This window comes from Apium graveolens, unplaced genomic scaffold, assembly GCF_009905375.1.
Source record: "Apium graveolens cultivar Ventura unplaced genomic scaffold, ASM990537v1 ctg7203, whole genome shotgun sequence".
Classification (NCBI taxonomy): Eukaryota; Viridiplantae; Streptophyta; class Magnoliopsida; order Apiales; family Apiaceae; genus Apium; species Apium graveolens.
In genome coordinates, this window is record NW_027420126.1 from 484 (window position 1) to 72,572 (window position 72,089).

The 72,089-nt window shown below is 34.3% G+C and overlaps 4 protein-coding genes across 7 annotated transcripts; 1 reads left to right on the top strand and 3 right to left on the bottom strand.

The window, feature by feature from the left end:
* Positions 1-15,421: 15,421 nt before the first annotated feature.
* LOC141703937 (uncharacterized) lies at positions 15,422-15,880 on the top strand. The gene has a single exon (XM_074507313.1). It carries the CDS (start codon positions 15,422-15,424, stop codon positions 15,878-15,880), a length of 459 nt encoding a protein of 152 aa, XP_074363414.1.
* Positions 15,881-19,884: 4,004 nt separating this feature from the next.
* On the bottom strand, positions 19,885-25,350 carry LOC141703939 (uncharacterized). Of its 4 annotated transcripts, none has more exons than XM_074507315.1 (6): positions 24,703-25,350; positions 24,280-24,412; positions 23,279-23,420; positions 22,291-22,327; positions 21,914-22,205; positions 19,885-21,275 (listed from the first exon to the last, which is right to left on the bottom strand). In XM_074507315.1, the coding sequence occupies exons 1-6, from the start codon at positions 24,883-24,885 to the stop codon at positions 21,235-21,237; spliced, it is 828 nt and encodes a 275-aa protein (XP_074363416.1). In that variant the 5' UTR covers positions 24,886-25,350; the 3' UTR covers positions 19,885-21,234. The 4 variants fall into 4 exon arrangements, with proteins under 4 accessions (XP_074363416.1, XP_074363418.1, XP_074363417.1 ...); XM_074507317.1 differs by having other exon boundaries at positions 19,885-21,295; XM_074507316.1 differs by having other exon boundaries at positions 23,279-23,417; positions 24,703-25,349.
* Positions 25,351-31,125: 5,775 nt separating this feature from the next.
* On the bottom strand, positions 31,126-32,130 carry LOC141703938 (uncharacterized). Its single transcript, XM_074507314.1, has one exon. The coding sequence runs from the start codon at positions 32,128-32,130 to the stop codon at positions 31,126-31,128; it is 1,005 nt and encodes a 334-aa protein (XP_074363415.1).
* A 9,596-nt stretch (positions 32,131-41,726) lies between these two features.
* On the bottom strand, positions 41,727-45,372 carry LOC141703941 (DNA repair RAD52-like protein 1, mitochondrial). The gene is made up of 4 exons (XM_074507319.1): positions 44,974-45,372; positions 43,183-43,220; positions 42,997-43,091; positions 41,727-42,227 (listed from the first exon to the last, which is right to left on the bottom strand). Exons 1-4 carry the CDS (start codon positions 45,243-45,245, stop codon positions 42,081-42,083), a joined length of 552 nt encoding a protein of 183 aa, XP_074363420.1. The 5' UTR covers positions 45,246-45,372; the 3' UTR covers positions 41,727-42,080.
* Positions 45,373-72,089: the final 26,717 nt, after the last annotated feature.

A 72,089-nucleotide genomic window follows, 5' to 3' on the forward strand; every position in this document is an offset into this window, starting at 1 on the left:
ACGTCCCATCATCTCTGAGGTTTATAACGCTTAGCTCTGATACCATTTTTGTAACACCCCCAAATCCGGGGTCGGGGATCCGGGTTGTCACGAGTTCCATTTCCCTTAACAACACCCAATCTTAATAAATAATCAACTACTCTGTACTGTGACCCCACAATAAACACACACACACCACAAGTTATAGTCTCAGAGATGAATATCCAAAAATAATCACAAGTCGTTTTATTCCACAATTATATGCCAATACACCTTAAACAGGTTTCTGAATAAATTTACATTTCTTTGCCATTATTACAATTCATAAATATACATAATCTGATACATCAAAAGTTGAAAGCCTAGCCTATTGGTAGTTCCTACCTCAGCTATGGCGGCATCAGTGCTTCTAGAAAACTGCGGAACGTCTCCTAACCTCTTGCGAATCGGGAGCTTGGTCCGGTTCATCTTGTCTATCTGATGTTGTGTGATGAAAGAAGAAAGCAAGGGTGAGCAGCAAGCCCACCAAAATAATATGTATAATGATTAACAATATATGAGCCTTCTCATAGTACTCATGAAAGTCTTGGTCAAAAGAAATGAACCAAGTTGATATCTTAATGCGATGAAGTCGCAAAATATTCAGTATATATATATATATACATATATACTTTTCAAAATATTGGAAGTCCTCTTCCATGCACAATATACACAAAGTCCCAGTGTATAACTGTATAAAAAAAATATCGTTGCAAGGTGATCTCATATATCTAACCTTGTCTCAACGTTTTTCTGAAAATCTTTGTCATTCATAAGACAATTATTAATTAGATATAAGTTTAAAAGATGAAGTTACAAGATACCCCAATATACTTATATCTTTCCCAAATACTACTTGAACTACCACCGTTCAAGTTATAATTAGCTTCAAAAGTTCATCACATAGATGAGACTATAAGGCAAGATTTGAATAGATTAAATCTTTAAAATATTATCAAAATAAAATGAAGTTACGAGATACTTCATTTGATGTAAACATCATTTTGAAAACTTGACCCTGCCAACACTCAACAATCGCCCAACCGTAGCCTTTCTATCGAAGTGCTCTGGGTAGTGTTGCAGAAATTATCCAATTGGATGATGAACTCATTACGGGAGTTTGCCGCGCCAGGAAGACCACTTACGATGATCAGTCGTAGTAGTACAACCCCACCATTTTCTACATGTAGAGGAGAACCTGTCGGATTTACTTGTCAACCGAACACTGAACTCCTAAGGAATGGACCGCCTTAGCGGAACTTCCAGGCCATTTGGGCCAATATAATAAGGCTGGGCCGGCGCTACTCGGCCACTTACGCCACTCCTAGTTCAGATGAAATCCATGACTCTGAAACGTAAAGCTCGTCCCCACTTTCCCCAAGTAGAAACTTGTTGATACGGCTCCACCAAGAAGTCGTATCTATTTGGAAAGGAGAACTCACCGATATTTCCCAGGCGATGCCTGTTAATGGATTAACTTGTTCCAAGAATTTTACTTCCCGAGTGTTGGGTAAGTAATCAATTCATTTATCAAAACAGCAACCTTGTTGTGAATATAAAACACACCACAGAGCCGGATCCCTCAGGTTTTGAGCGAGTATTTAAATCCCCTTCGAAAGGAGGATCTTAAAAAAAATGAGTTTTGGGATCCGCTCTAACTTTTAAAAAAATCATTTTGAAGACTCGCAAAACATTTTTAAGAATGTTTGGAGTGAAGCTGATTTAATGAAGTAAATCAGTCCCCAGAATATTTAGAAAATGTCTGAATATTATTATTTAAATAATATTCCCATAAAGAATAATCTTTATAAAATAATTGAAGTAGAAGTATTAAAACTTATACTTGAAATGAATAGCAAATAATCAAAGATATACTTATACGAAAGTAATATCTTTATTTGAATAATCAAAAGTAAGTTTGATTATCGACACCTTATTCTTTAATACAATAAAGAATATTATTAAGTAATAAGCGGAGTCATAATACCTCGAATGAATACTATAAATAATATTCATAAAATAAAGGAGTCATACATCCTCAAATGAATATCCAAGTAATATTCAATAATAATATAAACTGAGTCATAAGCCCTCGAATGAATATTCAAATAATATTCAAATAATAAAATAAACTGAGTCATAAGCCCTCGAATGAATACTCAAATTAATATTCAATTAAGTAAAATAAAGGTATCGAATAAACCTTATTCGATTCATAGTTTTAAAAACTATATCCATATATATATAAATATATATATATATAATATACTCGGGAACATCGACTCCCGGTTTAGAAATATGCTCACCTTTTATCCCCTATACTAAGGGTATACGCAACTACTTGCTTATTTCTAGCATAGGTATTATGCAACTATAAGCATTGAAATCAACAGATAGATAACCAGATTACGAAACAGACATGCATATATACCATATCAGCATGCTCCAATATATCGCAAAATTTGCTAATAACAATCATGCACTATCACAAGATAATGCATATACATATATTTACATCACAACAACAGTATATCGGGTAGAAAACTTGCCTGAGCGACTGGGGGTTACGAATGGCTCGGGACGAGTCTGGTAACCTATAAACAACAAGTAAGTTGGAATTAAACCAAAGTCACTTGTAAATCTATACTCTAACCAACTCAGACTCTAACGCTCGTTTTGCGCTTACTGATTCTCTTAAGTCACTCGAGTACCCTCGGCTCCACCATTTTTAATAATTTAACCTTTATGAGTTTTAAGGCGATTCCTTCGCGAGTGTCTTACCAACTGCCTAACACACTTACCATAAATGTTTCATGCATTAATTAACCCTTTTTGGTCTTTAACCTATGTTTCAAAGTAAGGCGAGGGGAAAAGTTTCGTTCATGAAACGCCGTTACTTGAAACGGTCGTTTCTCCTAAACCGTGCATCGGAATCGAACGAACTACATATCAAAACGAAGCTCGTAACATGAGCTACCTAAACATGGCAGTGGTCATAATCTAGCAGGGGGATCTCGGGTCCTAATGTTATGCACAAAAACAGTCCAAAGAAAATCGGACGTTACGACGGCTATGTTTACGCGATTACCAATGTTTAAACTACTCCAATTAACCACCAACCAACTCATAACCATCAATACAACAAAACTTCACCTAAACCATACCACATAAGTCCATAATCTCCAAGGTTTTCAACTCAAACAACCACAATCAAGACCTATAAACTATAATCAAGCTTCAATTACCAAAAACACTTCCAAATCAAACCAAACTACTAATAATCACGATCCATGCTTCTCATTTCACAACATCAACCATTAAACTTACTAACAAATAAATTAAAGGCTAGGGTTTGAAGTTTATACCTTCCTTGGGAGGTGTTAAGTTGCTAGGAAGCCTTAGGGAGCCTCCTACAAGCTTGATCTTTCCAAAGAAATCAAGAACACAAAGTTAGGCTTTGAAGTTTCTAAAAGTCCGATTTAAAGAACTGTAAAAATGAGGGTCTTACCATGATTATTTGGACGAGACTTGTGAACAAGAGTTGTAGGCCATCTCAATACCTTTCCAATGAGCTATAGAACACAATATTTGAGTGAGAAATGAAGGAGATACAGCAGTTTTAGTGTTCTAGTTCTGTTTTGGCCGAGAGCATGAAGAACAATGCCTTGGTTTCTTTTTGATTTTGATGAAAAATGATTTGCTTGGCTTGGTTGGTTTGATTTTTGTGTTTGTTTTAGTAAATTACCTAGTTGCCCTTGATTTTGTGTGGTTAAAAAGCCACCACATCTCCTTCCTTCCCATGTCATGCTTGTGTCATCCTCATGATGTCATCCTCCCCTCCTTGTCCTCTTCTCATTGGTTGGGTGACATCATCCTCTCTAATCCCTTTGATTAACTTCCTAATTGTTTGCCTAATGACCGCTGATCTGTTATACGGTTCGCTTAACTTTCGTTTTCGTTTATCGTTTGAAGGATCATACCCGGGATCTTATTACTTAGGTTCCCTTAACCTTTCTCAATATATTATATTCCTTTTATGATCCTCTCCTATAATCCTTTAATTTAAATCTTTTTTATCCTGTTACCTTTTTCTCAAATCTTTCCGTATCTAGTGTATTTCCGGGAAAAATCAAAGTGTTCGGATTTGGATTCTGACGATCTTTACATACACTTATATCCCATATAAAGTACTAATAAAATCTCAGAATATCCATATCAGAACCCCTACATAGTGTGGCATGAAAAGTTTTCTCATTCAGCAAAAATACTATTCATAAGGGTTTCAAAAATTTCCCAAAAATTGGGGTTATTACAACCAAATACTTCGCACTTATTACACCACGACGGGCGCCAAGGATATTTCACCCTCAAACAGACTTCCACCGGCTCAGCCCCATTCTCACCGGGTATTAAAACAAACAGCTTATCAGGCAAAGGGCGGTGGGCATCAGCCTCAATAAGAAGCTTCGCGAAACTCAGTCTACCAGTGGCCTCCCTACACATCTGTTCAGTCATCGAATCAGCCATAATAATTTTTCCGACCCCACTTCCAATACAACTCAGCCCTTCCTTATTCCAATATTGCAGAGGTATATTAAATATCTTAATCCAAAGGGGAATCACATTAGGGACATTCTTAGATAGAATTATCTGTGGAAACCATCTCCTCAAAATCAGAGGTTTACCTTCAACCATATAAACTCCCTCCTCCAGAACAGCCAACAATTCTTGCTCAGTTGAGAATTTGAAGAAGAAAAATCCCTCATCATTCATTATAATATCCATTAATCCACGTTTACCCCATCTCCTCTTTGCATTATACTGCATGACGTGAAACGCAACTCTACGCTCAAAAAAATACCCCACCAGACAGTTTTCCCAAGCTCTTCTCCCTTGCATATCAACCTGTATCGGAGGCTTAATAATCACTTTTCCATTAATAACTTCCGGCACATGGTACTCAAACTTAATCCTCTGGTCACTCTCCTTCTTTCTCAGCAAGTTAGACCAACCTTTTTTAGCACCACCATTCTCCTGTTCTGTATCTATACTCCCCTGAGCTGTATCTATATTTTCTTTCAAATGTCCAGACCCAGAGTTCTGATTCCCATCTAATCCACCCATGACTTTCTCAGCAAAACTCACATCCATATTAGCATTTGCATCAACATCTCCATGCAAATTCTCAACAGCAGCGATAAAATCTACTGGCCCAACCTCCGGTATCGGACTTCGAGTATCTTCTCGACGTCGTTTGTAACTATTCCCGTCACTAACCTTTAAACATAATACGGGTGATTAGCCTGTACTGACCTCAATTCCGGTCATAAGGTACATAAGGCACTATATTGACCTTAAATCTTGGATTATCCCCGCTAGTCTCTTATATAGCTAGACTAGTCCCGCTAGCCTCTTACGCAAATATCCAATCTATAGGAATTCAGTGAAAATCTTTATATTGAAAAAGTCATTGTATTTATAAAATTTAATTCCATTTAAAACATTTGTCGGCCTTTGAAATAATTTAGACTCTTTCAAGTCGAAAATCATTCTTAATTTCATTTCAGGAATTCAAGAAAAGGAACAAAAGTTAAAGTGAATCAAGGTTAAGCATAGACATTAACGATGCATATAAAATAAAGCTATTAACAAAGCGAGGGTGTTAACGAAGCATAGTATTATTAATATTAAAATCTCGGTAAGCATAGGTATTAATAGTGAGAACAAACATCAGAAAGTATAGGGTGTATAAGTATGCAAAAGAAAATAGGCTAGTCGAGGTTATATCAAGGATTAGGGTAACAATATCAGAAATCAGCTTCCTTTATCATTTCATATCATAACAACTTCCTTTATCATTTCATATCATTCGACATTTATAAGAAAAACAGAGTGCCTTAAATGCTTTCTTTTTTCACTGGGATCACTTGTATCGGGGTATTGTCACCTAAGACTTCTTTTCATTTTCTAATTCGAGCGTCAACGCTTTCTGAATCTACAACACTAATAAACTCTAATTAGGACCTTATAAACAATTGACATCTCTTTAAACGTCTAACTTTCCTACCCCATTCGCTTAAAATAACCAACTCATACACGTACCTTATTCACATTGGTCACGTAAAGACGCATTCATATTTATACTCTAGTATACACTAATACTTTTGATCCATTACTCATATCCAAGTAAAGACGAAGCCACATATTCACATATTCGATTACAGTTATCATATATTACCCATGTCACTTAACTTTCATTTATAAGACATATAAATATACTATCATATTTTACTTGCAACTAACATACATAAATTCACATCACAATTACTATAACACCATACATAAGTAATTACTGTATTTATCTTTAAAATAATTATTTAAATTTATAATAGGTTTGTAAATGTGATCTAAATATATATTTTTAATATATTTTATAAAAATTTTACCTAAAAACTTATATTTATATTTATTTATTTTAATTAATATTAATATTCAATTTTACATGAAAAACACGACAGAGACAATACGAAACAAAAGTACACAAACATGAAAGTACACGAATCCTAAATATGTTGGTTTTGTCTTTGATCTTAAGTACACGAAATAGGAAAATACACCACACTAAAGTATACGACACGAATGATTTGTCAGGTCTACGTGCAGACACGCACTTGCATAATATATAAGGCCAGCCACATGAAAGTGCACTCAGCCACGGAATTAAATAAATTGGCACGCTGCTTGTGTGTGTACAAAACTATTAACTTTAAATCGATCGTTTTTGAGGTTATAAATAGCTTTAAAATGATTCAAAGAATCGATTCATGTATTTATGTTGATTATTTTGTTGTTAAATGGTGAAAGTCGAGTTCCATGTTTTTCCAAAATTTTGATTTTGATTTTATGATTGTATGTTGATTGTTTGAAGGTTAAGATGTCATGAATAGATTGTAGATGTTATGACCTTCATTTTGATAACTAAATCGTGATTTTTGATTGAGAAATCACTGGATTCGGGTTTTGGCCGAAAATTGGTTGAAGCACGTCAGTTTTAGATTTTGGCCAAAAATTGATTGAAGCTCGTCGGTTTTAGACCGGAATTTGAATTCGGATGATATCAGGAGGACAGTAGGATGATTTTTTGAGTTGTACTAGTAATTAGGATTGATTTGGACTAAAAATGGAAGAATTTGGGCATGTTTTGGATCACCGGAAGTCCGGGAAGAGGCCGGAAAATTCGACCGAAATTTGGAAATTCCCGAAATCGGCGAATTGCCGGTCATCTTCTCCATTATTCTGGCGAGTCTTCCCCCTAAGTTTGAATTTATAATCTTAGCATCATCCAATACTAAACCTTATCTCAAGTCAACACATACATAATCTTATATTTTAATCGCAACTAAACCACGAGATTTTACGAATTAAAACTACTAATATTAACTAGAATATTAAAAAACGAAATAAAATATAATTATCAAATCAAATAAAATCTGAAAAATTGTATAACTCCACATGCATTATCATCTTTAACAATAAATCACATAACAAGCAATTATATCTCAATTCCACATAAATTCGGACTAAGAATTATCAAAACTAAACTCAAAAAAATATGAAAATTTGAAATCGATACATGTAACACGGATTTCGAAAATAAATGAATTATTTTAACTAAATTCGGACTCACAAAACACCATTGTCCACTCCACTGGCTTACAGGAGTTCATTGTCGGCGGCGGAGTCGAATGGAGGTGCTCCAAAGGTTTGCCAATCACATCTAACTCCATTTAAAGCTTAAATCATGTACCATCTCGAACACAATCAAGAATAAACAAGAATTCATCAACGCCGAACCAAAATTCGGATTTCGGAACAAAGCCTGAAATGGGTTTTAAATAAAATCACACAACAACTGTTAGGTATGAAGTGCAACACATAGGGGGTGAATTTGTTTTCTTAATTTTCTTGATTTTACTTTCTTGAAAATCAGTTTATGTTTAGGCTTTGGAACTTCAACAACTAGATATAAATTTGTAGTGATAAATAACTTAATATAAAGGACACAAGTAATTTATCAAAACTCACTTGATTTATATTTAAATCAAATTTATTTTGCTACAAATATGTGTTCTTGAATAATAAGAACTCGGCTACTTCTCTTAAGAGATTACAAGATTTCTAGATCTGTTTTTGTTACATCTAAACAAATGACCCGTGACATGTTTTATAGATTAATATGCACATTTTACATGAGTTACGTCAAAATGGACTAACATATTTTCTAAAGCCCTTTTGTCTATTTCCACTTTAGGTGCAACAAATCTGTGTACAATCTAACAGGTCTGTTACCTTACTGTTCCTATCGTCCAGGACGGTTAATTTATTTTCTAAGGACAAATATAAATTTTTATATTTATCTAATTTATTCTACGATCTTAAATCGATTCATCCTTCCGATCGATCATTTAATTTCTATCAGATTTTGAAATAATCTTTTATCAATTCATTGAACCCTTCTTTGACTTATGAATCAATAATTAATTCTTTTTGACCTTTACAGAATACTCATTCAAATCTTTTATATTTTGAAACTATTCGAGATTCTCGTTTGACATGATAATTCTCATTATTCGAGATAATCACTATGCTTGAAGTATATCTATATATTGTTCATGTTGATACCAAAGTATTATTATTAAATATAGACTGCTTCATTGTTTGAGCCAGAATATGTGATACTATTTCTGAAATCTTTGTGATGTGAAGTGAGGATTGAATCGGGATGTGTTCATCTATATTGGTCAATGTGTGGTTTGACCCACGGTATTTATTATGGCAGGCCGATATGTAGTCATGTTATTCGGCTCGAGTGCATTCGAGGGTTAATACACTAACCCTTCCTTTATGCTAGCAAGTGTGTGTTAGGCGTTGTTACGACGAGCCGTGATCGGGTGATCATAAGATTCGCAGGAGGACGGTAAACTGTGATAGTTGATCGCATCATTGATATACCGGGGATGAAAAATGACCAGTTATTCTTGAATCAAGTGGCAAGATGCCATATAAGAGCTTCTTCATTTGTGATGAGTTGTTGATTTACTCTTTGTTGAATTTACGATTTTATTACTCTTGACACCTGTTATTATTATCTTATAAATTGTTAGTCATTTATACTTGTTGAGCACTCAGTTGTTCACTCTTGCTACTCCTATATTCTCAAACAGTGAAGAACGAACCAGATGACCCATTTTACCAGGCAAGACATAGAAAAAGAATGGAGCATGCTCGATGTGGCGGCGTTAAGCCGTTTACCTAAATATTATGTTATGAATAATGTATTAAGGCTATTCCCAGACTTGTAGTAGGACATCTATCATGTATGTAATAAGCAGGTGTATGTGTGTGAGAGAATAGATCCTGAGATTTGTATAGTGGCTTCCAAAGTGAATGATGTATTCTATTATGGTTTGTAATAATAATACAAGTGTGCGAAGCTTGGTACTGTGATGACCTGAATCCATGAAAGGGTGGGTTTGGGGGCGTCACAGCAGCCCTTGGATTTTAATGTATGAAAAATTACAAATGCACATGTTCGTAATATTTGTTTCTTCAAATCTCAAAAAAAATTATGTGACACTAATTTGAAATTCGACTAGGTCCATATATCGTAAACTCATGTTTTTCTGTTTGACCTTGCAACATTAAACATTAATTAAATATTTGAGAATTCACAACATAGTAATTGATGTTATAAACTCCACTTTGCAATATATATAATGATTTGTCGATATGCAATTTTGAGTAGTCAACGTGAGACTTCACGTTACAGTTTTAAGGAATATTGTACATGGAGATTTTATGACATGACTATCATAACTTGGATTTGATATGACCGTCGGGATTTAGACTTCACGACGTAGTTTTATCATAATTTACTGTATTGTAACTTCATGACATAACTTTACAATTTTGCTATATGGTGACTTCACGATACAGTTTTAAGACTTCTCGATACGGGCATCATACACTTCTTGAAATCATCATTTTCAGACTTTTCGATATGGCTAGTCTTGGACTTATCAATATGTCTTTGAAAACTTTTGTGTACAATAATCTTTAGATTTCATGACATCATACCTTAATAGATTTTTCCATTTTTCTATAACTTCATTATTTGACAACCTTCCTTCTTCACTTGAGCATGAACAAAAATGATGTTCTTGTCAACATTTATATATTAGCTTATCAATATTTAAGAATTATAGAAAATAATCTAATATACTGAGCATAGACATTTAAGTTTGTGGTTCTCTAGTTAAAAGCAAGTCCAACAGACTAGTTATATGATGTCCTAACTTTTTTTGACAAATATGACTAATAGATTTACGAATGAGTATCTGTATAATAATTTATCAAGGTGAGCGAGAGTCGAACCCATGACCTGAGTGTTAGGGAGACTCGCATATAAACGCAGCGAAAAATAAAAAATTTTGAATCCCTACCTCAACATCTATGTATAATGAGCGGATGATTATGGAGAATAGGATCATGTACCTTAATAAAGCTTTCCTTCTGAATATGATGAAGGTTCTGATCTTGATGAACCACAGCAGCCCTCCTTGTGAAGATCTACTCTCCAAAGGTATCCACACGAACGTCCGATCGTCCAACGATCACCGGAGCCGGTACTAGCCGATATGGTCGCCTCCTTCTCTCTCTCTCTCTAGCATCTCCTAGATGTAGAGCTGCTAGGGTTTTTCTCTAAAAACTTGATGCAACTTCTAACCCTAAAATTATACATTTTAATGCATATGTAACATCCCAAATCCGGGGTCAAGATTTGGTGTCACGAAACAATCTTTATATAAAATAAAAGAATATTCAATTAACCCCTTGAATCCGGATCGTTTACAGGTTATGGTATGAAACAAGAATATAATCTTCTACAACATACAACGACTAAAATACAAATGGAAATACCTTTGTACTAATGCTCTTGTCATATTCTTTTAACATCTTCGACCTCTCGCAGTGGTGATTTCTCTAACTTCGGCTGTCTATCAAAGCTACTCACTTTTAACCTTATCTGTTTCTGGAAGAAATAAAAATTTACAAAGCAAGAATGAGCCAAAAATGCCCAGCAAGTATATAATTTGAGTTTCAATTATTAATATCAAAGGAAAATTTCCGGACAAAAACTTTAAACAATTTTAAACGATTCTATTTATTTGAATGAGTTGAGCGAATAAACGTTGGTTGTTACCAGCCTTCAACTATAAATCCAAAAGTGACAAGCGATTCCCAAATTCTTTTCCAGAATCAGGGTTTTTTCCGGTTTTGGAATCATAAAACCTTCGAGAAAGAATGTCGTTAATGGCGATCAACAACAAATTAGACTGGATACTAGTTCGCATCTATATTCTGCTGATCAGTCAGGATACATTGCAGATTTATACCCACCTGTATAGATCCAGTCGGGTCCCCAGGCTCTACGGCACATCTCAAGGCACCGGTCATATCTCGGCCCTTAGGATTAAGTAAAACTCAATCCCCAAAATATCACTATCCATCCCGTGGAGTATTTTGATATCGAATCATTTTGAATTCAAAACATCCCAATTCAGGGTTCGCAAATAACCCGAAAGAATGGGTATTTGCTCAAGAGAGCAATCGAATTATAGGAACAAGAATAAAAGAACATGCATAATATGAGTAATTATAGCGAAATGTAAAACATTTAACTATTCTGAACTTAGAATAGGAACGAAGAAATAATTACAGTATTTTAAAAGAAAAATCAGGAATACTTGCATCAATAAGCTTTAACCGTTATTACTGGTTGACTTTGGTTCGACTTGAACGTTCGATTTTACCGTCAAACTACTATCCCATTCTGGATACGATCCCGACACTCAGGTTCTTCGATTGGAACTTTATTGATCCCAGCGTCTAATCATTAGATCATTCCTAGTCCAACGTCAAATCTCGGGTCTTCCGACTAGGACCTACAGGGTTAAAATACCCTATTTCAGATAATCGCTTCGCTTAACATCACATCACTATCCTATTCTACCCATACGATTTCATAATCCAACTTATATTTATATGCATTATTGAAATACACATAGCAGTTATGGCTTGCACCTTCAAAACTCGGTTCAGTATTTAATTTCGAAAAATACGTATATTTATCGTTTTGAAAAATAGGGTAATCGATTATTCACAAAATATCTTTCCACGTCACGTAAATATGTTTCGTAAAATTCAATTATATCCTCGTTCTACGTCTCCGATAATTACAGCTTACGTTCCCGTATTTTTGGAATTAATTTTTCCGAAAATCGGGCAGTGTTTCCTTTATTTATCGGTCTACCCGTCGAATCATTTCGACGTCAATCACCACAACAACAATCCAATTCGCAATCCCAAACACCGGTACGTTTTATAATACAAAATTTTATTTTTTGTTTCAAAATTAAATTTTAGTTATTTATAATTTAGGACTCGGAATTAATTCATCACGGTCCATTGTTGACTCATTAAAAGTCATCGTCAATAGCGGCAAAATTTATTGGTGCCCGATAAAATTCGGGTTTCTGAATAATTTCCACCGATTAATTTCAATCATTTCCCGCATGAATTAATTCACATCACAACTATGTCTCAGATAATATCTGCAGAAAAGAATATAAATAAACAAAATTCAATCAGAACAGCCGAACCAAGCAACAAGAACAACACACGCGCATCACAGTCACACGCGCCATCCACCCTTGCCGCCGCACCTCGCCGGATTCCGGGAGGCGGCAACAAACACAGAGCACAGAGTTACCAAACACACACATGTTTACACACACACGCTTACACACATAGAAACATACACACACGAACACACAGAAGAAGCCGAGTAAACAACAGGAAAAGAAAGGGGAATAGGGGCGGCGATTCTGCCGGAAAACGAACCGGAGCGATAAGGCGGCGACAATTCGCCAGAGAATTAGAACCACGGCCAAGGAAAGGAACAGAGGTGCAGCAACAGGAAGAGAGGATAGATTAATAGAGAGAGAGAGAGAGAGAGAGAGAGAGAGAGAGAGAGAGAGAGAGAGAGAGAGAGAGAGAGAGAGAGAGAGAGAGAGAGAGAGAGAGAGAGAGAGAGAAAAGAAACGAGAAAGATGAGGGAGAGATGACAGAGACAGAAGAGGGCAAGACAGTCGAGAGAGAGACACACGCGAAGAGAGAAAAAGGGCCTAGGGATTTATCAGTGAAGGGGATGAAATCGGGTTTATTTACCCGGTTTCTTACCTCAATACCGCAACTGAACACCCCAATTTATTTAATCACGATAAACTTTACGAACAGAACAACATCGAAATAGTCTAAAAAATAATCCTCAAAATTCCTATACCATTTAAAACTGATGATATATAAGCATTTTAGAATATAAGAATTTATTATTATTTTAAATCATTTTTGAAACGCAAATCAGACTCGTGTTTTATATGTTAAAGAACAGACGTGCGGATAAATGAAAGCCAGAAAATTATCGGGATAATTTTGAAATTCTCGAAATATTTAAAAGTTAATAAAATAAAATTTCCATGATTTTTGAAACATCTTGGCATTAAATATTGATTTTCAATTAAATGGAATAAGAAAAATCATTTAAAGATAATTAATAAATAAAATATTGATTTCTAAATTTTATAAACTCCTAAAATAATAAATAAAATTATAAAATAACAAAAATAATTTTAGGAGCAATTTTAGCATTTATGAGCAAAATAAATAAATATTTAATTAAAAAATCATTTTAATAGAAATTAAAGTCATACAGCTCAATAATTAATTATAAAATTAATCCTTGCTTTGAACAAATTACACACAATTAATAATAAAGCAACACACAGCTGACATAACTATTCCATATTTTATTTATCTGATAATTCGATAATTACATTTACATATTGGATCCGAAAATAGGTTACTTAGCCGCTAAGTAACTAAAAGACGATACGATTTTAATACCAAATTTGGATAATTATCAAAACAGAGCTTCCTATAAAATACTTTATACGAAATTAAGGTAATAATGTCTCGCCTTTTGAGAATAAGCTATCTACAATCCGCTCAGTCCACCAAAAACAATCAAAACACCGAATCAACCTCTGTTGATGATACAGGTACGAACATATAGCTCTCATCAAGGGCTTCAAAATGGTTACAAATACTTGTGATTTGGTGTTCAATAACACCTTCAAAATTGACTTTGATTTTTAGAACACTTCAAGAACACCAAGAACAGCTTTTTTAAAAAAAATTCAGAAAAATCAAACTTCAATTCCTACATGATATTGAACTCTATTTTTGAAGTATAATATATGAAATTGACCAGAAAAACATGCTCTACAACATGGAATTATCAAAACACTCAGATAATCATGTCTGCAAAAATTCATATTTTATTCACTAAATAATTCGAATTAAAATAATTAAATAAGAAAAATACCTTGATTTCTGGGTAAAACTGATGATTGATTCAGAAAGAAGATTTCGAGAGCTTCGTTTTGATATATTGCACACTTTAATCGGAGTTCGGTAACGCCTTCGTTCGCGCGTTTGATTTTCAGGAGCGTATCGGTTCCTAGGGTTTTTCTCTGTATTTACTGCATTTTTTACTGGTTGCAAATGAATAAACGAAATAAAATGAAATAAGAAATAGGCTATTTATATTTACGGAATATTGGTTTGTTCTGGATCGTTCTGGATCATTAAATTAGTTGCTTAGCCGCTAAATAACTACAAAATTATCCAAAAATAGATTACTTAGCCGCTAAGTAACTATAAAAATGATACAATTAATACCAGAATTGGATAATCATCAAAATCGGGCTTCTTATAAAACACTATATACGAAAATAATGTAAAAAATCCCGTCTCTCGAGAATACGGGTTTTATTGATTACCGAAATGATTGTCGTATCAAAAATTGTACGTCGGGACGTGCACGGGTCAAACCGTAATCCGGATCAAAAAATTTAAAACAAGGAAAATGTCCGTAATTACCAGATTAGGTTATGAAGGAGTTTTCGGAAGAGTTTCGGGTGGTAAAAACGCAAAAACAGTTGAAATTGGACGATTCCCGACTCAATAAAATAGTTTTATAATTATTCAGAAATAATTATTAAACACATAAATTATTATAAAATCATATAACAGTCCAAAATTTACCAGAAAAATATCACAATTACCTATATTTTATTCTGGACATAGAAAAATTAAAATACTAAAAGAATATCACATATAAACACCAAAACATCAATTTCAGTTATCAGCTAATTCACCAAAAATCACATAAAAATCACATAAACAATTCCAAATAATAATAATAATAATATTTGAAAATATGGGATATTACAGGACGTCTCCCCGGAGCGCAACAGGTGAAACTCGATTCCGCCTCGCTTATGGCGTCGATGTCGTCCTACCTATCGAGATAAGCCTAATTTCCCCACGAGTCGAAGTATTCGACCCTTCCCTCACACTCGAGGGCTTGCGCTTCCATAATGACTTGCTCGAAGAAATAAGAGAGGATTCTCGATTCCGCATGATCGCGCAGCAGGAAAAGACTGCAAAATACTTTAACAAGAAAGTCAAAAACAAGCGCTTCAGGGTTGGTGACCTCGTCCTTCGAGATTCCGCTGCATCACAGCCCACTGTTTCAGGAAAGCTTAAGCCGACGTGGGAAGGCCCGTACCGAGTGTTGAAGGTTGTCAGTGCGGGGACTTATGAGCTCTCACACCTCGACGGACAACCAATCAAGAACGCCTGGAACGGTATTCACCTCAAGAAATTGTATCAGTAATTCGCTTTTATGTATAATGTTTGAAACCTTAAGGCTACAACTGCCATATCAAAAACCAACCCTCGATGCAATGAGGGTCGTTATGAGATCCCCATCGAGGGATGCTTAAGTTATGACAATGAAAACTTATAAATTATTTTAAGAAACATCAAGTTTATCTACTTTATCTTTTACAAATTCAATCACACGAAAAACTCAGCGTTACAGCAACTACCAAATAAAACAAACACTCTCCGCGGCTGCAAAATGAACGCAATTTAATCGTCACAACTCAAATTTTTTCTTTCGAAATTAACATCCATATGAAACTTACACCTACCTATACGAGAAAAGATAACATCCATATAAAAGAGGAAAGTAACATGATCAGTTTAAAGAAGGGCACCACGACAAAATACATTTCTGGAAAGCAAGCTTTTTAATTGCAATAAAAATGGTAACATAACATGGACAGCTTAAGGTCTATAGAAATCAAACAAATATTCCAAATGTACGAAAACAGAAAAATTTCCCTAGGCACAACTCACAGAACACCATCCATCAGAACATAAAAACGGAAATATGATGAACAAGATACATCATAAGTTCAAGAAATAATAGCCAAGTTCGAAAAGCCACGAAGGCCACAATTCCAAAGTCATCAAGTAAAACTTAAAATGTTACATAAATCACGGGGCATACCCCGCCTTCACGGATTTTCCGTCGGGTCACTAGGCTGAGAGGCCGCGAGATCATGAATGTAATCCTCGAAGGTGTGCCCCGCAGTATCGACACCTATGCCCTGCATTCGGGCAACACAGCGGCCATAACCATCTCCAAGAGCAGCAACGATGTCTTCCACCCCCTTTGTACATCCGCCTTCAACGAACTGTTCTCTTCAACAATTAACTTGTACGACTCGTTCATCCCGTCAAGTTGACGCTCTAACCCTTCACATTTCTCCTTCAAATTATCACGATCCTTCTCAACTTCAAGGACCTTCCCCTCAAGTTCTGCCATCTTGTTATTCGTCGATTGTTCAGACGTCTCCAACTCCCGCACACGCTTTGACAGCTCATTAACCTTCTTCTCCAGCTCCGAATAACTCGATCCAAGCTTCTTCTTTTTCAGTCTTGAGGGTCGACCTATTGGCTTCCAACCGAGAGTGCTCCTCACTGCCAACATCAGCCTTATATTCCTCCAACACGTGCATAAAATCTGCCAAAAACTACAAAAAAAGATAGAAGTAATAAAAAAAGAAGAGAGAGAGAAGAATATATATATATATGACTAAATAAAAATCGATACGAAGTACAACAAACTCATACCTGACCAATTCTACTTTTACACCTGTCAGCAAGCTCATCGCGCCTTTGCCCAGTGTAAAGCAACAGAATCTTGTGGGAGATGAAATAACTTAAAAGCTCTTATGGGTACAGTAGATTCCCATGTCCAACACTCAGAAGGTTGGATCTCCACCCTAACAGCTTCCTTCCTCACCCGAGGATCGACTGTGTTAGACATCAGAACCCTATTCCCCATCAAAGTAATGGTCTTATTCACCCCACCACCCGTTGCAACCGGATCCACGTGATCACAACCGTCGGCGTCACCCTCCTCCACTTCCCGACGACCCCTCTTGCGGGGATGCAAGTCCGCCATTTCCACATCCGATACAACCTTTCCCGGATCTTCCATAACCTTGTTCCCTTGTTCATCTAGCAACTCAATGGACATAGAGTGGCCCGCTCCCGACGCCCCAGCCCTCGAAGATCCGACAAGCGAGGCATCAGCATTCTTCCTTGAAGCCCGATGTATAAGCATCAACATCGCCTTATCCATCTCCATCATAATCTCACTGTTCAAAATTTTCTTTAAAGAGCCTCCAGCCACTGAAACAAAACAAAAAAGAAAAGAGAGGGTCAATTCAAGACACAAGAACATTTAAGGCAAACAAATACCGAGATAAAAATAATCCTTACAATCATGCATTTCCAAAAAACTAAGTTCTTTTAACTGAAGATGGATATACACCGACGTCAACCCATGAAACTCGTTCAAGTGACACATGTCACATTTCTCAATATTGTTCAGGTAATCAATGGTATGTTGGTTGACTTTCCCACATGGCTTCACAAACTATAAGTCTGGACCCCCGATGTATAACCACTTGGAGTGGTACCCAGAGTTAGAGGACAGAATACTGACAATCTTAACTCTTTTATACGGACAGTCAAAGTAAACCTGTCCGTCGTGGTATCGGACCGCGCATATAAAAAAAACAACTTAAAAGAAGGAACCAGGTTCTTGTCACAGCAGAGAGCAACAAACCCACTAAGTTGGGCGATAGAGTTGGGTGTCAACTGGCTAACCCCACACCCAATAGCCTCGAACATAGCCAGAAAAAAGGGATGCATGGGCAACCGAAGCCCAAAATGGAACAAGATCATCGGTATCTTATGCATTCCAAACTCCGGCATCATCCATACCCGCTCATCAGCCGTCGGAACCCGATAGCGATACCCGTTAGACAAGTCTACATACATCTTGAACTTACTTAGTGGCGGGTCCTTGATAATATAATGACTCAAGTAATTCAAACTCGATTTATCCCCGAACTCCTGCATCCCTAAGAGAAAACTCTCCTCAACTATACGATTCCTAGTCTCTATCGTTCGAGGGCTCAGAGGCGGCGAAGGAAGAGGTCCCATGTGAATACCCTTCAAGAAGTGATCTTCGTTTAAAAAATCGAAAGACCCACGCTGTGCTAAATCAGGAATCTCCAGGTTATTCAAATTCAGAGAATACTCTTGATCACCTTCCTCGAGAGGCCTCTTACCTGGATCACGGCCAGATACAGTGCGGAGAGTAGACGAACTTGATTGATCCATAGATATTGAATAAAGCAAACAAGCAGCAAGAAGGCAAGATAGAACAATAATCCACAAACGGAACAACTAAAAAAGTAAAGTAGAAGAAGAGGAAAGAGAACTTACACGATTTTTCAAAGAGAAATTTTGAGTAGCGCTTCTCCGAAAAACCGCAGCGGTTTAGTAAAGGGGAGTGAAGCCGAACAGCCACGATCCAATCAATGCTACCCAGGAAATAAAAAAAAGAGTAGTACTTATACGTTTGCAAAAAAAAAAGAGAAAAAAAAACAAGCAAAACGACAACACTTATTTTCACTTTTCTTCCTATTTTTTATTTTTAATTTTCTATATTTACTCTTGCTTTACCTCTAATATTGGAAATTCAGGATTTTGTACCTAACGTGCAAATCTAAAGATATTGCTCTTACTAGAACGGGGACAAATGTTGGACCATGGACCAGACAAAACCCAAGAATACCTAGTGATAGCAAATAATGTAATAATTAATATAATGGCCCAAGTGGCCATTTGTAAGAGAGAGCCCATTTGGGACTACCTATAAATATAGTACCAATCTCATTTAGAGAAGTTGACAAATTAAGTAAAAAAAAAGCACCTCCTTAAAGATTAATCATAGTTAATAATATTAAGGCATATCAGATATATACACATCTTTTGTTTATAGGTGCACTTCATTTGTTGACATTCAGATCAAAATACCTTATATACGTATTTATGTCCATTCTCTTTTCATGCAGGACAAGAATAATTTAATCTTGATATCGATAAAGAATGTGTATCTATAAATTAAGAATATGCGCATATCAGCTTTCTTAATTTATTAGTGCCGTATTGAATCGAAGAGTATAAAGGGAATATTTCTTTTTGAATCATAAATTGGTAATGGTTATTTTCGATTGCAATTCTCTGTTGTGTCGATTTAAGATTGTATTTTTCAAAATCGGCTTTATTGTACAAAGATTACTTTTAAGAAAATATTGACTTAGCTCTAAAGTAGATTATCTTGAAAAACTTAATTTGATTTCATTTAATATATATGGTAAAACTTCCCTCCAAAAATAAAATAAAAGAGGCATTGCTCCCTAGCTAGCCAATTATGTGGGTATGAAATTATATAAATTACAAGCCATCCAATAAAGAAAAAAAGACTAGCATATAATAAGCATATCAATGACATGATTAATATTTATTTAAACAAACGATAAGTAGATATTACTATTCATTCTCCATACCACCATGGATGAAGAATGAACCATTTAAGTTGAGCAGAATTATTAATCCTAGTTACAAATTACAATCCAAAGCATGCATATAAGCTGATACATAATATTAAAAGTATTATCAAGTACTTGCATCTCAAAGTAATTAACTGAAGTTCTTGGAGAAGATGGAGATCTAGAGAGAGGAGCACAAAGAGAGTAGTGATGAAGTTGACCAGAGTCCTAACCATGGTTGATCAAGATGTTAAGAGAAAATAAACCAAGAGTTTCAAAATATCTCTCAAGGGTTACTTTTGAATGCATTTGGAGAAGCACACAGCCAGTAGTGGACTTCTACATGTTTGTTAATCCTAGCCTAAATGCAAAGTGAAAGGTTAAAAAAAAACACAAAACCCCACCTATTATTGTGGTGATTTTGGCTATAACTCCCATAGTTTAGCCAAGCTGAATTTACAAATTAAACACATAATTAAAATGCAGTGGTTAATGGAAAATCAATCATTTCCCCTTACCTTAAAGGGAGATGAAAGTTTTTGTTGGCATTAGAAATTTTTAAAAGCTAAAAACTTTAGTAGGGAAAAAAACTAGCTAGTCACAGTTTTTTAAAAATCTTAAGACTAGAAAGTTGAAATTAACACAAGACAAAAACTTGGGACATCCCATGTGCCCAATAGTTGACTGAACTAGCTACTACTATGATTAGTTTTGGAAAAAAAAACGGAAATATTTTTAAAAAAATCAGCCAATAGAAGAACAACATTTAGATGGACTTGACTTGTCATTTCACTTTTCATGTTGATCAAACACATATTTTTTTAAGAAACCAGGGCTGTTTTGTAAATTAAGCCAATCCTCGGCCAAATGTGTGATGTGTTCTTAGCCTATCCAAGGCCAAGAATTGAAGTTAGTCGATATTGGAAGCAACTTAGCTGTTTAGCTAAAGTTGGTGAAATGCACATGCATGCTTTTTGTTTCTCTTGGAGGAAACCCTTATTCCTTTAAAGAGAAGCAATGGAAGGGAGAAGTTGATTTGTTTTTTCTCCAAACTTTGATGGTAACCCCTATGGGGGGTTTTCATTGTTTTGGGAAGGCCTGTATGCCATTCATGAGCCTCCTTGAAGAGAGAGAGAGATAAAGATGAGAGAGAATGAGAGAGAAGAGAAAGAGGGAGAACCATGGTTAAGGCCAAAGGTCTTGTTTGTTCAGAAATATGCATCTGAAAAACAATGAAGTAGCAGCTGCAGTAGTAGTGGATATGAATCTCTTAATGATGGAGGACTGGTGCTGGGAGAGCCATTGTCACGCCTGTGGCACAGCAAAACAAACTGTCAAAGATATTAGTTTTCATATACTACACAATTAAGTTCATTGTAAAACTATAATGCTTCATGATTTACAAAAAAAATACAGCATTTTCGACAAAAAACGAAATTTACTATATCATAATTATTTAAACAAGTGCACACTCAAGTGGCCCCCTTGTACACACATAGAAAAATGACAACACTCATGTAGGGGTACTATTTAGGATAGAAGCTAGCAACAGGATTCTATAAATTATGTAAACCGTTATCGTAAATTTTGTATTTATGTATCGGCATGTGTTGGTTGGCCTTTCTACTGTACACTTGCAACTTCTGCAGCCTTCAAATTTATTGTAACCTTTAAACTTGCCCCAAGTAATATCAATCTCTCTTTCACGCGTACATTTATTAGGGTTTAGACAATACCATCAAAGGCCAAGTCATGAAGAACTTCAACTATTTAGGAGAATTGATAACTTAACAAGAGTGACTATTACATGCGTAAGCTTATAATACGTCACTTATTGTATCACAAATGCTATATAACTTTGCATTATCAAATCAAGTACTGTTAATTGCATGAAAATTGAAGTAAAATGAAGGTTAGTTAATGTATATGAGGAGCTAAAATGGACAAACCTGATTGCATTCCCGGAGTGGAAGCTAGAGACATAGGAGCACCATAATGGTGGGGATAACCAGCAGCAGCAGAGTTAAGTGCCGAATACTGATAAAGCTGATGGTGCGGGTACTGAACCCCGTAGCTTTGGCCGCCAGTGTAGCCGGTGGTTGCTCCTGTAGTTCCCTCCCCGAAGTTGAGATACGGGTAAAAGGCTGCAGCCGCTGCAGCTGCACCGCTGATCATTCCACCCGCCCCAGTTCCGTACATAGGATATTGCGCAGCTGCTCCTCCATACACACTGTAGTAATTCTGTACCATACATTTACATTTACACGATTATATAAAGTTAACTTGCCATTATTCACTGTAACAATATGGTGAAATTTGAACAAACCGTAGGGTAAGTGTAGTCTGCCGAGTATGGTGAGTATCTGCGGATAAATTAACCAAAATAAAGTTAATTAAAGAAGAAAATAAACTATTGGATTAAATGTTAATTAATTAATTAAGTTACAAAGTACTGTTTGGGGTGGGGGGATGTAATAGTATAATAATGAAATGCGCCTGCAGTGAGATCATGTGAAGAACTCAATAAACTATGTAATGATAATAATTTCAAGTAGTCAAGCAGAAGACTGATTTATTTATTTATTTATTTATTTTGCTAATTAAGACTGATTTATTTATATAGAGGAGAAATGGGCGTGATCAGGGGTAGCACATGATTAAAGGGATCGACTTTTACCCAATTTATTAGCTGTATCGAATACTCCTCTCTCTTTCTCCCACTTTGACTGTGTATATCTATTAACTTAAAACATGGTCCTCATTGTTGCAGTTTGACCACTGTCAGACACAGTCCAGACTTCTGAAGACAAAGTTATATTTACACATGTGTATGTATATTTTACATTAACTTTTTAATCTCTCCATCTCTCTCTAGTTTTTAAGCTCTCCATTTCTCTTTCTCTCTCTCCCCCCCTCTCTTGAACATTTGAGACGCCTGAGATTTTCATTAACACTTAACGTATACAGTGCCTTGAGTGAATGTACCAGGTGCATTTTAATGATATATACTAGGTAATCGAATATGTACTATATTCCCTGATGATGTGAAAGACCTGATTCGAAGCTTGAATATACAAGAATTTATAATCACACTCAATGTAACATATATATACTCGAGAGAACCATATAAACGATATGAATAATTAAGCTGGCATGCGCACGTAAGTAAAGTTAAAGAGTTCCGAATACGGTACTGTGTTTAATGCGCTGGCAATGCACATGTAGGGAGGGGGGGGGGGAGAGAGAGAGAGATGATGATAGAATGTGTGTGTGCATGTGTATAATGTATATATATATATATATGTATAAATTACCCATAAAGGTTGTAAGGGATCCCTTGTTGAATGGCATAATGAGGGTAGGTCGTTGCAGAAGGAAAAGCATTTCCCATTCCAGCTTGAAAGCCTGTCGCCTGGAAACTGCTCATCACCCTCAAGTTCCTGCTACTTCCTCCTGCTAATCATTTCAATCTTCTTTATACATACATTACACACAACTTTATACACTCTATATTAACACATATTAACACATGCAGTCCGCAGACATACAGTAACAGTTACATAACCAATTAAGCAACTGTTGTTATTTCATTTAGTATCTAAAACTGACAAGAATGATAGAGTGAAGGAGACATTTTGTGTTAATCTGGAAGCTGATATAAGATAATTACATGTTTACTTACAAAAAAAGAAAAAAAGTTATTTTCATATCTATTCATTTACAGTGTAAATGAGCTGTCATGCTTTTGTATAACATATCTTCCAAGCATATTTGTGGTTGTAAAGCAAATGGCCTACCACTCTCTCATTCACTTGAATCAAACCCTTCTATAGAGATCCTGCAATTTTCTTTTTATTTTTGCTAACTCAATTTAACTTTTTCTTAATTGAGTAGAGAAATATCCCTACTAATCTGTGTTTGGATGACTTATTATTAGTGAATTGTTTTACGAATCATAAAATGATGTATGTGCATAAATACATGGAAAATGATATTCCTTTTATCCTCTAATCCAAATCTGCAAAGTTAAGTTTCTGATTTAATGGAGAAGTAATTATTGACCAATTTTTTTTTTGTAAATAAAATATGCTCTATGGATATAGATTATATGTAAGTGTTAGCTACACGCAACATGTAAAGATTAATTAGCATGGTCTTTGCTGTGAAAGATAAGTTATAGGTACAACTATTGTCTATATATATATATGTAAGGTTTGGTGGTAGATCTATTAAATCTAAATCAAGAACATCAATTACTAACTGTTTGCAAATGACAATTAGCCTAATAATAATCCAACAATTAATCTATAATTACCATGTTTAGGAGTTGATGGCTTGGATCTTTGAACACCAAGAGAAGCAAGATTACAATTAGCTCTCCTTCCATCAATGACAGGTGCAGCATCAACACAAGCTCTCATGGCTGCATCCGGTTCTCGAAAAGTTACCTATTATGAAGATAAGTAATAATCATCATTCAACAACTGATCTAATATCCAAAATTTAGCCTTTAACTCATATACCATGTTAAGTTAACGGATTTTCTAGAATATTCGAAAAAAGGATTTACTAAGAGGTTGTGTTACAAGATCTTACATTTTGGTAAAAGAAGTCTTGTTAAAACATAAGGAAAATTGAGTTGCAAGAAACAAAACTAAAAAAAATATATATAAATATTTGATGACATAAAATTATGGAAGAAAAAGGAAGAGGAGAATGGGAGGAAAAAAAAGCATACAAAGCCATAGCCTTTGGATCTTCCAGTAGTCTTGTCAGTAATAACAACAGCTTCCAAGATGTCACCAAACTGTTCAAAATACTTCTTCATAGTTTCCTTTTGAGTTTCCCAAGCCAAACCTCCAACAAACACTTTAGTGTAAGTTGTATCTCCAAATTGTCCTGCTAGATTTGCTGGAGTCATCTTTCCTGTTTCTCTTCGCAGATTCTCAACCCTAATTATATATATAGTTATATTATAGATGTAGACAATATATATATATATATATCAGATGATTGAAGGCAGCTAAACCTCTTCTTCTTGAAACTTGTTGGGTAGCTAATATAATTATAAAGATATATATATTTGTAAATATAGTGGTCCTATATATAATATAGCTACTAGGTGAAAGGAATAGCAGTCAGGAGATATATGGATAAACAGGGCAGGGGATGTAGTATGTAAATATATTGGACATAAAAGCTGAGAGAGATCTTTGTTTTTAACTTGACCAAATTTAGAGGGTTTATGATGAATTAAGAGGGAGGAGGGAGGGGGGGATGGTGTTGATGATCAGACAAGAGGGTCAGAGATCCAGGGAGGAAAATGAATTATATTAAAGCTTTTTTTTTATTTGTAGAGGGAGGGAGAGAGATTGGAGGGAAGAGAAAGCAAAAAAAGTAAATAAAAGAAGAAAGGACATGAATTATATACCCAACAGCCCCCACTTGTTTACATTTTCTATGTAAATTTGGTTCACTTACCCTTATCATGCGTGCTTACAGACGCTTTGCCGAATATACAAGTCATCATTACATTTTTATTCCACTTTTCCTTTTTTTAGGATACAGGGCTCTAGGGTTGTAATTTCATATGTTTAGGACTGCAAAACTGGATTAAATTCACGTAACCCAACTTTGCATACATTTTGGCGCGGGAAAATGCTCACAAAATCTAACTTATCAAAAAATGTCACATTTTTTTTTCTTTGAATTCATATAGATAAGTCATTTACCATTTCTTAACAAGAAAAAATGTATCAATTTTGTACAATTTAGAAGTTAGCTAGTCAAGAGAAAATAAAATTTGAAATTTTTACTGATTGCGGATAGATTTTTGTTTAAATGAATCATAAATAAAATCTAGATTAAAACAATCAAAATGGATTCAAGTAAATGTTTGGCGAAAAATATAGTTAGCCAATATTAAAATTTATTTAAATGATATGTTAAATTTTAGTTTAAGTTATAATTAATTTGTATAATTTCAACTCTTAGAGTCAAGCTCGAACACATCCAACATTTATCAAAGTGAGGTCGAATTTTGAGTTTTTATTTAATCGATATCCAACTTAGTGTATTCGATTCGATTATGGTAGTATTCCTAATAAATATTTATAAATTTAAAAGGAATAATTTCTAAGTTGTCCAAATAATCATAAAATAAAAAATAATTTTATATATTATTTTGATTAATTTTTGAATTTCACTATTATTTTAACTTTAAATGATATTTACCTATTATTAGTACAAAATTTTATCCAAGTCCTAAAATAACCTTTCTTTAGAAGAAAATATCACCATTTAAATTTGAAAAGCAAGACAAGCATAAGAAAAGAAAAGAATGAATTAGAGTTGAATAAGGAAAGGAGAACAACAACAATAAGAAGAGAATTTACACGCGCCATAACGAGGGTGAGTTTATAATGAGTCGTATTATTATGTCCCTCTGGTTAACATTGCTTTTTCAATATTTAAAAGTTAAAAACTAGAATGCGCGAAAGGGTTTTGTGGAATAAGCCTCATAAGTTACAATAATTACGAAACGACCAATACAATCTCTGTTGGCTTGTACGGAGTACAGTGGCAGAAACGGAACGGAATCATTTGTTGAGATGAACAGTCAAAGTCAAAGCCTCTCATGTCTGTGGAAAGTCTTTTATTCTCGTTTCCTATGTTGTGCCAAACACGACGCCAGATCACTAAACAAAATTAATCTGATACATAGGATAGTCATATTTTCTTAAAAAATGCAATGATATAATTTTGATAATTTTTCAATCATAAATTTCTCGTCCAATGGAGAGATCATGATATAATTATAACAATTATCGATATTAAATAATTAGTTATACTAAAATTTTAAGGTGAGTAATGATCAAATAAGATCTTCTACTCTTTTATACCCCATGAATCGTATGATATGATCGCCAACGATAAATATAACCGATATCTATATAAATGAGATAAGAGGACTCGAATTTGAACTGTGATATCATGTTAAGTAACTAATTATACTAAAAAACCTTAAGATGTTAGAGAATTACCCGAATATAATTTTATACTTTTTAACCACATGCAAAGTCATTTGTATGTATTATGATAAAATAACAAAAATTAAGTGGAAAAAAATAGAAAATGTTGTAATATCCTGGCTATAAAAGAACAACCGGAGAGCTACTAAATTTAACAGAAGGAGGTAAGAAGCTGAGCATAGAAAGAAAGCTCGGGTGCATCTTTCTTCATTACCGAGTGTGGCTATTTATAGCCAATGTGAATTTGCAAGAAGCCAAGAACATTAAATGCATACACAAATTCTACTCCTATAAATTATAGCCCTACTATTTGATTCATTGACCACATGCATGGCAATCACTATATTATAACACTCCCCTTTGATTGTCATGATAGTGTGGATCATCAATTGCCTCGTTAAAACCTTGTCAAAGAAAAACCCAGTGGGATAAAAACTTTAACGAAGGAAAAAGAGTACAATCTCCCCTTGGAAGAAAAACATCAATCACTGGAGTTTTGTTGCAGCATATTCTTGAGTCGACGCATTCCAATGTTATGTCGCAGCTTTGCAAAGGTTGAATTTGGTAATGATTTTGTGAATAAATCTGCAAGGTTGTCACATGATTGAATTTGTTGTACATCAATTTCTCCATTCTTTTGAAGCTCATGAGTATAGAAGAATTTTGGTGAAATGTGCTTCGTCCTGTCTCCTTTGATGTATCCCTCTTTGAGTTGATCAATGCATGCAGTGTTATCCTCAAACATAACAGTAGGACTTCTCGTGATGTCCGGCAATCCACATGATTCTTGAATGTTCTTGATAATAGATCGCAAACAAACACATTCTCTACTGGCTTCGTGAATTGCAATTAGCTATGAGTGATTTGTTGAGGTTGCCACTGTAGTTTGCTTCGTGAATTTCCATGAAATGGCTGTACCGCAATATGTGAATACATATCCAGTTTGTGATTTTCCAAAATGAGGATCTGACAGATATCCAGCGTCTGCATATCCAATCAACTGAGATGTCGAGTTCTCTGGAAAGAATAACCCAAAATCAACGGTTCCACGAAGATAACGAAATATATGCTTGATCCCATTCCAATGTCTGGCCATCGGAGCAGAGCTAAATCTAGCCAATAAATTGACAGCAAAGGCAATATCTGGCCTTGTATTATTCGCAAGATACATAAGTGCACCAATTGCTCCAAGATATGGGATTTCAGGACCAAGAACTTTTTCATCATCTTCTCGTGGTCGAAATGGATCTTTATCTGGTTCTAAAGATCTAACCACCATTGGAGTAGTCAACGGATGAGATTTATCCATGTAAAATCTGCTCAAAACCTTTTCTGTATATGTAGATTGGTGGAGGAAAATTCCTGATGACAAGTGCTCGACTTGTATACCAAGACAATATTTTGTCTTCCCAAGATCTTTCATTTCAAACTCTGTCTTTAGATATATGACAGCTTCATCAACCTCTGTAGCTGTTCCTACAAGGTTTAAATCATCCACATATACAGCAATAATCACAAAACCAAATTGTGATTTTTTGATAAAAACACATGGACAAATTTGATTACTAATATACCCATTCTTTTGTAAATAACGACTAAGTCTGTTATACCACATACGACCAGATTGTTTCAATCCATACAATGATCGTTGAAGTTTAATGGAGTATATATGACGAGGTTTCTTGAACTCATCCATTTTTAATCCTTCTGGGATTCTCATAAAAATATCACTATCAAGTGATCCATATAGGTATGCAGTAACAACGTCCATAAGACGTGTTTCTAATTTTTCTTTAGATGCCATACCTAATATAAAACGAAAAGTAATTCCATCCATTACTGGCGAGTATGTCTCATGATAATCAATGCCAGGCCTTTGAGAAAACCCTTGTGCTACAAGTCGGGCTTTATATCTCACAATTTCATTCTTTTCATTTCTTTTTCTTATGAATACCCATTTATTCCCAACAGGGTTCACACCGATTGGTGTTTGGACAACAGGTCCAAATACTTCTCTTTTGCGCAATGAATTTAATTCTGTTTGAATTGCGTCTTTCCATTTTAGCCAGTCTTTTCTTTGACGGCATTCATCCACACTTTGTGGTTCAGGATCAGAATTTATGTCGACATCCAATGCCGCTGAATACACAAATACATCATCGATTATGGCTTTACTTCGATCCCATAATTTCATATCATGCACATAATTTATTGAAATTTCATGATTGTTTAATCCCGAATCTTCAGGGACGGGAATCTCTTCAGGAGATAATACCACTTCGGGGGTATTTGCTTCTTCTGGAGCATGTGCCACTTCAGGGGCAATTTTCTTTGTCTTTCTTTTTCTTGGTGCAACATCTTTCGCACCGACCGGTCTACCACGCTTCAGGCGTGGCTTTGAATCTGTAACCAATTCATTTGTACTTGATTTTTGAATTGGTATATCTACTCTAGCTGGAGTATTTACTGCAGGTATATGAGATTTAATTACATTTCTAGAATCGTTAAATGCGTCAGGCATTTGGTTTGCGATATTTTGCATATGTATGATTCTTTTAACTTCAAGTTCGCATTTACCGGTACGTGGATCTAGAAAATGTAACCCCGATGCATTCCATGTTATGTCAGGATTAACCTTATTCACATGTTTATCTCCCCCTAAGGGAGGAAACAAAGATTCGTCAAAATGACAATCTGCGTATCGTGCAGTAAATAAGTCTCCAGTTAGTGGTTCAAGATATCTAATTATAGATGTTGAATCAAAACCAACATAGATACCTATTCTTCTTTGAGCTCCCATCTTCGATCTCTGTGGTGGAGCAATCGGTACATATACAGCACTTCCGAAGATTTTGAAATGAGAAATATTAGGGATTTGACCAAGTACCATCTGTAGTGGAGAATGTTGATTATAGGCAGTTGGTCTAATCCTTATAAGATTAGCAGCATGAAGTATTGCATGACCCCAAATAGATGTAGGTAATTTGGCTTTCAATAACAACGGTCTTGCAATAAGTTGAAGTCTTTTGATAAAGGACTCGGCTAACCCATTTTGTGTATATACATGAGGAACTGGGTGCTCAACTGAAATTCCTACAGACATGCAATAGTCAACAAAGGTTGCAGATGTGAACTCACCGGCATTATCTAAACGAATTGACTTAATACAATGGTCTGGGAATTGAGCTCGCAACTTGATTATCTGGGCAAGTAATTTTGCAAAAGCATCATTACGAGTTGAGAGAAGACAAACATGAGACCATCTAGTTGAGGCATCTATTAGTACCATGAAGTACCTAAATGGACCAGATGATGGGTGGATCGGTCCACATATGTCGCCCTGTATCCTTTCTAGAAAACTTGGACTTTCAAGCTTAACTTTAGTAGGAGATGGCCGAGTAATCAATTTTCCTAAAGAACATGCCGAACATGGAAGGTCATTTTTAGAAAGAAATTTAAGATCTCTAAGAGGATGTTCGGTAGAATTCTCTATAATACGACGCATCATAGAGACTCCAGGATGACCTAATCTTTCATGCCAAAGGGTAAATGATTTTGGATCTATGAGTTTGGAAGCAATGACATTGTGTGACTCAATGGTTCTGATTTTCATCATATATAATCCTGAGGAAAGTGACTGAAACTTTTCTAAGATTTTCTTGTTGCTAGAATTAGCAGAAGTAATAAGGAGATATTCTTTACCAGCCTCAGAAGTGGTTTCGATGTGAAAATTGTTAAATCTGATATCCTTAAAACTAAGAAGATTTCTAGTGGACTTACTAGAAAATAATGCATTTAGAATATGTATGTGTGTACCATTAGGTAAGACGAAACTAGCTTTTCCAAAACCTTCGATTATATTAGATACGCCAGAAATCGTTCCAACTTGAGCTTCAGTTTTGGTTATATGGGTAAAGTATTTTTTATTTTGTAGAATCGTATGAGTTGTACCACAATCAGCAATGCATATATCTTCAGAATCCATTCTGTATATAATTAAGAAACATGATTTATTTGATAAGAACATAACACATTACATAGATAAAATAAAGCACACAGTACGCACTAGTAACTATAGTAATTCGGACCATTAATGCTTATTCCTCCGGTTACTAATAATTTTATGAAAACTAATCCTCAGCCTCCCACATGGGAGTTTCGTTAGTCTCATTAGGACCATTAACGCTTATTCCCCCGGTTGATATTATAAGAGAATCATCTAAGTTGTTGGCGAAATTGGTTTCCATCATTTCCCCTTTTGATCTTTTAGATGACTGATATAAATCAACAAGATGTTGTGGGATATAACAATTACGTGACCAATGCCCTTCCATTCCACACTTGTGACATAAATTGTTAGTTTTCCCTCCTTGTGGTGCCTTTCTTTTGCTCTGTGTTTCAGGTTGCCACTTCTGGTGACCAAAGCTATAATAAGGACGAAAATGCCCACGACCACGGCCTCGTCCACGGTAGCGACCATGGCCTCGTCCACCTCTATGCCCTTTTCCACGTACATTCTGCTGAAATGTCGTGTTATTTACTTCTGGTAAAGGGGCAGATCCCGTTGGACGGGATTGATGATTCTTAATCACCAATTCATGATTCTGCTCGGCAACAAGGAGGGTTGAAAGGAGATCCCCAAACTTGGTAAACTTGCGCTCCCTGTACATCTCGGCTAAGTTGATATTATTGGGATGAAAAGTGGATAATGTTTTGTCGATCTTTCTTTTCTCAGTAACAATCTCACCACACATAATGAGCCTAGAACTTATTTTGAATAGTGCTGAGCTATATGCCCGAACACTCTTAAAATCTTGAACCCTTAGATTAGCCCAATCATTTTCAGCTGCAGGTAGATAAACTAGTTTCTGATGATCGAACCTATCCTTTAGATTTTCCCATAAAATAAAGGGATCCTCGACTTCTAGGTACTCAGATTTTAGATCTTCATGCATGTGGTGTCGAAGGAAAATAATAGAGGTAAAATTTTCTTCAATTGTGGATGTGTTTTCTGCCTTTATTGTGTTGCCTAATTTCTTTGAACCCAAATGCAACTTTACATCTTGTACCCATGATAGATAATTCTCCCCAGAAATGTCCAATGCAACGAACGACAAGTTTGTAAGATTTGTCATTTTAATCTGAATTTAACACCAAAATTATTAACTTAAATTTTCAATATAAATATTACATACAATCCTACTGAATCTGGTGCGTTAACAAGTAAGCAATAATAAATGTGTACATCATTATTATCATCGATATTATAAATAGATCTATATATAAAATGACAAATGGATTTTCACCCGCCATACGGACGTCTGCGTATACAGGTTATCTCCAACCAATAATATATTTAAGTGGAAAATCCTGCATAAGTTAGTTAGGCACAAAAGAATTATTATCTGATAGGCAGGCAATTTATAAATCAAGGTTCCCACTATATTTCGGTATTACCCAAAATTATATGGTACCGTAAATAGGCGGTGCTCCGGCCATATGTAGTTAAAATATTAGTAGAGGGTGTAACCACGTCTACTCATATATATGTACATTTAAATAAAATTATACCTTCTCAGTTCCGGCAGGGCTTCGTGCTGATAACGTGTTGTAATATCCTAGCTATAAAAGAACAACCGGAGAGCTACTAAATTTAACAGAAGGAGGTAAGAAGCTGAGCATAGAAAGAAAGCTCGGGTGCATCTTTCTTCATTACCGAGTGTGGCTATTTATAGCCAATGTGAATTTGCAAGAAGCCAAGAACATTAAATGCATACACAAATTCTACTCCTATAAATCATAGCCCTACTATTTGATTCATTGACCACATGCATGGCAATCACTATATTATAACAGAAAACGCCTTGTCTGAAACCAAACTATATACTCGACACACGGGTTGGTTGCACTGTATTCTTTATTCGTAGCATTCTTGAGCAGCAACTATGAGTATCACTATCAGGGTTTCAAATATTCACGAAAGATATAATGTGCTCTTTACTTGGTGTGTGTAGAAAAGAGGTTAAGAGCTTTCAAAGTAAATCAGGTTTCAAGTGTGATTAATAGACTAATAATTCCACAAAGTTTGAACGCATCTAAATGTTGAACGCCAAGAATTGGCTACAATTAGAGCTTCAAATGTTGACCATACATATTAGAGTACTTTATTAGTTTATTAGTTCATCTGATGTACCTTCCTCTCTTTCCGATTTCCTCGGATGATCATTAAACCACAAAAATCGTCAGCATTGTCAAACGCAATTTTTAATTTTCGTGATAAAAATATAGTTTAAATTTTTAATAAACTGCCCAGTATAATACATGTTTAAATTTGATATTATATTAGCGTGATTTAAACCACACCGCAATACAAATTTATATATTATATATCACATTAAATTATACAAGTATATATATATATGTTAAAATCCAACTTTAAATTAAAAGTATTTTAATTGGCATTGATTTAATATCACAATTTTGTATAGAATGTTATAAACCAACTTAATAACATATGATTTCATTAGGATAACACTTTATTATAAACTAACTTAAATTCTGGGCGATGCACGGGTTCCCGTTAATATTTAAATTTTTGTTGTGAATTGATTTTGCCATGTGGTCAAATATTGTAATAGTAAGGCTAAGTTCTAGGTGTAGAATTGTTACCATATGAATTAATTACATGTCTCCTTTCACTTGCTATAAATATAACTTCAATTTGTGAATGAGAATGACACCCGAGCATTCTTTCTCTGCTTTTTCTCTTACTCATCTTGCTCTCTCTCCGATCAAATATAGTAGTTCTTTTAGCAACTCTTTTATTGTTATTATAACCGGTATTTTATAACACGTTATCAGCATGAAGCCCTGCCGAAATTGAGAAGGTATACTTTTAATTTAAATGTACATATATATGAGTAGACGTGATTACACCCTCTACATATAATTTAAATATATATATATGACCGAAGTAGACGTGGTTATATCATCTACTAATAATTTAAATATGTATGGCCGGAGCACTGCCTATTATTTTACGGTACCATTTAATTTTGGGTAATACCGAAGTATAGTGGGAACCTTAATTTATAATTTGTATAACTATCGTATAATAACTTTTTGCCCCTAACTAACTTATGCAGGATTGTCCACTTTAATTTATTATTGATTGGAGATAACCTGCATACGCAGACGTCCGTATGGCGGGTGAAAATCCATTTGTCATTTTATATATAGATCTGTTTATATTATCAATGATAATAATGATATATACATTGATTATTGCGTACATGTTAACGCATCCGATTAACTAAGATTTTATGTAATATTTACATTGATGAATTAAAATTTAATAATTTTCGTGTAAATTCAGATTTAGTATGACAAATATTACAAGCTTGTCGTTCGTTGCTTTGGATATTTCTGGCGATAATTATTTATCATGGGTACAAGATGTAAAGTTGCATTTGGGTTCAAAAAAATTAAGTGATACAATAAAGGCAGAAAATAAATCTACGGTTGAAGAAAACTTTACCTCTATAATTTTTCTCCGACACCACATGCATGAAGATTTAAAATCTAAGTACTTGGAAGTCGAGGATCCCTTTATTTTATGGGAAAATCTAAAGGATAGGTTCGATCACCAGAAATTAGTTTATCTACCTGCAGCTGAAAATGATTGGGTTAATTTAAGACTTCAGGATTTTAAGAGTGTCCGAGCATATAGCTCTGCTTTGTTCAAAATAAGTTCTAGGCTTATTATGTGTGGTGCGAAAGTTACGGAAAAAAGAAAAATCGATTAAACATTATCAACTTTTCACTCCAACAATATCAACTTAGCAGAGATGTACAGGGAGCACAAATTTACTAAGTTCGGGGATCTTCTATCAACTCTCCTCGTTGCTGAACAAAATCATGAATTGGTGATTAAGAATCATCAATCCTGTCCAACACGATTTGCCCCATTACCTGAAGTAAATAACATGTCATTCCAGCAGAATGTACGTGGAAAAGGGTATAGAGGTGGACGGGGTCAAGGGCGGTACCGTGGACGAGGTCGGAGCCACGGGCATTTTCGTCCATATAACAACTCTGGTCACCGGAAGTGACAATCTGAATCACAGAGTAAAAGAAAGGCACCACGAGGAGGAAAAACTGAAAATGTTTGTTATAGGTGCGGCATGGATGGGCACTGGACACGTAATTGTCATGCCCCGGATCATCTTGTTAAGCTATACCAATCTTCTCAAAAATCAAAAGAGAAAATGGTAGAAACAAATTTCGCCAACAATAACATAGATGATTTTCCGAGAATCACAACTGGAGGAATAAACATTAATGGTCCGAATGAACCTAACGAAACTCCCATATGGGAGGCTGAAGATTAGTTTCATATAATTACTATAGTAGTATGTATTGTGTGCTTTATTTTGTTTGAACTATGTAGTGTGTTATGTTCTTATCAAATAAATTATGTTTCTTAATTATATACAGAATGGATTCTGAAGATATATGCATTGATGATTGTGGTACAACTCATACGATTCTACAGAACCAAAAATATTTTACCCAAATAACCAAAACTGAAGCTCAAGTCGGAACGAATTCCCGCGTATCTAATATAATCGAAGGTTTTGGAAAAGCTAATTTCGTCCTACCTAATGGTACCCACATACACATTCCAAATGCATTATATTCTAGTAAGTCTACTAGAAATCTTCTTAGTTTTAAAGATATCCGACTCAATATTTTTCACATCGAAACTACCTCTGAGGCTAATAGAGAATATCTTCTTATTACTTCCGTTAATCCTAGCAACAAGAAAATCTTAGAAAAGTTTCACTCACTTTCCTCAGGATTATATATGATGAAAATTAGAACTATTGAGTCGCACAATATCATTGCTTCCAAACTCATAGATCCAAAATCTTTTACACTTTGGCATGAAAGATTAGGTCATCCTGGCGTCTCTATGATGCGCCGTATTATAGAGAATTCTACTGGTCATCCTCTTAAAGATTTTAAAGTTCTTTCCAACAATGACCTTCCATGTTCAGCATGTTCTTTAGGAAAACTGATTACTCGACCATCCCCTACTAAAGTTCAGCTTGAAAGCCCGACTTTTCTAGAAAGGATCCAAGGCGACACATGTGGACCTATACACCCATCATCTGGCCCATTTAGGTACTTCATGGTATTAATCGATGCCTCAACTAGATGGTCTCATGTTTGTCTTCTCTCAACTCGTAATGATGCTTTTGCAAAATTACTTGCCCAAATAATCAAATTACGAGCTCAATTTCCAGATCATTGCATCAAGCCAATTCGTTTAGATAATGCCGGCGAATTCACATCTGCAACTTTTGTCGACTATTGCATGTCTGTAGGAATCTCATTTGAACACCCATTTCCTCATGTACATACACAAAATGGGTTAGCTGAGTCTTTTATCAAAAGAATCAAACTTATTGCAAGACCGTTATTGTTAAAAGCAAAATTACCTACATCTATTTGGGGTCACGCAATACTTCATGCTGCTAATATTATTAGGATTAGACCAACTTCCTACAAACAACATTCTCCGCTACAACTGGTACTTGGTCAAGTTCCTAATATTTCTCACTTCAAAATTTTCGGAAGTGCTGTATATGTACCGATTGCTCCACCACAAAGATCGAAGATGGGAGCTCAAAGAAGAATAGGTATCTACGTTGGTTTTGATTACACATCTATAATTAGATATATGGAACCTCTAACTGGAGACTTGTTTACCGCAAGATATGCAGATTGTCATTTTGACGAGTCTATGTTTCCTCCCTTAGTGGGAGATAAATATTCAAATAAAGTTAATCCTGACATAACATGGAATGCATCAGGATTATATTTTCTAGATTCACGTACCAGTCAATGCGAACTTGAAGTTAAAAGAATTATTCATATACAAAATATCGCAAACCAAATGCCTGGCGCATTTAATGATTCTAGAAATATAACTAAATCTCATATACCTGCAGTAAATACTCCATCTAGAATAGATATACCAATTCAAAAATCAGATACAAAAGAATTGGTTACAGAATCAAAGCCACGCCTGAAACGCGGTAGACCGGTCGGTGCAAAAGATATTACACCACGAAAAAGAAAAATAAAGAAAGTTGCCCCTGAAGTGGCACATGCTCCAGAAGAAGCAAATACCCCTGAAGTGGTATTATCTCCTGAAGAGATTCCAGTCCCCGAAGATACGGGATTAAACAATCATGAAATTTCAATAAATTATGTGCATGATATGAAATTATGGGATCGAAGTAAAACCATAATCGATGATGTATTTGTGTATTCTGTGACATTGGATGTCGACATAAATTGTGATCCTGAACCACAAAGTGTAGATGAATGTCGTCGAAGAAAAGACTGGCCAAAATGGAAAGACGCAATCCAAACAGAATTAAATTCATTGCGTAAAAGAGAAGTATTTGGACCTGTTGTCCAAACACCAATTGGTGTGAACCCTGTTGGGAATAAATGGGTATTCATAAGGAAACGAAATGAAAAGAATAAAATTATGAGATACAAAGCCCGACTTGTAGCACATGAGTTTTCTCAAAGGCCTGACATTGATTATCAAGAGACATACTCACCAGTGATGGATGAAATTACCTTTCGTTTTATATTAGGTATGGCATCTAAAGAAAATTTGGAAACACGTCTTATGGACGTCGTTACTGCATACCTATATAGTTCACTTGATAGTGAAATCTTTATGAAAATCCCAGAAGGGTTAAAAATGGATGAGTTCAAGAAACCTCGTCATATATACTTCATTAAACTTCAACGATCATTGTATGGACTGAAACAATCTGGTCGTATGTGGTATAACAGACTTAGTCATTATTTACAAAAGAATGGGTATATTAGTAATCAAATTTCTCCATGTGTTTTTATCAAAAAATCACAATCTGGTTTTGTGATTATTGTTGTATATGTGGATGATTTAAACCTTGTAGGAACAACTACAGAGGTCGATGAAGCTGTCATATATCTAAAGACAGAGTTTGAAATGAAAGATCTTGGAAGGACAAAATATTGCCTTGGTATACAAGTCGAGCACTTGTCATCGGGAATTTTCCTCCACCAATCTACATATACAGAAAAGGTTTTGAACAGATTTTACATGGATAAATCTCATCCATTGACTACTCCAATGGTGGTTAGATCTTTAGAGCCTGATAAAGATCCATTTCGACCACGAGAAGATGATGAAGAGGTTCTTGGTCCTGAAATCCCATATCTAGGTGCAATTGGTGCACTTATGTATCTTGCAAATAATACAAGGCCAGATATTGCATTTACTGTGAATTTATTGGCTAGATTTAGCTCTGCTCCAATGGACAGACATTGGAATAGGATCAAACATATATTCCGTTATCTTCGTGGAACAACAGACTTTGGATTATTCTTCCCGAAAAACTCGACATCTCAGTTGATTGGATATGCAGACACTGGATATTTGTCAGATCCTCATTTTGGTAAATCACAAACAGGATATGTGTTTACATATTGCGGTACAGCCATTTTCTGAAAATCTACGAAGCAAACTACAGTGGCAACCTCAACAAATCACTCAGAACTCATTGCAATTCATGAAGCCAGTAGAGAATGTGTTTGGTTGCGATCTATCATCAAGAATATTCGAAAATCATGTGGATTATCAGATATCACTAGAAGTCCTACCATTATGTTTGAGGATAACACTGCATGCATTGATCAACTCAAGGAATGATATATCAAAGGAGATAGGACGAAGCACATTTCACCAAAATTCTTTTACACTCATGAGGTTCAAAAGAATGGTGAAATTGATGTACAACAAATTCGGTCATGTGACAACCTTGCTGATTTATTCACGAAATCATTACCAAATTCAACATTTGGGAAATTACGACAAAAGATTGGAATGCGCCGACTCAAGAATTTGTTTCAACAAAATTCAGAGAAGGATTAGTTTTTCAAGGGGAGATTGTACTCTTTTTCCTTCGTCAAAATTTTTATCTCACTGGATTTTTCTTTGACAAGGTTTTAACGAGGCAGTGTATGATCCATACCACAATGACAATCAAAGGGGAGTGTTGTGAATTGATTTTGCCATGTGGTCAAATATTGTAATAGTAAGGCTAAGTTCTAGGTGTAGAATTGTTACCATATGAATTAATTACATGTCCCCTTTCACTTGCTATAAATATAGTTTGAATTTGTGAATGAGAATGGCACCCGAGCATTCTTTCTCTGCTCTTTCTCTTACTCATCTTGCTCTCTCTCCGATCAAATATAGTAGTTCTTTTAGCAGCTCTTTTATTGTTACTATAGCCGGTATTTTATAACAATTTTTTATTTATCCTATCATATTACAATTTCAAAATTATTTATATAAATATATAATAATAAATTAAAAATAATAATAATATGATAACCCGTGGTCGTATTTTAGTAGGATAAATATACTATATCTGGTAGTTTAACAATTTATTAGTTTAGTGGATATATAACACTACTTTTTTATTTATTTTTAATAATATAAAAAATTGTGGTTGTAGTTTAGTAGGATAAGTAGATCATGTGTGTGGTAGTTTAATAATTTAATAGTTTAATGGATATATAATACTATTTTTTTAATAACTAAAATTAGGGAATAACCATTGAACCAAATTATAGTTCATTCCGGTTATTATAAATAAAAAATATAATTTATATTATCCGCTTCTTTAATTTGGTTATTTATTAACCATGTCTTCAGCGAGAAGGAGAATTTGAGAACCAAGGGAATCGATAAAGGTGACTCAGGCAGGGCGAGCATGTCCTAGCAGCGGCGGTTCTATAGACAAATAATTGTAGAGTATATATTTTTATATCAATTAAATGAATATGAATAGAAAAAGTAGAACTTGACTTTAATATTAATTAGTTTATTAAATATATTATTTAGGATAATTAAGTAATTTCAGCAAGTACCGACCGACCGACTACCAAACTTTAAATGTTTTGTCTATTATAATATAGTGTATAGATTGATGTGGAAGTTTATTATTATTATTATTATTATTATTATTATTATTATTATTATTATTTTAAATCATATGTTAGTCTACTTTGTTCGGTTCATTTTCTGAAATAACAAACTTATATATTTTTTATTTGAATGATTTTTTATATATAATTAAACCGTAAGTATGGTGCGATTTATGCCATTTCTCAGTCAGAATACCAAGGTAATATGAGAATTAGCGGAGGCCTGCTGAGTGCTATTTTGCTAAGCTAATAATTTGAAACCCAACGTGAAAAAAGTTCAACTTAAATGTAATCACTAGAAAAAAAATTACTTTTAGCGTTGACCAGAATGGGCTTTAAATGTCGATTTTTCAGCGTAGATATGAAGGACACGCTAAAATAGAATTAGAGTTAGAAACTTTATTTTGGAACAAGAAAGAATGTAGCATATGAAGGGGATACAAAAATAATTTTGAAGTTGAAGTTTAATTTTAGCACTAAAAATGTATTTTTTTGGTGCCAAATAGTAATTGGACATAGCCCTTATAAAAGGAGAAAATAAAAGTTTATATTTGAAAGAAATCACACCTGCAATTTATCTCAATCCCCAATAGTAGAGCCTAATAATTCCAAGGTTTGATGATGAGAATTTTGTAGGTGTGATGATTAAAAAATGAATATTACGATATAGTAATTGATATATATGATTACACGGAGGCTAGATTCGAGAGGATAAACGTAATGTACATTGGCATGTGAATCGAGATTTTTATACTAATTACTTATCACATTTATTTACACAATAACATGCATGAACTCATCTGCAATGGCATTGTTGGCATTGTTGATACAGCATGAACCAGGTAATCTCTTCTAGAACTAACATGTCAATCTTCGTTTATTCCTCAACTTGTGAAAAACATAATATACAACCAAAATCATTCTAATAACCCCATTAGAACTAGTAGGGATTTATAAAGAAAAAGAAAAACCAACTTGTTTTTCAAGATTAGCAGAGACTCTGAAGAAAATATCAGTTGATTTTACTAGCCGTCCTTCATTCTGTCCAACTACGTAGTCTTAAATCTTCAGTCTAAGCCGGGTACAAACAAATTCAAAATAATAAACATATAATCAAATAGGTTCAACCACGAAGAACAAAAGTTACTGTTTGTACAATATAAATTGAGAACCTTTTTTCCCAGCAAGATCTAATAAATATAACATCTTTATGGTTGATGAGAGTTTTTTTTAACAATTGGATCTTGGAGAAATACAGTGAAGGTGTGGCTGTACTGATTAATTGAGTAAAGGAGAGCACACCAAAAAAAGGTGTTGGGGAATCTGCTCTGGCAGCTAAACTTGAGCATAGCAGCTGTCTCCAACTTTTTTCAACAAAATTAAGACACACCCACAATGTCTCACCTCCTGTAACTGACTAATTACACATGCGGCTGTTTCTGTTGTCTAAACATTGCCTTCATCATTACTTCTTTTACCTTTAAAATTTGATCACCACTTCTAAGTTCTAAGTTCTCTATACCTAAAACCCATAATGGCCATTTGGGACAAATCCTACTTACATTTTTCAAGTACTTGTGTGATTTAATATCCAAACATCCAACATATCACCGTTTATAGAGACGAAACACAAAAATAACACCGACACAACTTAAATAAGCCAATCTGACCCAAAATGACTCGATTTAAGAACCCGAGCACAATCACAAACTCGAATTTGCCACCCTATTTCAACATAGATGAGCAATCTCAAACCCAAGCATTAAGCAAGGTAGACATCTACAATTAAGTTAGCAAAGATAGTACACATCTTTACACATTCCAAAAAGTTGCTGCCCTTAAGAATAAGCATACAACCTGTCTGCAATTCTTGTCATAAGATAACCATATTATAAGATAGCACTGTTAATTTGGCTTACATTAGGATACTTACAGGAGCTAATGCGGGCATAGACCAAAATCATAAGCATGCCAGAGCATTAACAAAGAGCAGCTAATCTCAACTGACAAGCCCACCTTGCTACAACAACTCCTCGTGGTAAAGGTGAAGCCCAAGTCCAAAACGTGCACAGGCCCGACGAAATGCCATTCCTTCTGCTTTCTGCACAGGATCTCCATACCCCACTGCCTCGTTTACAGATGCAGTGCCAGTGGATTCACGAAAGATCTAGTTAAATTAAGAAGACAAAGTCCAAAACGAAGTTAGCAAATAATCATAAAACTTTTAGGTTATAACTAACGATTTAATTAAAATACGAACCAACTAAGAGACTGAATCAAGGCACAGTTGCGATTTTGTCATATCTGTGTACCGACAACACTTGCCTTTTACCAATACTTTCGATAGTAATCAACCAGGTCAGATATTGATAATACTAACAAATCTTCATTAGAAACTGAAGGATCTATAAACTAAAGCACTACATATCCTTCGTTTTTACATATTTCATCTCATTTTATATTTTCAAATAACATTTTCCCGTGACATTCTGAAAATGTTTGAAGTTGGTCATACATCTGTGTTTGGACAACAAATGACCAGATTTCTGGACACAACAATTTTCGAAGATACCAAACTGTGATCAGATTAACATCTCCTCTTAAAAGCCACTCTAAAAAGTTTTTTCCCATTCGTATGATGTATGAAGTCATAATACGCGTCAAAACAGTCCCAGGGCTCTTGCATGTTTATAAGATTTCATGTAAAAGCTACAGAGGTAATTTATGAGATGTGATGTACTGACTACTGATTGTTCTATTTTTTTTGGGGGGAGGGGGGAATCAGATTTCCAGACAAGTTATTAACATTAGCGACGGAAAACCTTTGCGCTATAACAGTAACGGTTTGTTTGTAAACATAGAGCACGGCAGCACGCAACAAGACAATGTTTATTAAATATGCTATTATGCAATTAAGCATGGAGGTGAGTATATACCTCTGCATCAGTCCCATAGAGCGTTACACGATAAACAACAGATACAGATTTTCCATCAGCGGAATAAGTGATGCTCCGTACTTCACCAGACCATTCTGCAATAAGTGATTGAAATATTTTGATCAAAAACACCAAAACTGACTTGGTAACACAGGCGTACAATGACATGTAGGTTTAATGACATACCCGGGGCATGCAAGTTTAGAATTCTATTTACAATATGCCTGCAAAGAAAAAACATTGTGAATATTCATTTTAGTGTCCAATCAAACTTAGTTCACTTTATTTAAGATCATAGCAGATATAGCAGCTTTAGGGATCATAAAGCAACAACTTAAACCAAACTCAGATTTAAGTTATCAATATATTCCAAAATCAGGCTACATAAACACATGACATATTGGTTTCTTAAAAACAAGGTATATCATAGTTGCGCAAAAGCGTGCTTAGTCTCTCTATTGAGCCTGAAACACAGTTTGAACCCGAGTTGTTGCGTTGCTTTGAATAGTCTCAACAACTTATAAGAAGCACTGCTTAATTAGTGATAAACGGGAAGGGGGAAGCTAGCGCTTTTGAGAACAAGGAGCTGACCAAATCTGATCTATTTTTTAATACATGCCCGGAAATTTTAATCATTAATCATAAATAAGATTTTTATACTCTTCTTGTAGACAAAGATATTGTTTAAGAATGAGCACAAATTAATGTAATTAGTATTTAAATTTTTTTTACAAATATAAATCAGAGTTTTGCATTGTGACTCCATACTCCTAAAACTTGTTTGTCTTGGGCAATGTAAATTTCTACTTAATTATGTTAGTCATTACATACTATGATATATATCGGGTTTTTTTTCTTAATCGCGCTCCTGTCGATGAAAAGAGCTTCGCAGCTTTGGGAGGACCTTGATCAGTTGATCTTTTCAAATATGACAGCTATATGGTATCTTAAACTCTGAGATGGTTGTCACTTGTCTTGATAATGTTAAGCTTAATGCCTTAACCTACTCCCATTGCTAACTATTATCATTTTGCTAAATCAAACCATATTAACTAACAAGGGAAAAAACATAAAATTCTATCCATTATTAGGTAGTTTCATAAATCGGACAAACGGAATCACTAAAAGATTCAGTGACATCCCTCCATAGAAGTGTGGTACATACGACATGTATATATCTGCTCAAGGAGACGAAAGTGAACTACTACATAGTCCACATTCACCGCTAAAATGTGACAGGTTCTCCTTGACAATCATCAACAGGATTCAGCTAGATTAATTTCTACAATTGTCACACACGATTATTTTAACATGAGCGCTTGTCATACTTTGTCGTCCTCTTCTTAGATTTGTACAGATACCCATACCAATAGCTTGTATTTTTAACCATCATCATATAGAAAACCAACACACTATGTCTAGTATTAGTTTCTTTTTGCAAGGCAAAAATTCATTCTTAGTTACTCAATATTCCAATTCAGAGTAAACCTACATACATTTTTTATTTGGGCTCATAATATAAGCTAGATTGTCACACCTTTACCAAACCTAGCACCCTCGACATCTCATCAACAAAAAAATGAATATCCCCTAGGCTAAAATGCTCAGAATTGTCTAGCCTAAGCAAAATAAAAAAATTAATAAAAAAGGTACCAAATTCTGATAGTGGCACCGGAGCACCCCCAGCAAGCAATATTCCAATGTACTACATATAAATAAACATCATAGCTTATTATAGCTTAGCTAACAACCATACAATCACATATACTACTCTGCACCAAGCTCAAATTCTAAAAACCCGTTAATCTTGCAACTCTTAAATTTAAAACCACAAATAAATCAAACCCGCATATTCAATCTCAAAAAGATAAAAACAACTCACATCTTAAAAAAACAAGAAAAATGATATACAAAAACACAACAAATAAATAAAAAATATCTTAAAAAGCGAAATAAATAAAAGAGGTATATAAATACCAAGGGATGTATTTAACGGAAAAGCCATTAGGTTCAGTGCGAAGTTTAACAAGAGAATCAGGGACTCTCTTGTTAATCTCTTTCAGTATTTCTGACAGTGGTCTGCTTATTCCTGATGTCGGAACGCCGTCGTTGTACTCAGGTAATGACACTTCTGCTTTCTCTTCTTTCACCTTTTTTCCGGCGAACGTCCGGTATATTTGATGGTGAAACGGTGCCGGAGAAAAGGTTTTAACGGCCGCGCTTGATTTTATTAGGGAACGAAACGCCATTTGACTTGGTTTTGTGACGGCACTGTCTAAACCCACTGCGTTTTAAGGGTTTAAGACAATTATCATTGAGGCGTTTGGGTAAAGTGGAAGTGGGGAACTATTTATTTCCTTTCGTTTTTTTTGTCGAGAATGAAAAATTCATTCATAAAATTTCGAAATACAAAAGTGTATATCTTCCAGTCAGCAAGTTCATAATCTAATCGAAAGGCACCTAAATTATCTCCGGACATTTAGACAATAAAAATTTAATGTATGAAATAGATAACCGAGGAAAAAGAGTGCCCTCTATAACTCACATTTATACAAAATTAATAATAGGGTTAAATCTCAAAGTGGTCATTGAACTAAAGAGCATATATCATAAAACTCACTCCACTTATCGGGAACTCATTTGTATCACTATAGTAACAAGTAATGATAGAGCCGTTAGTCAGCTCCATTGACCTAACAAATTTTTTTTTACGTTAAGAGACTTAAACATGTATTGACGTGGCACACGTGATATGATACGTGGCTTCCAAGAACCCTGCTAAAATATATTAACTGAATTAAGCACACAAACATATATATATATATATATATATACATTTATATATACACACAAAAATGAAATTTAAACAATTTTGAATACTCGGAAGAAGAGAATGAGTTGCAAAATGGGTTTGATGCATAATCAACATAGATGGTATGTGTTTATAACATAATATTTGTGATGTTTTACATGTTATTAACAGAGTGAGCCATGTCCTTTTTGCTTCTGTGTACATGATCTTGACTTATTCTTTTCTTAATATATTTTTTGTGTTTTAGTAACTTTTTCATTTTCATTTTTATATCCAAATTATATTGTTTATTTTTTAAAAAAAATCACTTATCTCCAAGTAATCTAATGTCAAAAGTTATTAATGTTAGAATTAATTAAAAAATATGAACAATTCTTTTTGTTTCTTTCATTATTAATAATTAATTCAACATTTTTTTTGAATTTTATAAATTAAAAGAAAATTATAGAAATATATATATATATAATCAATGTTAATTTTTTAAAATAAACCTGAATATTTTTGTAAATTAAAAAATAAGAATTTTTATTGTCATAATTCTTTTTTTAAAATTTTGTGACCAATTTATAAATTTAGAAAAAACAATTAACATATTTCTAATTTTAGAATATTATATAAACTTTTTATAAAATTTGATTGAAGCATTTTGAGTTTTAAGAAATAAAATTGATTTGATATTAAAAGATTGAAAACAACAGGGACCTTCCATGTGGGTTACGTCATTCCAGCTATTACTTTTGTCAAAGTCAATGTTTCTTCCGTCAAGTCAAAATGTAAGGTTAACGGTGTTATCATTACTTTCAACTAGTGGTGCAAATAAGACGCCAATAACTAGGATGAGTTTTTTGATATGTGCCTTTCAGTTTAGTGACTACTTTGAGATTTAACCCATTAATAATAACTATTGTTTTCCGATAAGTACAAGAAACTCTCGTATCATCATTTTGAAACTAAATTATTATGTGCTTTAAGATCCCTTGTTAGATTATTGTGACATAAAGTCTGAAAAAAATCCAAAGTACACTCTCCCAATCATCCTGAAAATAAGAATAAATGAAATAAGAAAAATATATTAAAAATAAAAAAGAATCTACATAATAATACGATATTAAAATAAAATAAAATCTAACCAAACTATATATTTGGTTAGACATAAACTATTTCTAAATATACTAAAATGCAAGAAACAAAAAATTTCAAAAAAAAATTCAAAAATCGAATTGCATTTAACTATTTGCACTGTTGGAAAAAACCTGACCCCGGAGTCGGTCGGTTGAGGATTTAGAATTAATCGAAAATCGAGAATTAATAGGAAGTATTAATTAAAAAAGTCAGATATATTTTAATATTATTATTTGATATATTATTTATATTATTATATCTATATAATAGATTAACATGGGTCATTGGTGATTGGTTAACATTTTTTTGTATATAATAGGTGAGACAAATTATTCATTTTAAAATATCTAAATTACTCTTATATTAGTGACGCATTAAAAAATTGTTCCTCATAAGAATCGAACCTTAATGTGACTATTGCTCTGCTCTGCACATTATCATACTACTAGGTCACTCCGCCAAATATTGCATTGGTAAGACATTTTATTTCATTTAATTAGTGAAACGATTTATTAAATTTAAAATGTCTAAATTACGCTTATATTTGTGATGCATTAAAAATTATTTTTCATGAGAATCGAACATTGATATTACTATTGATCCACACTTTAGCATACCATAACCATGTGAATCGTGCACGTATTAGGTGTGCTTATGTGTTTGTTTAAAGAATAAATATTTGGTACCGATAATTCTTAATCATTTTTTTTCTTTTAACATTTTGTACTTGGTATTATATTATTATACAGTATAAGTTAGTAATGTAAAGTAATTAATATTTTATTAGATTCTAAATTCATCTGAAATTTTAACCATTTTACTCCATGTTTATTAGTTATTAATTATTTTAAAAAAATTGTTAATAGGAATCGAACTCGTATTAATTAGTTTATTCAACTTTATAGCATTGTTCCACTGAAACATATGTGTCTTCATCGAAACACATAATATGACTGTGTGATATGAATGGATCAATATTTAAAATTTAATTATTGAAACTATTTAATTATTTTTGTCATATTTTATTTTTACATTTACAGATTTTGATGGTACAATATTGTAGTATGAATTAATGATCTGTATCATATGTAATCAACTTTTACACTTCTAAATTATTCATATTAGTAAAATAATATCAGTAGTTAGTCTTTTTAATAGACAATTTTTTTAATGTCACTTTCAGTATTGATGCTTGATTGACTAAAATTAAATATTAATCGTTTGTCATTAAGTATATAATAATCGGATCACGTGACCATCAATCATGTATTTGTAATCATATATACGATACATAAGTGTGTGTGCACGTATGCCGCGTAATGGAGAAATGATAATTTAATGATTGCAACGTATCAAATAAAATTAAATATAAGGATTTGACAAATGTTCGCAAATACCTAGACAAATCATAATTATTCGATATGTATTTAAGTTATAATTTGTGATATGAAACACATTTAAGAATTATTTTGCCTACTATTTTTAATTCTCGTATGAATGTGCATTACTAAATTATGCACTAATTGAAGTAAAAATATTATAATAACACATATCATAAATGAAAAAAATGATAAAAATAATAAAAATATATTTCAAACACATTGATACACAATTTTCTACCAGGGCTATGTGTTAGGAATATGTTGTGTACTTGATGATAAACTAAACAAAACACCTTAGTAGATTTAACTTAGTGAATTTTGTAGCACCCAACGGATGATCAATTATAGTCCCGACGGATGATTCAATATAGTCCCGACGGATGACTAATTGATATCCACCGGGTGAGTAGCTTATGTAACAATAAGTAATGTAGCACATTTCTGCAAACAACTTTATGTAGATTTTGTAGTAGCATATGAGTTATGTTGATTACTAGTAGATATGCAGAATAGGTTGATTAATTGTAAATATTAGATGTCTTGTAATTCTGCATAAATGAAATGGAGTCAAGTGTCAAATAGCTACTCGACGGATGATCAACATAGCTACCCGATGGATGATCAACAAGGCTATCCGACGGATAACAAGCATTTACCTGACGGATGATCAATTCAAATATATGTATATGTTAACAGTGACAATACAGTCACATGCGTTGGGTGTTTGCAAAAGGAATGTGGCGGCCTGTTTAGCAGGGTTTTGAGAACAAAGAAGTATTACCATTTCCATGCTATTATGAAGTTATTCAAAGATGCTGGAATAGAGTAATGAAGCAGCATGGAGTTAGACTTGATAGGTTTTGTTTTATTATCCTGTCTTATTACCATGTAAACTTGGTGATATATAAACAAAGTGTAACTAGTAGAACAAACAACGAAGCAAACACATTTAGAAGAGAAATAGAAAAGGCTGTAACTGTTAAGAATTTCTCTGTAGTTTGTTTGTTCACTTGTAAAAGCAGCTGTGAGCTATTCAAGCTTCACAAAGTTCTCTTAATATATATATATATATATATATATATGGTGGATAGATTCAAATCCACTAGAAAGTTTAAAGACTCGTATTTTTATTACTTGTGTTTTAATTTATATAATTCTTTCATTCCACACTTTGCAAATCAAACACTTATATATTATTGAGTTAGAACAGTTTTAAAAATCTCAAAAAGAAGCCAAAATTATATTCAACCCCCCTTCTTTAATTCTTGTTGTATTGTTAGGGAATAACAATTGGTATCAGAGCAAGCTCTTGAAGTACAAAGAGTTTAAAGATCACAACAAACAGCAAGATGAACAAGAAGGATGTTGGAGTTAAGATTCCATTTCTGGACAAAGACAACTATCAACACTGGAAGGTGAAAATGCACCTACATCTCCTCTCTCAAGATGAGGCCTATGTGGATTGCATAGAGAGAGGTCCTCATGTACCAATGAGAGCTGCAACAGGCAATGAACCATCTGTTCCTAAGCCTAGGCATGAATGGTCAAATCCTGATATTGAGCAAGTCAGGATAGACAAGAAGGCCATGAATATATTGTTCAGTGGAGTTGATGGTGATATGTTTGATAACATCATTAACTGCAAAATAGCCAAGGAGGTTTGGGACACAATTCAAATTATCTGTGATGGTACTGAGCAAGTAAGGGAGAATAAGATGCAACTGCTAATTCAGTAATATGAGCACTTTCATTGTGAAGATAGTGAGTCTCTCACTGACATTTTTAGTAGATTTCAAAAACTAATTGATGCTCTGAAGTTGCATGGAAGATTCTATCAGACAAAAGACTCCAATCTCAAGTTCCTTAGATCTCTTCCAAAGGAATGAAAACCAATAACAGTCTCATTGAGAAATTCTCAAGACTACAAGGAGTTTATCTTGGAGAGACTGTATGGCATCCTGAAAACTTATGAGCTTAAAATAGAGCAAAATGAGAGGATGGAGAAAGGAAGGAAGAAAGGAGGGTCCATAGCACTGGTTGCTGAGTTAGAGAAAGAGAAAGAGATGAATGTAGAAGCTGTTGAGTCTACTTCAAAGGCTTGTGAGAATAAGGGTAAAGGGCTGGTAGCTGAAAATGAAGACAATTTGAGCCAAAATGACATGGATGATATTGATGAGCATTTAGATTTTCTTTCCAGAAGATTTTCCAAGCTCAAGTTCAAAAAGAACTTTGGAGCAGCCAAGCCAAATAGAAACATGGTGGATAAATCTAAATTCAAATATTTCAAATGTGGCTTGGCAGGGCACTTTGCCAGTGAGTGTAGAAAGTCAGATTCCAGTAAAAAGAAGTTTAAACCCGTTGATTATAAACAGAAGTATTTTGAGTTGCTCAAGCAAAATGAAAGAACTTTCATTACACAAGAAAATGACTGGGCATGCTGATGGTTTGGATGAAGATGAAGATGTGAGCTATGTCAATCTAGCCCTGATGGCCAAGTCTGATAAAACAGAAACAAGTTCTTCAAGTAATCAGGTAATCACCACTAACCTAGCACATTTATCTAAAGCTGAGTGTAATGATGCCATAAATGACATGTCCACAAAATTATATCATTTGTGTGTTACACTTAAGTCTCTCACCAAAGAAAATGCTAAAATCAAAGAAAATAATTTGTTTTTAAGTGAGAGGAATAATGTGCTAGAATCTCAGTTTATTGAATTTGAAAAATTGAGAATTGAGTGTAAGATTGCTAAGGATGAATTAACTGAGTCCTTGAAGAAAGAAGAGATCTTAAAGAAGCAGTTTGAACGAGAACAAGAAGTGATTAAAGCATGGAAATCATCCAGAGATGTCCATGCCCAAATCACTAAAGTTCAAGATATTGAGTCCTTTTGTGATGCATACTGGAAAAAGAGTAAGGAGAAGATGAAATCCAATTTGGTTGAAGGATTGCTAACAGATGTGGACTCGACGGATGATGAGAGTCATCCATCGGATAATCAAAAGGATTATCCGTCGAGTGACACAAATCCTCATCCGTCGGCTGTAAGCAAACCTGTGAGCAAAGCCAAGCTGGCCAAGCTGAATGAGAAATATAGATCAGTTTCCAAAAACTTTGTTTAAGGAGAATCAAGTCAAGTGAAGAAGGAGAAGAAAGTGAATGTTGGTCATCAGTCCATCAAGCAATTGAATGACAGATTAGAAAAGATAGAGGTTAAAATAAAAATTAAAAAGAAAAATAATAGAAATGGGAAAGTAGGGATTAGCAAACATAACAACTACACACCCGATAAGTATGCTCCAAGAAAAATCTGTGTTAAGTGTGGTAGTGTTAATCATTTGTCTGTTAACTGCAAACTTGCCATGCCTACTCATATATCTGTACCCTCTCCTTTTCCCACCATGAATGCCATGCCTTCTATGCCTGTGAATGCTATGTCTGCTCAGAATATGAATGCACAATTTGCTAATATGCCATTTGCACCTAATCCTTATTATACTGCATTTAGTATGCCACAAATTCCATTTATCATGCCTTACTGGAATAACATATTTACAAACATCATGCCTTTTCCTGTTAATCAAAATGTGCATGATAATTCTGTTTTAATGACTGGTTTCAAAGGTCCAAATCAAATGACTAAGGATGAATCAGAAATTTCCAAGTCAAATGAGGTCAAACCTAAGAAACCAAAGAAGAAAGCTAACAAGGCAGGACCCAAGGAAACTTCGGTACCAAAAAAATCAACTTGATTTGATTTTGATGTGTGCATGGAAACATAAAGAATCTTTGGTACCTATATAATAGTTGTTCAAGGCACATGACTGGAGATTCTACCCTGCTCACAGAGTTCAAGGAGAGAGCTGGCCCAAGTATTCCCTTTGGAGATGACAGCAATGGTTATACTGTGGGATATGGCTTGATTTCAAAAGACAATGTCATCATTGAGGAGGTTGCCCAAGTGGATGGTCTCAAGCATAATTTGTTGAGTATCAACCAGCTTTGTGATAAGGGCAATTCTGTAACCTTCAACTCAGAAGCCTGTGTTGTGACAAATAAAAGGAGCAACAAAGTGGTTCTCACTGGTGTGAGAAGAGGAAATGTGTATCTAGCCGACTTCAACTCGTCAAATGCAGAATCTATTACTTGTCTTCTCAGTAAAGCAAGTCAAGATGAAAGTTGGCTATGGCACAAGAAGCTGTCCAATCTAAACTTCAAGACCATGAATGAGCTTGTCAAGAAATAATTGGTTAGAGGTATTCCTCAAGTAGAGTTTTCTAAGGATGGACTGTGTGATGCCTGCCAAAAGGGAAAGCAGATTAAAGCATCAATCAGAAAGAAGCTTGATTCAACAATTGAAGAACCTTTGCAATTGCTTCACATGGATTTGTTTGCACCAGTCAATATGTTGTCCATCTCAAGGAAAAGATTTTGCCTAGTTATTGTAGATGATTTCTCAAAGTTCTCTTGGACATATTTCCTAAAGTCTAAAGATGAGGCTAGTGAAATCATTATCAATCACATAAGGCAAGTCAACAATCATCCTGATTTTAAAGTAAGGAGAATCAGGAGTGATAATGGAACTGAGTTCAAGAATTCCATGATAAGATCATTTTGTGAAGAGAATGGGATAATGCATGAGTTTTCTGCAGCAAGAACTCCACAACAAAATGGAGTAGTGGAAATAAAGAACAAATCTCTTATTAAGCTGCAAGGACAATGCTTGAAGAATCAAAGTTACCAACATATTTCTGGGATGAAGCTGTGAACACTGCCTGCTACACTCAGAATATTTCTTTGGTGAATCAAGCAAAGTGCATGCCACCATACCAATTGTTCAAGAACAAGAAGCCAACTCTAAATTTTCTTCATGTCTTTGGCTGCAAATGTTATATCTTGAGAAGTCAGACTGATCAACATGAGAAGTTTGATGCTAAAGCAGATGAAGGAATTTTTGTTGGATATGCTGTGGGAAAAGCATATAGAGTCTACAATCTAAGATCCAACATTGTTATGGAATCAATACATGTTGTGTTTGATGATAAAGAGATTGAAGGACTGCAAGATGAAGATTCTCATGAAAGTCTCAAATTTGATAATGTGGAGATGGTTAGTGATGATAGTGATGATGAAAGTGATCAGAAAACAATGGCAAAGGATAATGCAGAAAAATCTACTACAAATGAAGCACAAAATTCAACATTTGTCGAGTTACAAAATGCTTCATCCGTCGGGAGATAATTTGCCTTATCCGTCGGGAGACAATCAAGCACCAACTGTCGGGTCATCGAAAGAAGCTGAAAGTTCAGAATAGATCACTTACAGAAAATTCTCCTTTCTCAAATCAAAGATTCACAAACTCAGGGAGTTTCTAATAATCAAAACTCAGTCACACATCAAGACAACAATGAGGCCTCTACATCTAGAGCTAATCTACCTCAACAAAGAAAATGGACAAAAGATCACCCCTTTGATCTCATCATTGGTGATGTGTCTTCTAGAGTTCAAACTAGGAGAGCAACTCAAGAAGAATATCTATACAGAAGCTTCCTATCTAAGGAAGAACCAAAGAAGGTATAAGAAGCTTTGTTGGATCCTGATTGGATTTTAACTATGCAGGAGGACCTAAACCAATTTGAAAGGAATAAAGTATGGAAGCTGGTACCCAAGCCTAAAGGAAAGAATCCAATTGATACCAAATGGGTATTCAGAAACAAGATGGATGAAAATGGCATAGTAGTAAGGAACAAAGCTAGATTGGTTGTGAAGGGCTATTGTCAACAAGAAGGAATAGATTTTGATGAAACTTTTGCTCCTGTTACAAGACTTGAAGCCATCAGAATTTTCTTAGCCTATGCAGCTCATGCCAATTTTAAGGTCTATCAAATGGATGTCAAAAGTGCTTTTCTGAATGGAGATTTGGAGAAGTCTATGTTAGTCAGCCTCCTGGTTTTGAAGATCCAAATTTCTCAAATCATGTCTACTATCTTTTGAAAGCACTTTATGGACTGAAGCAAGCACCTAGAGCCTGGTATGACACTTTATCAAAGTTTCTTTTGGAAAATCACTTCACAAGAGGTACTGTTGATAAAACGTTATTCTTTAGAAATGTTAATGGCTCTAGTATACTTGTTCAAATTTATATAGATGATATTATATTTGGCTCTACAGATGAAAAACTTTGCAAAAAGTTTGCCAAATTGATGCAAAGTAAGTATGAAATGAGCATGATAGGAGAACTAACTTACTTTCTTGGTTTAAGTTAAGCAAGTTAGTGATGGAATATTCATTAGTCAAACTAAATACATTCATGATCTTTTAAAGAAGTTTGAACTAATGGATTGCACATCTGCAAAAACTCCCATGGCCACTACAACTAAGTTTGAATTAAACACTACTGAAAAGTCTATGGAAATTTCAAGCTATAGGGGCATGGTTGGCTCACTTTTGTACTTAACAACTAGTAGGACATATATAATGTTTGCTACTTGTCTTTGTGCTAGATTTCAGGCTGATCCTAGATAATCTCATTTAGTAGCTATTAAGAGAATTTTCAGATATCTCAAGGGAACACCAAAACTTGACATTTGGTACCCTAGAGATTCTGGTTTTGATCTAACTGGTTATTCAGATGCAGATTATGCAGGTTGTAAAATAGACAGAAAAAGTACAACAAGAACCTGTCAATTTCTAGGGAACAAGCTTGTGTCCTGGTTCAGTAAAAAGCAAAATTCAGTTTCTACTTCTACAGTTAAAGCTGAATATATTGCTGCTGGTAGTTGCTGTGCACATATTTTGTGGATGAAAAACCAATTGTTGGTGTAACATCCGGGATATCGCGTGTAATTATTTTTATCAATAAATAACTTTATATGATTATTATGTGATTTTTGGTGAATTATCTGATGATTGGTGTGGATATGTGAATGCTTATATTTGATACAGTATAAGTATGTTAATTTTATTATGACCAGAATAAAATATAGATAATTATGGAATTTTTCTGGTAATTTTTGGACTGTTATATGATTTTATACTGATTTGTGAATTAATTAATTATTTTCTGAATAATTACAAAATTATTTTATAAAGCCGGGAATCGTCCGACTTCAACCGTTTTTACGTTTTTACAAACCGAAACTCTTCCGTAAACTCCTTCATAACCTAATCTGGTAATTCCGGACATTTTCCGTATTTTGACTTTTTCGATCCGGATTACGGTTTGACCCGTGCGCGGCCCGACGCAAGATTTTCGATACGATAATCATTTCGGTGAATAAAAAAAACCCGTATTCTCGAAAGACGGGATATTATTATGTTATTCTCATATATAATGTTTTATAAGAAGCATGGTTTGGATAATTATCCAATACGGGTATCAAATCGGATCGTTTTTGCAGTTACTTAGCGGCTAAGTAACTAATTTAACGATCCAAAATGATCCAACACGATCCAATATTCCATAAATATATATAGCCCTTTTATTATTTTATTTTATTCGTATAATCATAACCAGTCAGTAAAATCCCGTAAAATACAGAGAAAATGTCGAATTCATGTCGCGTTCTTGAAAATCAAACGCACGAACGAAGGCGTTATCGAACTCCGATTCAAGCGTGCAATATATCAAAACGAAGCTCTCGAAAATACCTTTCTGAATCAATCAACCATTTTAGTGCAGAAATAAGGTGATTTTCTGATTTAATTATTTTATTTCAAATTATTTATAAATTAAAATATGAATTTTTGTTCTTGATGTTATTTGTATGATTTGATGGCATAATCATGTAGATCTTTTCTTCCTGGTCATTTTGCTATATTATATGTCAAAAACCAAGTTCAATAACATAGAGAAAATGATGTTTGATTCTTGAAAATGAAAATTAGGGTTCTTAATATGAATGTTCTAAATCAAAAATTGGGTATTTCTTTGTTAAGGTTTATTGGTTGAAATTAATGGCACCATGTTGTAGATCATTTAAAAACAAATCGATTGGTATAAACGTGATGAACAGAGGGTTTCTGGAACGGGTTGGCCGGAAAATCGGGCTGGGCGGCGGCATAATTTTCAGGCCCGTTTTCCGGTTGATTCGTTCGTTGTTTGATCGATTTGATAATAGGGTCGTGTTTTTTGGAAGCCTAAGGATCATTCCCTGTGAATTTGGTCCAGTTCCGGGTTGGTTTTCCAGTCGCCGGAAAGCTCGGTGGTCGCCGTTAATGGCGACCAACCGGCGGCGACTCACCGGAGAAGGTGACGGGGAAGGAGGGGCGACAATTGCAGATTGATCCCTAATAGTTTCATTTGTTTACAAATTCTATATTCCTATTTTAAAAATCTACAAAAACATGATTTCTGTTTACTTTATTTTAAAAATGATATTTCTATTATTTTAAAAATCCGAAAAAATTGTTTATTTAATTATTTTTAAATTCAGAAAATTGTTTTAATTATTTATTTATTCAAAAATAAATCGTAATTAGTTTATTAATTAATTTTATTTAGTTTTTAATTATTTTAATTAATTAATTAATTTATAATTAATTAATTAATTAATTATTAATTAAGTTTAATTGATTTAATAATTAGATTTAATTATTTAAAATTGATTTAAAAATTCCGAAAAATAGTTTTGAGCTTTGAAATTTTTTATTTTAAATTATTTTCAAGACTCGATAATTATTATGAAATTATTTTAACGTCAGATTCGGGCGTTCGAACCCTATTATTTAATTATAAAATAATTCGAAGACCCATTTTAATTCCAAAAAATGTTCAAAAATTAATATTAAATACCTGGAAGATAATTTTAACCCCGAATCTTCTTTGGAAAATTATTTTGATCAAATACCTTACGTGTTATGTGCTACGTGCTCACTGATTGATGCGTTATATGCCTATTTGGTTGAGATTTGACTGTTTTAGTCATAACTTTCAATCCGTAAATCAGATTTGGGTGAACGAAGGTTAGATAAAAGTTTATGACGTCTATGTGACGATTAGAATAATATGAGTATGAATAATTAATAGATACTCATGATGCCTAGCAGAGTTAGCAGGCATAGAAGAGGAAACCAGTGATCCATAAATAGACTCGAAGCGTAGAAAGAGAAGGCAAGTGATTGATAAAGAGAAGCAAGGCATAGAAAGAGAAGGAAAGTGGTTGATGAGTAAAACTATTAGATGAGTACGAGTAAAGTGGAAGTCGTCGATGATAAGGCAAGTACTTCTGAACCTTTTTTAAGATATATTGCAAATATTTTCGAACTGTTTCATAATATATCGCTATTATTCAAAATAACTCCTGTTTTATATTGCAAGCACTTTAAACTATTTAACCTTGAACCCTGATTCTTATTGATCTTGAGCCATAAGCCTTATTCTTCATAAACCATTGATTATTGAATTCCCAGATGCGAGCCATACACATACGATACTACTCCACAAATACATATCTACCACATACTGATTCTGATATTGAATTTCTTAACATACCAACCCTTATTCCTTGTCTAATAGAAGACCAATTCTTGGAACCCTTGGACCCTTGGTCTTCTACTTTCTGATTCTTTCCTTGATTGAAAGCCAATCATTTTGAATTCCCTGTTATGCCTTCATGGTGTTATGAATCACCCTATACTTCAAGATAAATGTTGCTTATGATTCAGCTTATTGATTTACATTGGTTATCATATTGAATTATTTTAGAATTGGATGGTTTTATAAATGTGGACCAGATTCGTGGTCAGATCAAATTCGTGGTCATAATAGGCCAATGCGTGCCTTGGATCCAGTATATAGAGCAAAGATGGGAGCCTTGCTCGGGGTTAGTGCGTGACTGATCAGCAACCTAATCTTGGTTTTTAAAATGAAAAGTGAATATCCAATTCTGATCATTGCTTATTCAGAAACTTGATTTTTCTGAATCATTTCATTCGGTGATTGTTTAACCTCAATTGCTGCTATTATTACTTGCTGGGCTAGTAAGCTCACTTTTGCAAAATTTTTATGTTTTCAACAGTTGAAAAGGAAATTGTTGGTAACGAGGAATCCATGTTCAGTGTGCGAGCTAGGATTTTCGGTTAAGTTGGATCAAGTTAGCAGGAGCTTTATATTATAGATGAGTTGTGTAAGATTGTAAGTATGATATCCTTAGCCATTGTAAGTTGAATTAGTTGAAATTTGGTACGATGTAATAAAATTTAAGATTATGGCTTGTTTTCATACTTTAACCTGTTGCGATCCATGGTTGTATAAAGAAGGGTCAATGCATATAATACTTTATATACCGGTTTAAATATTATGGTGTGTGTGTTGTGAGCCCCAAGCCACTTGATGAATCCACCTTTTCAAGGTTGGTAAGTGAGTTAGGTATGCTCAATTATTCTTGAATCATTTCAGATATTTTGCAAGTTATTATGTAGTTATAAATTTAATTGATTTTTCTGTTTTGGATGAAATTTTGGCTAAGTCAAAATTTACATCCCGATGGATGATCATTATCCATCGAGTTTGATCATCCGTCGGAATACAATTTGTCAATAAAAATTAATTATTTTTCTGGAATTTTTTATAACTCGACGGATAACTGTTTTATCTTCATCCGTCGAATTGTCTCAATCCTTGCCATTAATTCTTTGAACATTATCTATCGAGTATACTTACAGTTTATAAGCATAACACGACGGATAAGTAACGGAATTTTTACAGTTTATTCATTTTTTAAGCGGCTATTTTGGGCAATTTTTATTGGTCCTTTATTTCACTTTATTATTTTTGTCATTTTATCTCTGAGATAGTATAAAAGCTAAATTCTTTTTCATTCTTTTCTTTTATCATTCTCAAGATTCAATTTTTGTAATTTCTTTCTTCTCAAAAGCAAACTCTCTCTGCAAACTTTCAAATCTTTAACAATGGCACTTGTAGTGAAAATCATGTCTCAAACCGGCTATATCTATGAGAAAAACAACTTCTCAGCTTTAGTAAACAAGGAGATTCAACAGTCTATTGACTATCACAAAATGACGGATTTTGTGAATAAATGTAAACTCAACTATGCCATGCTGGAATCACCCGCTATTTACTGTGAGGTTGTAGAGGAGATATGGACAACTGCAGTGTACAACTCAACAGACAAGACCATCACTTTCACTCTAAAAGATAAGCAATTTTGCATAAATAGTGATATTGTCAAAGCATGCTTTAAAATCCCTGATAACAATGTTACTACTCCACACACAGACACTGATATTGTTAACATGCTTAACTCTATGGGCTATGCACTCACTACCTCTAAATTAAGTGAAATTAGAAGGTTGGGTCTTAGAAAATAATGGAGTTATATGTGTGATGTAGTAACTAAAGTTTTTTCTGGAGAGGTTAGCAATTTTGATTCTATCAATATATCCATGCTTAACATGCTAGTTACTGATAAGTATTTCAATTTCAGTGACATGGTTTTGTTTGAGTTAGGCTTTAAGTTGAGAACTTAATAAGAGAGGTAAAAGTGTCTATTATGCTAGATTCTTTATGATGTTTGCTAACCATCTTATTGAGAATATTGTGATTGAGAACCCAACCAAAAAGTTGAATTGTTAGGTTCAAGAAAGAAGAATAATTGCAGATCTTAATAGAGCAAATCATCACAAGGAGGTACCCTTATACTATTTTCCAGTAATGGATGGACCTCAGGTAAGTGAGGTAATTTTTACTATCTCTACTCTTCCAACCTCACACATTTCTTTACCTTCTAGTGTAGCTATGACATATGTGCCAATAACCAAACAGATGCCTACCCAAGCTGCCAAAACTAAAATTCCAAAATCCAAAGCTAAGAAAGCCCCCTCTGATTTATTTTAAAAGAAATCAATTGTAAAATCTACTAAACCTAAAGAGGGGAATGTGAAGGAGGGTAAGAAAGGTGAGGGACAGGGTGAAAATCAAAGAAGCCCTAAGAATAAGGTTGGAGAGGTTAGTGTCTCCCAGCCTAGCCATACTGTAGTTTCTCAACAAACTGCAGTGCTTAAAAAGGATTTAAGCTCATTACTAGTTACATCCTCCCAAAAGGATGCGACTATTGAACAAATCTCTCAGTCAAGAGCACAGGCCAAGAGGGTAAGGGACACAAGCTCACCCCAAACCTATATCAGAAAGAAGAAACCAAAAACCCTTGGGGATGCACAAGGCACACACTTAGTGCAAACTGGTGCTAAAGACCTAATCACTGCACCTTCTCAAAGTCAGGTTGATGTGGCTCCAATAAATGTGGAGTCACAGCCAAAATCTCTCATAATTGAAGCACCCGATACACCAAATTCTCCCACACACTCACTGGATATTGACATGATCAATACATCACTTCCAAATTCTCCATCTTTAACTCTCTTGGACAAAAATCCAAGTAAGTGAGCATCATCTTTTAGATGATTTGTTGGCTCATTTACCATTCCTTTTTGAGACTGTTGAGGCATATGTGCCAAAATTGTCATCAATCTGAACAGAGTCTACAATAGTCTCCACTCCAAACTCTTTCATTTCCACTATCTCGATGGATATTCATCATCCGTCGAGTAGTGATTGTATCCTGACGGATAAGCTTAACATCAGTCATCCGTCGGATAACTATACTACTAACCCGATGGATATTCATCATCCATCGGGTGTCTCTGCACAACTTCAAATTTCTTCAATTCTTATAAGTGCAGAAGACGTAGTAGTAGTGCAATCACTCTTAGGACTAAGGGAATGGAGTGATTTGAGTGAGAGTCTGGGTTGCTCCCAGGAAAAAGGAGAGAAAAAAGAGTGAACAAATGCAGTCCATTTATTTAGGACTGGAGCCCTTGATGCAAAAAGAGAGAGAAATTGAGAGAAATGAAGGTACAGGAATAAAGGTGGATATCATTGCTAGTGAGTCAATGAATGCCAATGATGCAGACATTGAGAGACTATCTCAGCATAATCAAGCTGTTATAAGTTCCATCTCTTTGGATGCTGAGGCATTTACTCATCCGGTTCCAGCATATCAAATTTTAGCTGGACAGGGCAATGAACATGCAAAAAGAATACTGAACTTGGTGCACACCACCCAGTCAATGCAAAGAGCTAAGGATGCCATCACAACTATGCCACCTAGAGCTGATGATGATGTTGACTATGGGACTGGGGAATCTGCTGATTTCTTTGGTAATGCAAGTGAAGAGGGGTCACTGGACATAGGGGGAGTAGTAGGCCCTAGTTCCAGATCTGGTATGCCATCTTGGGCATTTTCAAAGCAATGTGATGAACACTATTTTAAGACCACCCTCATTCAACTTTTAAGTCAGACACACTCTGCTCTTCAATCCACAACAAATGCCAGCACCAAGAAACTCCTACAAGCACACATTGCTTCTCCTCAATTACAACAAATCCAAGGTTCTCAACACACTCAAGATGTCACTTCTATCAAAGGTGAAATTGATCAAATGAAAAGGGACATTTCTGAAAGGTTGGATTCTAAACTTCCAGAAGCTACAATGCTTGATATTAAGAGACAACTCAGGAAGAATTCCGTTCTTGCCACAAAGATAGATTTCTTGGATACCAGATTGACTGCAATGGAAGCTTCTTTAACAGCTATACATCTACATCAAGCTCAGCAAACTCAACTGCTATAACAACTAGTGGCTGCATAATCTTCATCCTCCACTCTACTTGATGATAAGAAAAAGGGGGAGAAAAGCTCAAGTAAGGGGGAGGGGGAGAAAGGCTCAAGTAATGGGTAACTACAGCTAAACATACAAGTCAACAAAGTGATTATGACAACAATTACTTTCACAAAGCCACAAGTATTGGATAACATTGATCTAATCCAAATAGCAGCTGAAAAGCTTGAGTCAAAGTCAAATCCTAAGATGCTTGATGTTACAGCTATAGAGAAGGAACTAGAAGAAAAATGAAGAAAGATAGATGCAAATATACAACAAAAGTTTGGGCCAATTCAGAAACCAGATAAAGTCTTCAATCATCACTCTCAAGTCATGAAAATCTCTGTGAATGACATAAGTATGAACTATCTAGAAAAGGGTCAAACTTCCTGCATAAAATCTCCAAAAGCAAATTTCATCATGAAGCCTAAAAGAAACTACTCCAAGTTCTCAGACAAAAATCCTATGAATACTGTGTATGAGACACCTAGGCCAGATGAGAAGAAGATGTTGGCTAGGTCAATTGCATTTTACAAGGATCCAGCAGATTCAGCACTTAAAAAGAGAATTGCAAAGATCTACATAAATGGTAAAGAGATATGTGTGCTGGCTGGACACCCTCAGTTTGTCGAAGCCAAAAAGGAAGAGAAAGAGAGAATAAGGCAAGAAAAGAAGCAAGCTGCCTTAGATGCTAAGAAGCTCAAACAAAAGAAGGAGCAAGCTGCTATCTTAGCCAAACTTTAGGATGTGAAGACTTTAACTGAGATCTCTGCACAACCATCTGTGATTGTTGAACCTCAAGATCAAAAAATGCAACGGGAACCACAACAAAAAAGAAAATTCAGATACAAGCTCCATTCCAAGAGAAAATTGGACTTTAATGATGAGGAAAAGGAAGACCAAATTCCCAAAAAGCCTACAACTATAACTCAGACATCAAAACCCTCAGTGGTATTTGAAGAATTCAAGGTGGTTGATCCAACAAGGAACATTCATGGTGAGCCCATAATTCCTAAGGATGAGCCAGTAGACTGTGATAGTTTACCAATTCCTGAGCTAAATTTTCTTATCTTCAAAAAGCAAAAGAAGACAGAGATAAGAGCAAACAAGAAAGTGAAGCTTGTGATTCTCAAATCCAAGACCCCAATCAAAGCTAAATCTACAGTCAACAAGGGAGACATGTTGTACATCTGTGACATCAAGGAGTTTTCTGACATAAACCTTTACTTAGATGAATTGGATGAAGTTAGAGGAATTGATGCTCACAGACATCTTCCTGAAAGATTGGTGTTTAAATATAAGGGGGAAAAAGAGATCATATGGCCACTTCACAGGATCCTTCTAGAAAGCCAGTCTATTTTTATAAAGGTCTACTCTTTATTCAAAAAGAACTTTGATTACAATGTAACAACAAGAAGATTAGTTCTAAAGAAGATTGAGGAGCTCATGAGTAATAGAGCCAAAAATGCACTACCAAAAACTCTGTCAATTCCCTTCACAGGAAAGAGAGTGCATCTGAGGCCCTATTGGTTGATGGAATTCAGGGATGAAAAAGGAGTTGGAAGATTCTTCAGATTAGAGGACCAATTGAGTATTTCTAGTAATGAGACTCTTTTGGAAATGCAGGGAATGCTAAATCTCTCAGAAGCTGATGAACTTGAATTCCACGGACAACTCTAAAACCAAATAGAAGAAAACAATAGAAGGTTTGGAAAGAAATCCATACAATCAAGGAAATAGATCCATATGCTCAGACTAGAGGAACATCTTGATAACAATTGTGAGCAATTTTTTTGTGTACTTTGCATTGGTCAATTTTCAGTAATGTTGTATCAGTTTTATCTACTATTTTTCAATCTGTATTTTTAGGATGTTTTGTTATCATCAAGTTTCTCTTAATTTATGGCTACAATTTCAGTAGACATAAATTGGGGGAGATTGTTAGGAATATGTTGTGTACTTGATGATAAGCTAAACAAAACACCTTAGTAGATTTAACTTAGTAAATTTTGTAGCACCCGACGGATGATCAATTATAGTCCCGACAAATGATTCAATATAGTCCTGACGGATGACTAATTGATATCCACTGGGTGAGTAGCTTATGTAACAATAAGTAATGTATCACATTTCTGCAAACAACTTTGTGTGGATTCTGTAGTAGCATATGAGTCATGTTGACTACTAGTAGATATGCAGAATAGGTTGATTAATTATAAATATTAGATGTCTTGTAATTCTGTATAAATTAAATGGAGTCAAGTGTCAAATAGCTACGCGACGGATGATCAACATAGCTACCCGGCGGATGATCAACAAGGCTACCCGACGGATAACAAGCATATACCCGACATATGATCAATTCAAATATCTGTTGACAGTGACAACACAGTCACATGCGTTGGTTGTTTGCAAAAGGAATGTGGCATCCTGTTTAGCAGGGTTTTGAGAACAAAGAAGCATTACCATTTCCATGCTATTATGAAATTATTCAAAGATGCTGGAATAGAGTAGTGAAGCAGCATGGAGTTAGACTTGATAGGTTTTGTTTTATTATCCTGTCTTATTACCATGTAAACTTGGTGATATATAAACCAAGTATAGCTAGTAGAACTAACAACTAAGCAAACACATTTAGAAGAGAAATAGAAAAGGTTATAACTGTTAAGAATTTCTATGTATTTTGTTTGTTCACTTGTAAAAGCAGCTGTGAGCTATTCAAGCTTCACAGGGTTCTCTCGATATATATATATATATATATATATATATATATATATATCTGGTGGATACATTCAAATCCACCAGAAAGTTTAAAAGACTCGTGTTTTTATTACTTGTGTTTTGATTTATATAATTCTTTCATTTCGCACTTTGCAAATGAAACACTTATATATTATTGAGTTAGAATAGTTTTAAAAATCTCAAAAAGAAGCCAGAATTACATTCAACCCCCCTTCTGTAATTCTTGTTATATTGTTAGGGAATAACACTATGAGATAACACTTGTCTCTATTAGAGATCACGTAGTATGCGATTATATATGTAATTTGTTAAAGGAAAAATAAGGTATCTGGTAAATTTGTCCTTTTTCTTAACTTTTGAAATTTAATAAAAATGTGCAAAACACACTGTTAGTATAATGAATAACAGAGTTTTGCAAAAAAAACATTATTTAAAAGGATAAAATTTGAAACTTAGATTCAATATCGTTTGTTTGGGGAACACTTTTTAGGGGGTGGGGGTTTTTTATTTCAATTTTTGTAAATTCTAACGAAGATTATTACAGATCCTTTTGTCAAAAACTTAAACCTTGAACGATGGACATGTCGGTGGCCTCTTACAACTTGATGTTGTAGAAAACATTAGGCAGTTTGCCAACTCTTAATACAGTCTCAATTATTTTTGATGGTAAACATATTTGTGGGTGTGATGTATGACAATTTTTTTCATAAACTAATACAAATTTACTGTAAAACAAGAAATTTTGATTAAAATGTAAATAGAGCCCGCCTTTAGTGAAATTGAAAACTACATTTTTGCAGCTTTTAAATCAGTAAGATTATCGTAAACACATCAACACATGTACAGAGGAGAAAACTCTACATGCACAACCAATGAGAGTATCAGCCAACCTAGTGCTTATGTATTCTGCACCACATGCCAATGCACATTTCACACCAAAACCAATATACATGGATGAATTACGTTAGTTGAAAGAAACTTTTCTTTTTGGGGTTGGTTACATAAGTATTTTCTTTACATACAGTTCAGTCATTTATATTAATATAATATTGAGTTTAACCTTCTTGACTAATGAAATATGAATGATAATTTGCATACATTGAACAAGAATACAAGAAAGTCAATTTGCGCTTTTTATGAATATTGTACATAATTTCGTACACGAGCGCACAACAAAAACAAAGTTAAATAAAAAATTGAATAAATCTTACACACACCAAATATTCAGTATCAAGGTTACTCAATTCATAACTAAAAAATACCTCAATTATGGACGATAACAATGTAACAAGGTTAGACACGACAAATTAATTTGTTATCGGTAACAAGGTAACTAAATAGCTAAAGTACAACACTACTAGGGAGGAGCACGGTATGGATCGGTTCGGTTTTAGGTTAAAACTGAAACTGAAATCGCGTACCCTCAAATTTTAAAATAAAAAACTGAAACTGCAACCACATTTGTCGGTTCGTTTCACTTATAAAATAACCAGATCAGTTATAATCGGTTTAGTTTCGATTATAAAACCGGGTCAAATATAAATGATAAAAAAATGATTTCTAGAATTTCTAAACATACAAGCCATTTGTTCTCAAATAAATAGCATCAGTTGAAGTTTATTTTTAATTATAAAATTCCCTTTACCATAAATCATATATCCTCCCTTACATCGAATAAAATTGATAAAGTCACAAGGCATATGTAAGAAGCACAAAGCAAAGATTTGTGAATACTCAATGTTTGATATATTACAATTTGCTAAGAAAATTGAGAAGAAATAACTACTCACTGCATGTTTCACAATCAATACAAAACTTAGTGTGCGAAAGAAGCAAAATAATATATACTACAAGTACTTGGCAAAAATAGGCTACAAATATCTTAGACCCAAAAGAAATATATATTTAAGATAAATTATAAATTATAAAATATATTTGTCTTTTTTATTTAAAATTTTTATAAATTATTTTAAAATATTAATTAACTTATTTTAATTATCAGAGGGTTTTTTCAGTTCAGTTTCAACCTATAACCGAAATCGATATTTGGTTCAGGTTTTGTTGTGCAAGACATGCTTATACATAACAAGACTAAGTCACTCTGAAAACCCTAAGAATCAATTGTATGATAATCTTATTGTATTTTGTATTTGTATTTCTTGAGTCTGTAAAAGTGTTAAGAAGATTAGATTGGAGGATTTTTCTATGAACAACCATCAAACTAAGGAATAAACTCTAGAAGAAGAACAATCATGATCATGCCTCGGAGAGAAATGTAGAAGCTTGGAATTGAATAATATTGTTCTTGGAAAAATGTTCTAAGTCAGATATCGACAAGTCACAGATCAAGGAGTGTAGAGATGTGTGTCGAGAAGTCAAAAGTGACTTATAGAGAAGTCTAAAGAGATATCGACAAGTCAATCTGCTTGTAGAAAAGTAAAGATATCAACAAGTCAAAACCTACTTGTAGAGAACCGGAGATATCGACAAGTCAAAATCTACTTGCAGAGAACTGGAGATATCGACAAGTCAAAAGCCTATATAGAGAACTATATCGACAAGTTAATCTACTTGTAGAGAATTGGAGATCTCGACAAGTCATAATACTTATAGAGAAGTAGAGATATCGATAAGTCATTCTACATATCGATATGTGACTCCTCCATACAGTAAAATAGATCTCGACAACAGCTTCAAAATTCAGAATACATATAACTTGAAAATCCAAGATTATCAGTCACCAAATAATTTTATCACTGAATTGGAAAGTCTCCAAAAGCAGCTTGAAGAATGCAAGATCAAGGGCCAAGATGAACTGACAAATGAAGGTCACATACCTGTTAGATTATATAAAGATTTGCTATACTAAAAGTGGAAGTAGAGAAATAGACTTTAGAATATGTGTTAGTCCATTTTTATGTAATCTTAGTAAGTTGTGCATGTTGTTCTATATAATATGGCATGGGTCCTTTGTTTAGAAGTAACAAAAATAGATCTAGAAATCTTATATTCTCTCAAGAGAAGTAGCTGAGTTTTTATTTTCAAGAACACAGATTTATAGCACAAATAAATTTGATTTATTATAAATCAAGTGAGTTTTGATAAATTACTTGTATTTTTACATCCAGTTATTTATCGCTACAGATTCAAATCTGGCTGTTAAGTTTCAAAAGCCAGAAACCTTATCTGATAATCAAGAAAATAAAGAAAACACATTCACCCCCCTCTTTGTTGCACTTAATACCTAACAAGTGGTATCAAAGCAAAATCTGAAAATAAATAGATTAGATCTTGGAAGTATTAGTGCATATAAGCTTAGCAATATCAAGATCCCTGTCTTCGACAAAGTGAACTACACCATATGGAAGAAGAAGATAATATTGTTCATCAGGATGGCCAATCCACTATATATTAAAATTCTCAAGCATGGACCCTTCATTCCTATGGTGAGGGTACCTGAAGCAACTGATGGTGATATGGTAATTCCTAGTAACTTTGCTCCTAAAGATCCAACTACATATACTGAACCAGAAAAAGAGAAAGTTTCACTTGAGAGTATCTTGCAACTCATTCTCATTGAATCTCTTGATAATGTCATGTACAACAATATTATCAACTGTGAGTCAGCCAAGCAGATCTGGAAAAAGATAGAGATTCTGTGTGAAGGTACTAAAGAAGTGAGGTCAAACTAAAGAAGGATTCTAGTCTCACAATATGAGGAGTTCATGGTTAAACCTAAAGAAGGCCTTACTGAGGTTTTTGAAAGGTTCAACAAACTGATAAATGATTTGCAGCTGCATGACAAGTATTATAAAGATGAGGAGGTCAACCTAAAATTCTTGCTCACTCTTTATAACCATCTAAAACAAAAGATCTTTGCAATAAGAGAAGGGAGATATCTAGGGAGAATATCTTTGAAGGTTTTATATGGAATTCTTAAAACCTATGAGCTAAAGATGATGCAGAGAAAGTCATTAAAGCTAAGTCAAGGACATGTTGAAGATGTGTCAAGTTCCTTTATAGCTAATGACAAGAAAATACCCGAAGACAAAACTGAATCCCAAACTCAAGTTATACAACCTGTTGAGCAGAAGAACAAGGAACCTAAAAAACAAGTCATTTTGGAGTTAGAAAAGGATGAGTACTCTTGATGAGTTGGATGAAATGGACCATTCTATGGCCTACATGGCAAAAAAGTTTTAAAATATAAGAATCAAGAAGCCTAGGTACTTCAAGGGTAAAGGTCAAATATCCTACAATAACAACTTGAAAGGAAAAACTCGGACAAATGTAACTGGAAAAGGTGGCTATAAGTCAGGATCTGTGGACAAATCAAAGATTATATGCTATAATTATGATGAACTTGGTCACTTTACCACATAATGTATGAATCCAAAGAAGGTGAAGAAAGACAAGGCATATTTGGAGCTTGAAGCTAAGTATGAAGCATTTCTGAATAAACAACAAGGAAAAAATTATATTGTTGAAGGGAAGAGTTGGAATGACATAGATGATGAAGATGATGTTGAAGAATATGGAAATTATGCTCTCATGGCTGTGGAGAAAGGAGATTCATCTGCTTCAAATTCTGAGGTACCTATCCTAACCACCATTGATTTGAATGATTTACAAGATAAGGAAACTGTTGAAAAGATGAGTGTAAAATTGTTTCATATTCACACAAGCATGGTGGTTGCTACTGAGGAAATGAGTAGGTTGTCAAAAGTGAATGAAAAACTTGAAATTGAGAAACAAGAATTAGAGCTGCATCTTGTTAGTCTGGAAGCAGTTAGACAAGAAAATGAATATCTCAAAAATAAGTTGAAATGTGCAGAGGAAGTGAAAACTGTGTTGAGAGACAAAATATGTAGATGAAGTGGAAGTTGTGTTCTTGAATATGTTATAAAACAGCTACTTCTTGCGAGAATACAAGAATTTCTAGATCTGTTTTTTATTGTTGAATTAAGGACCCGTGATATGTTTTATAAATCAACACGGAAAGTTTAAAGAACTTGCATTAAAATTGTTGGGTCCCGTAAGAGGGCTATTTTAAGCTAGAAGGGGGGTTGAATAGCTTAATTACCAATTTAAAAATTGTTATGGCATTTTAAAATGATTTATCCCTTTTTAAAACTTTACCGAGTGGTTATGCAGTTTATATGTGCGGAAAAATAAAATGCAAGAAAAGAAAATACCACACGGTGATTTTATCCTGGTTCGCGATGGTGCAACCTCTAATAGATTCGCTCACCCCTACTCCAGTCCCCGAGCTCGTCTCCCGAGCTCGGGGTTTTTCCTTATAATAAAATCGCTCCTTTAGTAGGCGGAGAAGCCTTTACACCCTTACAAGTATTTGTCTTGGTGCGTAATACAAGGGTCACCACCTCAAAATAAATGTAATATCTACACAACTTATCTTAGACAATAACTCCCCGCTATTTCTTCAAAGTTCTTGTAAAACCTTTGTGTGGACTTGGCTTCCTTAACTTTTGTCGGTCTTGGATCTTAGTGATCCGGTCTTGGGTCTTTCCTCTTCCTCACGGTGTGAAGACTACTAACTTCCCATTAGTACGTCTAGGACTAGTGTCTTAGAACAAGAATCACCTCATGTCACTTCACCTCACTACAAAACTAATAAGACAATCCACGAAACAAAACAAGCAGAGAAAGATTTGTTTTGAACTAGTATGTTACGGTAATAGCCCACAAGTAGTATAATATCCAAATAAGAATATTAAAACTAATTAGTTATACTTGCTTAGGATAATACAAGATAGTCAAGTATATTTATAATTACTCCTTTATAGATAAATTAGATAGGTGGAGTAATATGAGAAGTCTTTTATATAAAGCACTTATGGCTTATGACTTCTTTAGTATTCTTCTTCTTTCGATTATGTATTTATATATTGAAGAATAATTTTATTTACAACCTCAGAGTTGTAATTTACCTTTACGTATATCAACTTAAGGTTTTAAGGTATACTTGTATATCGACGATTATAAGGTCAAAGTATACTCTTTTAACTTCAAGCACAGTTTATAAGATTTATGAGTCTTAACCAAGATCCAAATAAGTTACGTGCAAATAATTGGCTTAAGATTGTGCTTTCGAAGTTTGGACGAATAATTACGAGTATTTTATAGATATCGTAGTATAACCCCACGGAACACTGAAGATGTTAGAAGGGGCTTATACGATATGACTCATAATTGTTTATATAAATGATATGTGTTAGCCAAGTTCCAATTAAATAGTGTGAAATTAATTGGTAACTCGTGGATTTGATTCGTCCTTAAATTTAACGGATGATTACGAAGTGTTTATAGATCAAATTATAATCCCTCAGAACACTAAAGATGTTAGAAGGGATTAAAACTATGCTTTGTAATAATTTATGTGCATGATATGTGTTAACCAAGATCCAATTAAATATGTGCAAGTAATTGGCTAACTCGTGAACTTAATCCGTTTTGATATTTGACAAATTATGAAGTGTTTATAGATCGAGTTATAATCCCCCGGAACACTAAAAACGTTAGAATGGATTTAACTTTACTTCGTAATATTTTATGTGCACGAATAATTGTTAGCCAAGATCCAATAATAAAAATAATTGGCTAACTCGTGAACTTAATCTGTTGAAAGTATTTTTGTTTATAGATCTTCTTCTTGAGATGATTTATGTGAAGATCAAGTACTTATTCGAATTCCGAGTTCGAATCTTTGTTCTCATGAGAACTTTATTTATAAGAGATCTTGTATTAGAGCTTAAGATGAAGTAGAGAAATTAAGTATAAAGATCAAATAAAAAGAACTCAAATAAGAAGTTAAAAGTTACCACTTTTGAAGAACGGTCAGAAAAGTTCGCCGGAAAAATTCGTCGGAGGTTCGGCCGGATTTTAGCACTTTGGTCAAACTTGGGCAGCCCTTCGGGAGGCCGGAAAGTGGTGGTGGATGAGCTCACTTGGTGGGATGAAGCTTGGTTGGGTGAAGCTAAACTTGGGTTTCAAAAACCTTGTATATATGTAAGTATATAGAAGAGAGAGAAGGTTTTTGAGAAGAAGTGTGTGTATAGAATTTGAAAGAGATGAAGAGAAGCACTTCTTGAAAAACTCCCAGCAACTTTATGGCTCTTTAGCTTGAAGAAAATGGGTTGGGGAGGGGGTTTATTTATAGGAGAAGTTGGGTGGATTGAATGAATGATGGAGATTTGAGGAAAATGGATGGTGGATGATGTATGTCACTTGGATTGATGACATGGAAAACAAAGTGTGTTTCTTTGCAACTTGCCATATGAGACAAACAACTTTATGGGTTCAAAAATTCAGCTGATATATTTGAATAAAT

Bases quoted from the DNA above. Each gene is read 5' to 3' on its own strand.
- LOC141703937 (XM_074507313.1), top strand. From the start codon at position 15,422: ATGGGATATTACAGGACGTCTCCCCGGAGCGCAACAGGTGAAACTCGA.
- LOC141703939 (XM_074507315.1), bottom strand. From the start codon at position 24,885: ATGACTCCAGCAAATCTAGCAGGACAATTTGGAGATACAACTTACACT. The intron at 22,206-22,290 runs GTTTGTTCAAAT...TGTATGGTACAG, and splicing joins CAGACTACACTTACCCTACG to AATTACTACAGTGTGTATGG. The intron at 21,276-21,913 runs GTTTGTCCATTT...GCTGTGCCACAG, and splicing joins CACTCCGGGAATGCAATCAG to GCGTGACAATGGCTCTCCCA.
- LOC141703938 (XM_074507314.1), bottom strand. From the start codon at position 32,130: ATGACAAATCTTACAAACTTGTCGTTCGTTGCATTGGACATTTCTGGG.
- LOC141703941 (XM_074507319.1), bottom strand. From the start codon at position 45,245: ATGGCGTTTCGTTCCCTAATAAAATCAAGCGCGGCCGTTAAAACCTTT. The intron at 43,221-44,973 runs GTATTTATATAC...TTTTCTTTGCAG, and splicing joins TCCGTTAAATACATCCCTTG to GCATATTGTAAATAGAATTC. The intron at 42,228-42,996 runs GTATATACTCAC...TAATTTAACTAG, and splicing joins TCTATGGGACTGATGCAGAG to ATCTTTCGTGAATCCACTGG.